The sequence below is a fragment of the Dryobates pubescens genome, chromosome 35 (genome assembly GCF_014839835.1).
Source record: "Dryobates pubescens isolate bDryPub1 chromosome 35, bDryPub1.pri, whole genome shotgun sequence".
NCBI classification, from domain to species: Eukaryota; Metazoa; Chordata; class Aves; order Piciformes; family Picidae; genus Dryobates; species Dryobates pubescens.
The window spans coordinates 7,073,913-7,134,860 of NC_071646.1; the positions used below are offsets into that span (position 1 = coordinate 7,073,913).

A 60,948-nucleotide genomic window follows, 5' to 3' on the forward strand; every position below is an offset into this window, starting at 1 on the left:
GGCTTCCAGCCCCTCCTGGATGTGTTCTGTGTGCCCTGCCCTGGGTGCCCTGCCCTGGGTGCCCTGCCCTGGCAGGGGGCTGGGGCTGGCTGATCTCTGCAGGTCCCTTCCAGCCCCTCCTGGATGTGTTCTGGGTGCCCTGCCCTGGGTGCCCTGCCCTGGCAGGGGGCTGGGGCTGGCTGATCTCTGCAGGTCCCTTCCAGCCCCTCCCCTGCTACGATTCTATGACTCTGTGTTGACTGAAGGAGTGCAGAGGGTAAATGGAGACAGAGCATTAATCCCAGAGGGGAATCTAATCTAATTGCTCTTTCAGAGCTGCAGTAACCCTAGAGCCCCTGAGCATCTCTCACATGACAAGGGATCTGCCTTGACAGCTTGCTTTGCAGGGTGGGGAGGTGTGACAGGGCACGGGGGCCAGCTTCTAAATCCAGGGCCAGAGACACCTTCAGCAGAAGGTCACAGGAGTGCCCTGCAACAATAACTGCTGCATTCCAGCCTCACACTTCACCCTTGCCTTCTAAAGTCAGCAGTGGCTCCCAGCCTGCTCCCAGGCCTGTGGCTAATTTAGCCCCAGAAGCTAATTTAGCTCCGGAGGGGTCTCTGCTCCCTGCCTGCCCCGCTTTAGGCATCCACCTCTGTGGCTTCCTCCTCAAGCAACTGCTCTTGCCATCCATCAGGGGCTCACCACGTGAGTGCCATGTGGTGGAAACACGAGAGGAGGTCCTTGGAGGGGAGCCAGGTGGCAGAAGAAGGGAAGAGGTGGCAGAGGGATGCTGCTGGATGTCTGCTTCAGGCTGCCTGAGCCCTTCCAGCCCTGGCTCTGCCTGAGCTGTGGTGGCTCAAGGCTGTGCCATGGTGTGGCTTGGGTGGCCCCTGATGTGTTGATGTGACTTAAGGTCAAGGCAACCTTCAACAGCAATCCCAGGGTGGGGGATGAGGTGCAGGGCAGCCCTGCAGGGAAGGATTTGGGGGTGCTGGTGGGGGAGAAGGTGGCCAGGAGGCAGCAATGGGCACTGGCAGCCCAGAAGGCCAAGGGCATCACAGCTGCCCTTGGCCTTCTGGGCTGCCAGTGCCCATTGCCAGGGGTGGAGAGAGAGGATCCTGCCCCTCTGCTCTGCTCTGGGGAGATCAGAGTCCACTTCTGGAGCCTTCAACACAAGAGAGACCTGGAGCTGCTGGAAAGGGTCTGGAAGAGGCTGTGAAGGTGATCCTGTGGGAACAGGCTGGGAGAGCTGGGGCTGTGCAGCCTGCAGAAGAGAAGGCTCCAGGGAGACCTCAGAGCAGCCTTGCAGGACCTGAAAGGGCTCCAGGAGAGTTGGGGAGGGACTTGGGACAGGGGCTGGGAGTGCCAGGGCAAGGGGCAATGGTTTGAAACTGGGGCAGGGCAGATTGTGGTTGGACATGAGGAGGAAGTTCTGCACAGTGAGGCTGGGGAGGCAGTGGAATAGATTGCCCAGGGGTGTGGTGGAGGCTCCATCCCTGGGCACATTCAAGATGAGACTTGATGTGGCCCTGGGCAGCCTGCTCTAGCTGGAGGTGACCCTGCTGAGGGCAGGGGTGCTGGACAAGGTGACCTTGGAGGGTCCCTTCCAAGCCAGGGCAATCTGTGCAGCTGTGGCTTGCAGGTCTTCCTCCTCTTGGCTGCTAGGATGGGGCAGGTGAGGGAGGCCAAGCTGTGCTGTCACAGGTCTGTCACTTCCCTTGGGGGCTGTAAATCATGGAAGGATTTCTCTTCTTCACAGGAGAAGCCAGAGCCTGTCTGTGCTGAGCAGAGGCAGCTGAGGAGAGCACCATGACAAGCCCCCAGACAGGTGAGAGCATGGACTCAGCTCCAAAGACTGCCTGGGGTGCCCCTGAGGAGATGCCCAATGTGCTTCTCTGGGCTGGCAGTTAGGTGTCTGCCAGCAGCACAAGGACAGGCACCAGGACCTGCCCCATCAAGCTCTGCTGACCTTTGCAGTTGTGGCTTTCTGATGCCAGGCTGAGAATCATCACAGAATCCCCAAGGTTGGAAGAGACCTCAAAGATCACCGAGTCCAACCTCTCACCACAGACCTCCTGGCTAAACCATGGCTCCAAGGGCCACATCCAAGCCCCTCTGGAGCCCCTCCAGGGATGGGGACTCCACCACCTCCCTGGGCAGCACATCCCAAGGGCCAACAACTCTCTCAGGGAAGAACTTTCTCCTCACCTCGAACCTAAACTTCCCCTGGCGCAGCTGGAGACTGTGTCCTCTTGTTCTGGGGCTGGGTGCTTGAGGGAAGTTTGATTTGGAACAGGAGCTGCTCCAAAGCCTTCTCTGCCCAAGTCACTGCAGAGCTGTAGGCTGATGTGGCCCTGGGCTGTCAGGGACAATCCTCCCACCTGGACCCCAGCTTTGCACAGAGGCACAGAGCTTTATACACTCCAAGAAGGACATTGAGGGACTGCAGCAGGCCCAGAGGAGAGGAATGAAGCTGGGGAAGGGTCTGGAGAAGAGGGCTGGGGAGGAGCAGCCGAGGGAGCTGGGGGGGTTGAGCCTGGGGAGGCTCAGGGGTGCTGAGCCTGGGGAACAGGAGAGTGAGGAGAGACCTTCTGGCTCCCCACAGCTCCCTGAGGGGAGGCTGGAGCCAGGGGGGGCTTGGGCGCTGCTCCCAAGTAGCAAGTGACAGGATGAGAGGGAAAGGCCTGAAGCTGTGCCAGGGGAGGTTTAGGCTGGAGATGAGGAACAATTTACTCACTGGAAGGGTGGTCAAGGCCTGGCCTGGCTGAGGGCAGTGGTGGAGTTCCCAGCCCTGGAGGGACTGGAAAGCTGTGGAGATGTGGTGCTGAGGGCCATGGTTTAGCAGTGGGCTTGGTGTGCTGGTTAATGGCTGGGCCTGATGATCTGAAAGGTCTCTCCCAGCCTACACAATTCTGTCCTCCAGCCCTTGAGCAGAGCTGCAGCCTGCAGTGCTGGGGTGGCTGAGTCCTTCCTGGGAGGAGCTGAGCAGCAGCAGTTACTGTTCCATGAAGCAGATGGCTTCTGTAGGACAGCTCTCACTGAATGTCTGCTTTCCCCCCCCTTGCCTTTCTAGTGAAGCCTTTGACGAGATCTTCTGTCCCAGGAGTCATCCTCACTCCCTTTGTGGATAAAATCCCAAGAGGATGCAGCAACCCTGACTTTGAGAGGAAACCTCTCTCCCTGACCCTGCAGGAAGGTGAGCAGCCAAAGCCACACACAGCCTCACAGCACAGTAGAGGCTGGAAGGAGCCTCCAGAGGTCATCCAATCCAAACCCCCTGCCAGAGCAGGAGCACCCAGGGGAGTCTGCACAGGGATGCATCCAGGCAGGCTTGGAAAGTCCCCAGAGAAGAAGACTTCACAACCTCTCTGGGCAGCCTGCTCCAGGCCTCCAGCAGCCTCACACCAAAGGAGTTTCTCCTCCTGTTGAGGAGGAACCTTCTATGTTCAAGTTTGTACCCACTGTTCTTTGACTTATTGCTGTGCACCACCACCAAGAGCTTGGCCCCCTCCCCTTGCCCCCCACCCCTCAGCTATTGATAGCCATTGATCAGGTCCCTCTCAGCCTTCTCCTCTCCAGACTAAACAGCCCCAGGGGGCTGCTGAGTCTCTTCCCAGGGGAGATTCTCAAGCCCCCTAATCACCCTCGTGGCTCTCCCTTGGACTCTCTCCAGCAGCTCTCTGTCTCTCTGGAGCTGGGGAGCCCAGAAGTGGACCCTGTGAAGATGTGGTGCTTGGGGGCATAGCTCAGTGGTGAACTTGGCAGACAAAGGTTAATGGTGAATAACAGACTACAGAATTAAGCAGGTTGGAAAAGACCTTGGAGATCATCCAGTCCAACCTCTCCCCCAGCACCACCTGAGCAACTCAACCCTGGCTCCAAGGGCCTCAGCCAGGCTCTTCCTAAACCCCTCCAGGGCTGGGGACTCCGCCACCTCCCTGGGCAGCACATCCCCAAGGCCAATCTCTCTGGCTGGGAAGAAGGTCTTCTCGATGGTCTTGAAGGCCTTTCCCAACCTGGATGATTCTCTGATTTGAAGTGGGACTTCCTGAGCAGGTCCTGGAGCTCCTCTTCCCTCTCGGCACTTGACTGCCTGGAGCAGCCTGGGGTTTCAGCGCGGTGGCTGCCTGGGGATGCTCCCCAGCCGCTGGGGTTTCAGGAAGGGGCACAGTGGCCTCTAGTGGCTCATCCCTCCTCCTCCTCCTCCACCTTCCTTCCCTCGGCAAGCTTCGGGCACGCAGCAAGGCGAGGGGCAGTGACCCCGGCCACAATTCCCAGGTTATGTCGGTTACAGCTGGCTCCCCGAGGCTCAGGTTCGTGGAACCATGGAACTGGTTTGGATGGAAAAGACCTCGGAGACCAACCCTGTGCTGGGCTGCAGGCAGAGCAGGGAGAGCAGCAGCACAGGGAGGGGATTCTGCCCTCTGCTCTGCTCAGAGCCCACCTGCAGCACTGCCTCCAGCTCTGGGGCCCCCAGGACTTCCTAACACCCAGCCTGAACCTCCCCTGGTGCAGCCTGGAACCATTTCCTCTGGTCCTTCAGGCAGTTGCAGAGAGCAATGAGGTCTCCTCTCAGCCTCCTCTTCTCCAGGCTCAACACCCCCAGATGCTCCTTGCAGGCCCTTGATGAGCCCCAGTGCATTGGTGGGGAAGGGACCCTCCAAGGTCATCTTGTCCAACCCCCCTGCAGGCAGCAGGGACACCTCTAACCAAATTAAGCCAGGGCCACACTGAGTCTAATCTTGAATGCCTCCTGGGATGGAGCCTCCACAACATCCCTGGGCAGCCTGTGCCAGTGTCTCCCCAGCCTCACAGTGCCCTGATGCCCAACCTCAATCTGCCCTGCTCCACTTTCAAACCATTGCCTCTCATCCTGGCACTCCAAGCCCCTGGAAAGAGTCCCTGCCCAGCCTCCCTGCAGGTCCCCTTCAGATGCTGTCTTAACCAACTGCTTCCTTGCCTCTTTCCAAAGGTAAAACTGCCATCTTCAGAGCTGTGGTCAAAGGTGTCCCAGCCCCTGAGGTGAGATGGACCAGGGTCCAAGGAGGGATGGATGACCCTGCCAAATATGAAACATCCTTCAACCAAGGGACAAAGGAATTCATTCTGCAGGTACAGCTGAAGCACTCCAGACAGGGCTCAGGGAACAGAGCAAAGGGAAGGCCAAGCCTGCTGTGGGCTGGCAGAGATGGCACAGATCTGAGAGCACAAAGAGAACCACAGAACTGGCAGGGTTAGGAGGGACCTCAAGGCTCAGCCAGCTCCAACCCCCTGCCATGGGCAGGGACACCTCACCCCACAGCAGGTTGCTCACAGCCACCTCCAGCCTGGCTGCAAACATCTCCAGGCAGGAGGCTTCCACCACCTCCCTGGGCAGCCTGTGCCAGGCTCTCACCACCCTCCTGGGGAAGCAAGCAGAGCTCTTTAGAGTCATCCTGGGAACAAAAGATCTGAGCTGTGCCTGGGTAGATGTTTTACTAGAAGCTGCAGGTGTGTGAGCTGAGCCCCCTGAGCTCTCCCTGTGTTCTTGTCTCTCAGATAAACAACCTGAGCCCAGCTGACAGTGACCTGTACCGCTGCGTGGCTGCCAACGAGTATGGGGAAGCTTCCTGCTGTGCTGGCCTCAGGATCATACAAGGTAGAATCATCATCATCATCATCATCATCATCATCATCATCATCACCATCATCACCCTCACAGCATGGGTCAGGCTGGAACAGACCCCAGAGATCATCCAGTTCCAACCTCCCTGCCATGCATGGGGACACCTCTCAACCAGCCTCAGCTGCTCAAGGCCTCATCCAGCCTGGCCCTGAACACCCCCAGGCAGGAGGCAGCCACAGCCTTCCTGGGCAGCCTGTGCCAGAGGCTCAGCAGCCTCACACTGAAGAACTTCCTCAGCTCCACTCTAACCCTGCTCTGCCTCAGCTTTAAACCCTTCCCCCTTGGCCTGCCTCAGCCACCCTCAAGAGAAGTCTCTCTGCAGCCTTCCTGCAGGATCCCTTCAGGTCCTGGCAGGCAGCTCTGAGGTCCCCCTGGAGCCTTCTCTCCTTCAGGCTGCACAGCCCCCTGAGGTCCCCCTGGAGCCTTCTCTCCTCCAGGCTGCACAGCCCCCTGAAGTCCCCCTGGAGCCTTCTCCTCTCCAGGCTACACAGCCCCCTGAGGTCCCCCTGGAGCCTTCTCTCCTCCAGGCTGCACCTCCCCAGCTCCCTCAGCCTGTCACCAGGATTCTTCTGTTCTCTGCTCCCCAGGCCCTGTGGTCCCAAGCAGTCAGCTTTGCTGCCCTGAGGCTGTGTGCCCAGAGTGTCCTTGGGGTGAAGGTTGCCTTTTTCCCCCTCACTGGGGACCAGAGGTCTCCTGTGGCTCCCCTCTTTTGGGTGACTCCCTGACAGTGTGAGCTTCAAGGCAAGGGAGAAGAGAGTGGGACTGGGCTCACTGCACTGGACCACATCAGAGGCTGTGGATTTAGTGCTGAACTGGCTCAGTCCTTCTAATCAGTCTTCAGGGAGGGCTCCATCCCACTTCAGATGTCTGCAGGGCCTAACCTTTGGACACAGGACCCAACCTCAGTCCTCTGCATTCATTTCATGTCAGTGTAGAGAGATGGGTCACTCTGGGGGTGAAATAGAGCTGAGCTGCTCTTGGAATCTACCTGAGCAGAAGGTGTTGGAAGTGTCCTGCTCACCTGTGTGCTGGTGAGGGAGAAGGTGGCCAGGAGGCAGCAATGGGCACTGGCAGCCCAGAAGGCCAAGGGCAGCACAGCTGCCCTTGGCCTTCTGGGCTGCCAGTGCCCATTGCCAGGGGTGGAGAGAGAGGATCCTGCCCCTCTGCTCTGCTCTGGGGAGATCAGAGTCCACTTCTGGAGCCTTCAACACAAGAGAGACCTGGAGCTGCTGGAAAGGGTCTGGAAGAGGCTGTGAAGGTGATCCTGTGGGAACAGGCTGGGAGAGTTGGGGCTGTGCAGCCTGCAGAAGAGAAGGCTCCAAGGGAGACCTCAGAGCAGCCTTGCAGGACCTGAAGGGGCTCCAGGAGAGCTGGGGAAGGACTTTGGCCAAGGGCTGGGAGTGATAGGCTGAGGGACAGTGAATTGCAACTGGAGCAGGGCAGATTGAGGTTGGACATCGGGAGGAAGTTCTGCACTAGGAGGGTGGGGAAATACTGGCACAGGCTGCCCAGGGGGGTGGTTGAGGCCCCATCCCTGGAGACATTGAAGGTCAGACTTGATGTGGCCCCAAGCTAGGTGGAGCTCTCCCTGCTGCCTGCAAGGGGGTTGGGCAAGATGACCTGGGAAGGTCCCTGCCGACCCCAATCTGTGAGGCAGTGTCAAGCTGCCAGTGAAACCCCCAGCAGGACCTCCTCTTGCCCTGGGGGCATGCAGAGGTTTTGCAGTCCTTTGGTTGCTGCTGCCTTGTTTTACCATCTCATGGCTTATTTATGCCTCCCCCCCCCCTCTTTTCTAACCCACCAGTTGGCTTCAAGAGGAAGGCAACATACCGTACCGTGCACGCTGCTGATGGTAAGTTAGGCTTTGATTTAGTTATGTGGGGGGGACCCAGCCAAAGCTCCTCTGCCTGCCACCCCCAGACCTGTGAAGCAGGAAGTCAGAGAAGGGCTAAAGAGTCGCTGAGGTTCTGCTGCCTCTTTCTGCTTGCTGCTGGCTTCTGGGTCGAGTGACAGCCTCAGGCATGGCTCTGAGCGGCTCTGAGGGAGGGTTCGGGAACCATTAGTGCCTGAGGAGGATTCTGAGCTGTCCCAGGCAGCTGGATCAAGCATCTCAGCACAGCTGGATCAAGCATGTCAGCACAGCTGGATCTAGCATGTCAGCACTGCTGGATCAAGCATGTTAGCACAGCTGGATAAACATCACAGCTGGATCAAACATGTTAGCACAGCTGGATCTAGCATGTTAGCACAGCTGGATCAAGCATGTTAAGGCAGCTGGATAAACATCGCAGCTGGATCAAACATGTTAGCACAGCTGGGTCGAACATGTTAGCACAGCTGGATCAAGCATGTTAAGACAGCTGGATCAAGCATGTCAGCACTGCTGGATCAAGCATGTTAGCACAGCTGGATAAACATCACAGCTGGATCTAGCATGTTAGCACAGCTGGATCTAGCATGTTAGCACAGCTGGATCAAGCATGTTAAGGCAGCTGGATCAAGCATGTTAAGGCAGCTGGATCAAGCATGTCAGCACTGCTGGATCAAGCATGTTAGCACAGCTGGATAAACATCACAGCTGGATCAAACATGTTAGCACAGCTGGATCTAGCATGTTAGCACAGCTGGATCAAGCATGTTAAGGCAGCTGGATAAACATCGCAGCTGGATCAAACATGTTAGCACAGCTGGATCAAGCATGTTAAGGCAGCTGGATAAACATCGCAGCTGGATCAAGCATGTCAGCACAGCTGGATCAAGCATGTCAGCACAGCTGGATCAAGCATGTTAAGGCAGCTGGATCAAGCATGTTAGCACAGCTGGATCTAGCATGTCAGCACAGCTGGATCTAGCATGTCAGCACTGCTGGATCAAGCATGTTAGCACAGCTGGATAAACATCACAGCTGGATCAAACATGTTAGCACAGCTGGATCTAGCATGTTAGCACAGCTGGATCAAGCATGTTAAGGCAGCTGGATAAACATCGCAGCTGGATCAAGCATGTCAGCACAGCTGGATCAAGCATGTCAGCACAGCTGGATCAAGCATGTTAAGGCAGCTGGATCAAGCATGTCAGCACAGCTGGATCTAGCATGTCAGCACAGCTGGATCTAGCATGTCAGCACTGCTGGATCAAGCATGTTAGCACAGCTGGATAAACATCACAGCTGGATCAAACATGTTAGCACAGCTGGATCTAGCATGTTAGCACAGCTGGATCAAGCATGTTAAGGCAGCTGGATAAACATCGCAGCTGGATCAAGCATGTCAGCACAGCTGGATCAAGCATGTCAGCACAGCTGGATCAAGCATGTCAGCACAGCTGGGTCGAACATGTTAGCACAGCTGGGTCGAACATGTTAGCACAGCTGGATCTAGCATGTCAGCACAGCTGGATCAAGCATGTTAGCACAGCTGGGTCAAACATGTTAGCACAGCTGGATCAAGCATGTTAGCACAGCTGGATCAAGCATGTTAAGGCAGCTGGATCAAGCATGTTAGCACAGCTGGATCAAGCATGTTAGCACAGCTGGATCAAACATGTTAAGGCAGCTGGATCAAGCATGTTAGCACAGCTGGGTTGAACATGTCAGCACAGCTGGAAAACAGCAGGTTGCTGGAGTGTCCTCTAGAGAGGCAGGAGAGCTCTCCAGGAAGTGCCTAACTGGACTGGACTCAGTGGCCATGAGCAAGGCCGAGAGGCTGTGAACTGTGAGAGTGTCTCAGGCTGAGGGCGCAGCCAGAAGCTCTCCACCCCTTCCCAAAGGCCTAAAAGAAAGCTCTCCACACAGGGCTGGCAAGAACTGGAAGTTTAAATGGAAGTACTGCTCACAACTCTATACACAGCACAAAACCACCCACAAGGCACCAATTCATGCTTAGCCTTGGCCCAGTTCCCCCCAGTCTGGGTTTTACCAAGATCTCACTAATCCAGAGCCTTCATAAAACCTGCCCCCTACCAAGCCAAAAATGCCTCTCCTCATACCTCCCCCAGCCCCAAATGACACAGTAAGAAAATCAGCTTCCCAGTACCAGGCCCCACTCCCCTGCATCCCAAGAGAGAGCAGCCCCCACCTGGGAGGGAGCAGGGGGAGGAGAAGAAGGGCCCCAAAGAGCTGTGCAGTTTGTCTCTGAAGGGAGCTGCAGGCATTAGGGGAATGAAACAACCAAAGCTTGCACTTTCCAGTTCACCTCCTTGCACCTCTCTGCTGCTTGGAGGACTTTCACCTCCCTGGTTGTGGTGGGTTGAAGTTTCCCCCCAGCATTAACCTGGCCAGACCAACTCAGCTGGAAGCAAATGGAAGCTGTGTTCACAAGCACAAGCTCCACTCTGCAATGGAATGCAGTGAATGTGTACATGTGCTGGTTGGAGGCCAGGCAGACCCTCTCTTGCCTCCCACCAGGGCAGAAAAATGAGACTCACTCCAGTTGCAGAAGTGATGGGAAATGGAAAAGCAGTGAATGTCTCACAGAGAGCTGCAAGCACAGTGACAGAAGAGGTCCCAAAGCATGCAGAGTCCCCTTACAGCATACCCAAGAGCCTCCCAACACTTCCCTTCTCCCTACATGAGGGTAGACCCAAACCCCCCAGGGCTCTTTCTTCCCCTCTCCACTGTTAGGCTAATCTCAGCTGGCCAGATCTGAGACTGCCCCTCCCCCTTCTCCTCTTGGCATTAGGCCTAGCCAGACCTAAGAGGCCTTCAGATACTCCCCCACCATTACCACATAGGGAGCATTTCCCACTGGAGTAGGGAGAGAAGGAAGAGGAAGTGACAGACTTCACAGATAGGATCTTGAAGGTCTTTTCCAACCTGGTTCATTCCATTCCATTCCATTCCACTGTATTCTATTCCATCCCATCCCATCCCATCCCATCCCATCCCATCCCATCCCATCCCATCCCACTCCACTGTATTCTATCCCATCCCATCCCATCCCATCCCATCCCATTCTACTGTATTCTATTCCATCCCATCCCATCCCATCCCATTCCATTCTACTGTATTCTATTCCATCCCATCCCATCCCATCCCATTCCATTCCACTGTATTCCATCCCATCCCATCCCATCCCATCCCATCCCATTCCATTCCATTCCATTCCATCCCATCCCATTCCATTCCATCCCTTCCCATTCCATTCCACTGTATTCCATCCCATTCCATTCCATTCCACTTCACTTCTATTTATAGGGAGCAGGATATTATGGGTATGAAATAGGCTGTTTCCTGTGTCCACTGTGGTGGGTTGAAGTTTCCCATCCACATTAACTCAGCACAACTCACTCAGCTGGAAGCAAATGGAAGCTGTGTTTACAAGCAAAACTACACTCTGCAGTGGAATGCAGTGGATAGGTACAACATGTCCAGGAGCTACAACATTGTACAGGTATTCACAATCAGAAAATACCACAGAAACCCCCCTGGCACCCCTCTGGTTCCCCAGAGACCAGGGAAGCTGCTCCACTGTCCCCCCCCAAACCTCCTCCCCCACCCTGTACCAGAGGAGAGAAAAGCAGTAGAGAGAGGAGCAGTGTTAGTGTTCTTATCTTGTTTCAAGGTCAGCCAGAGGCTTTATTTATCTCCCTGAGTGAAGCAGAACAGCCAAGACCACAGGAGACAAGAAAAGGAATGGGAATGGAAGTGAAATGTGGAGGATTGTCGCTACAGCTTCTTTTTCCCCCAGGCTTCCCATCCAATGAACAACCTTTAGTTTCCCTTTTTCACACCCAGCAGTGACTGATTTCTATTTTGCTACTTTTCTGCTCCAATATCTGCAGCTCAGTTTTAAAGGCATAGCCAAAAACTGCCACAGTCCCCCCCCAGGCTGGACACTCAGGGCACCGGAGGTGTATCTCGTGTGGCAGCAGCAGGAGGCCCCCAGCCTGGACTGCCACAGTACAGAAGAGCCAGGGGTTGCACTATTGCACAGATATTCACAGTTAGCAAACACAACCTCCCCTGGGCAGAGACCAGGGAAGCTGCTCCACTGCTCCCCCTTCTCCCCCTGTCCCACAGGGGAGAAAGGAGCAGAGAGGAAGCAGTGGGTTAGGCTTAACCAAACAGCTCAGCCAAGCCAAGGCCAGGGGCAGCAGCAGGTTAATCTCTCCTGAGTGAAGCAGGCAGAGAGATCAGAAAAGAGAAAGAACTGGTTGAGTGCAGCCTGGTTTATGGCAGAAGGAATGGGAATGGAAGTGAAAGGTGGAGGATTGTTGCTACAGCTTCTTTTCCCCCCAGACTTCCATCCAATGAGTTTGTTGGGAACAACCTTTAGTTTCCCTTTTTCACACCCAGCAGTGACTGATTTCTATTTCCCTACATTTTCTGCTCCAATATCTGTAACTAAATTTTGAAGGCACAGCCTGAATCCACCACAATGCTTCAGGCATCCAAGTTCCTAAACCCATGAGAGAGAGAGACCACCAGCAGCCAGGAGGAATGGCCAGAGCCAGAGGGTCCTGCTCAGTGGCACCAAGGCCACTTGGGAGCAAGCCTCCAGTGCTGCACCCTGGGGGCAATACTGAGTCCAGTCCTTTTTAACCCCTTCTGTAATGACCTGGACACAAAGGTTGCCAGCATGGTGCATGGCCTGCTGCCAGGGGCTGCCTTGCAAGGCCTTCTCTTGGCTGATCTGTTTCACAGTGCTGAGTATCTGAATGTTTGTTGTTTCCCTCACTGACCTCAACAGAATTAAAGAAGACACTGGAGAACTCCAGGAAGATGCTGAGGAAGAGGTAAGGCTCCCTCATGAAGGCTGCTGGTGCACTTCCAAGGTCTTTCCTGATGCTTTGCTGATCTTCAGGTCCACACTTCTTGGGTCCAAAGCTGTTCTGAGGCTCAGTGTGGAGAGATGTGGCAGAAGAGTTTGCCACTGCCTGTGAGGCTGAGCTGAACACCAGGTACCACCCTGGCTGGGAGGCACCTTTGTGCTCCTCTGCACCACAAGATGTTGGCTTCAAAGAGCCTTCTCTCTGCTTCCCCAGCTTTAGCTCCTGAGCAGCTGTCTGGCTGCCAAGTCTTCATGTAATAACCTTGCTGGCTAATCACAGAGTCAGGTTTGGGCTGGAAAAGCCCTCTAAGATCATCCAGTCCAACATCAACCCAGCACCACCGTGGTCACTAAACCATGGCCCAAAGGGCCACACCTTGCTTGAACATCTGCAGGGATCTGATGATTGCTGGCAGCCCAGGAGCTATCCACTTGCTGGGATGCAGCCAGACCAGGGAGAGAGCAGCACAGGGAGGGGATTCTGCCCCTCTGCCCTGCTCTGCTCAGCCCCCACCTGCAGCACTGCCTCCAGCTCTGGGGGTCCCAGCACAGGAAGGACCTGGAGCTGCTGGAGAGGCTCCAGAAGAGGCCACAGAGATGAGCAGAGGCTGCAGAACCTCCCCTGTGGGGGCAGGCTGGGAGAGTTGGGGCTGTGCAGCCTGGAGGAGAGAAGGCTCCAGGGAGACCTCAGAGCAGCCTTGCAGGACCTGAAGGGCTCCAGGAGAGCTGGGGAGGGACTTGGGCCAAGGGCTGGGAGGGACAGGCTGAGGAACAATGGCTTTGAGCTGGGAGAGAGGAGACTGAGAGTGGAAAGGAGGAAGAAATTATTGGCAGTGGGGCTAGGGAGACTCTGGCACAGGCTGCCCAGGGAGGCTGTGGCTGTGCCCTGCCTGGAGGTGTTCAGGACCAGGCTGGATGAGGCCCTGAGCAAGCTGTGCTGGTGGGAGGTGTCCCTGCCCGTGGCAGGGGGCTGGCGCTGGATGAGCTTTAAGTTCCTTTCCAGCTCATCCCATGTGTCTGTGCTGAGGTTCCATGGAAGAAGCCATCTTGCTGTCTGTCCAAATGTCTGGATTGTTTTCCTCCCCTTGGTTCTAAGGGCCCCAGCTCAGAAACCCAAACCCCTGGACAAAGAAGCCATCTGGCAGCTGCTGCTGCACGCAGACAGGAGAGACTATGAGAAGATCTGCCTCAAGTACGGCATCGTCGACTTCAGAGGGATGCTGAGGAGGCTGCAGGAGATGAGGAAGAGTGCAGAGAGTGAGCAGGAAGAGGTAAAAGGGACCTCAAATGACTGCTCTGGGACAAGCTCTGAGGCCTGTAGCTCCTCAGTGACTTCTGAGACAGGCTGAACCCAAGTTCAGGGCTGAACCCAAGCTCAGTGCTGAACCTGTCCCAAGTAGGTGAAAATTCTCTGGCATGCCCCAGAATGCTTTCTGGCAGTGCCTGAAAGGTACCACAGGTTCAGAGATTCATAGAACACCAGGTTGGAAGGGACCTCTAGGATCACCTGGTCCAACCTCTCAGGGTGAGAACAGAGCTGAAATGAGCACATCCTAGCCCTGCACTGCTGCAGATGGAAGTGCTGCTGACTGGAAGCTCAGCTGATGCATTTTAGGAGATGCTAACCCTAGGCTGATGCTTTTGTTGCACCCCGTGGCTAAAGGCTGTGTTCTGTTGCCTCTGCTGAGAATTTGGACCCCAAAGCTGAGCAGTTCCATGCCTGAGAGTCAAAAGTGGCCTTGGCTAACAGAGAGAAACCTGGCTGGCTGGTGGTGCAGGAGCAAAGTAGCATCTATGGTAGGAGCTACCCCCAGAAGGAACCTCTGGAAACTTCTTTTAGAGGCTGCTCAGGTTTTATCCCACCCCATGGCTCAAGCCTGTGTTCACTTGCCTCTGGTCTCAGTTTGGACCCCAAAGCTGAGCAGTTCCATGCCTGAGAGTCAAAACTGCTCTTCATTAAGAGAGAGGTGAAGAAACACTTGGCTGGCTGGTGGTGCAGGAGCAAAGTAGCATCTACAGTAGAATCCACCCCCAGAAGGAACCTCTGGACACTTCCAGATGCTTCTTCAAGGCACTTCAAGTGAGAGGTTGCCCTTCTCTATGAGGATAAAAAGTAGATTTCACCTGAATTCAACAGCTTGAGGACCTCTGCCATGGCAGCCTTAGCACTCACCAGGTTCTTGGATGTTCCTCTGCAGTTCATAAGCAGCATCAAGAACTTTGAGCACATCAGAGTCAACAAGGAGGGGAAAGCTACCTTCAGTCTGGAGATGGAGCTGAAGAACAAGAACAGCAAAGTTTATCTGCTGAAGGTGAGGGGGGTGAGCTGAGTTGGGCAGGGGGTGAGCTGAGTTGGGCTAGGGGTGAGCTGAGTTGGGCAGGGGGTGAGCTGAGTTGGGCTGGGGCTGAGCTGAGTTGGGCAGGGGTGAGCTGAGCTGGGCAGGGCGTGAGCTGAGTTGGACTGGGGGTGAGCTGAGCTGGGCAGGGCTGAGCTGAGTTGGGCTGGGGGGGAGCTGAGCTGGGCAGGGGGTGAGCTGAGCTGGGCAGGGCTGAGCTGAGTTGGGCTGGGGGTGAGCTGAGTTGGGCTGGGGGTAAGCTGAGCTGGGCAGGGCTGAGCTGAGTTGGGCAGGGGTGAGCTGAGTTGGGCTGGGGGTGAGCTGAGCTGGGCAGGGGGTGAGCTGAGTTGGGCTGGGGGTGAGCTGAGTTGGGCAGGGGGTGAGCTGAGTTGGGCTGGGGGTGAGCTGAGTTGGGCTGGGGGTGAGCTGAGCTGGGCAGGGCTGAGCTGAGTTGGGCTGGGGGTGAGCTGAGTTGGGCAGGGGGTGAGCTGAGCTGGGCAGGGCTGAGCTGAGTTGGGCAGGGGTGAGCTGAGTTGGGCTGGGGGTGAGCTGAGCTGGGCAGGGGGTGAGCTGAGCTGGGCAGGGCTGAGCTGAGTTGGGCTGGGGGTGAGCTGAGTTGGGCTGGGTGTGAGCTGAGGTGGGCTGGGGGGGAGCTGAGTTGGGCTGGGGGTGAGCTGAGTTGGGCAGGGGGTGAGCTGAGCTGGGCAGGGCTGAGCTGAGTTGGGCAGGGGTGAGCTGAGTTGGGCTGGGGGTGAGCTGAGCTGGGCAGGGGGTGAGCTGAGCTGGGCAGGGCTGAGCTGAGTTGGGCAGGGGTGAGCTGAGTTGGGCTGGGGCTGAGCTGAGTTGGGCTGGGGGTGAGCTGAGGTGGGCTGGGGGGGAGCTGAGCTGGGCAGGGGGTGAGCTGAGTTGGGCTGGGGGTGAGCTGAGCTAGACTGAGTTGGGCAGCTCATGGCAGGCACTGCATGAAACTCCTGGACTGCTGGGCAGGGACTGAGAGCAAATAACCTGCTCTGAGCTGTCTGCCCTGTGCTGGTTAGGGAGGAGTGTTGGTGTGGGCCCAGGTTCAGGCAGTCTTTGCTGGTGAGGGGATCCAAGCACAGAGCAAGCAGTCAGCTGCTGACATCCTTTTTGGCTTCAAGGGTAAGAGGACATTCAGAGAATCAGAGAATGGGTTGGGTAGGTAAAGCCCTCTAAGATCACCCAGTCCAACATCTCCCCAACCCCACCATGGCCACCAAACCATGGTCCCAAGTGCCATGGGGGCAAGTTGATTCCCATAAGGTAGGGCAGGGAAGAGGCAGCAGCTGCAGGACAGTTATTTCAGGGCTGAATCTAAAAGGCCACTTTGTCTGGGGATGAGACCCTCCCCCTCTTCTGCTTGCCCTGCAGTTCCCTTCCTCTGCCAGTGTGCAGTCACAGAATGACAGAATTGTCCTGGCTGGCCAAGCCCTCTGAGCTCCCCCAGGCCAACTCCAACCCAACCCCCCCATGGCCACAGAACCCTGGCCCCAGCTGCCATGGCCACAGCTTGCTGCAACCCCTCCAGCCATGGGCAACCTGTTCCACTGTCTCCCCACCCTCACAGCCAAGAACTTCTTCCTGATCTGCAGTCTCAATCTCCCCTCCTCAAGCTTTAGTTCACTGCAGAGGAGGTCAGGTTAGCTCCGTGAGCTCCTGAGTCCAGTGCAGGACACGGTGTCTGTGGAGCCCCATGACAGAGAAGGTAACCCAGAGGTGTCTGAGGTGGACTTGCTTGTTCTCCAGCTGTGGGTGCTAAAATGGAAGCAAAGAAGGTTCTGGGTCTCCCAAGCCCCTGAGCTGGCTGCTCAGCTCCCGAGCCTCAGGAGAGCCAGCGAGGTGCTGCTGCTCGGCTGCCTCCGAGCGGCTGAAGCTCTGCGCCGCGCAGGGCTCCGCTGTCCATGGTGCTGCCTGCGTGCGAGCCCTGTCCGCCTGCTGCTGTCCTCGGCAAGGGAGAGCAGGACCTCGCTGATGTCCCTCGCTGCTCTCTGCAGCTCCCTGAGAGGAGGCTGCAGCCGGGGGGAGGCTGGGCTCTGCTCCCCAGGCTCAGGGGATAGAGAGGAACTGGCCTGGAATTGTGCCAGGGGAGGCTGGGGTTGGAGAGGAGGCAAAATGTCTTTGCTGGAGGAGTGGTCAGGGCCTGGCAGAGGCTGCCCAGGGAGGTGGTGGAGTCCCCATGGCTGGAGGGGTTGCAGCAAGCTGTGGCCACGGCACTTGGGGCCAGGGTTTGGTGGCCATGGAGGGGTTGGGGTGGGCCTGGGTGATCTCAGAGGCCTTTGCCAAGCCAAACAACTCCACCACCATGACAGCAACAAAGTGGCTGCACACAGGTGGGGCCTGGCCTGAGTGAAGCACCCTGCACCAGCCTGCAAGATTTCCTTTCTCTTGCCAGGATGGTGAGAGGCTGAGGTATGGCACAGGGGATGAGTACAGGAAGCACTGCCTGAGGCAGGTGGGGAAGAGATACAACTTCATCATCCACGATGTGCAGCCGGAGGACGCAGGCCTGTACCAGGTGCGGGTGGAGGACGTGCCGGTGTTCTCCACCGAGCTGGATGCCGAAGGTAAGCAGCTGCTGAGGGTGCCTGGGGTGCAGCTGCAGCTGGCAACTAGAGTGCCTGGAGTGCAGCTGCAGCTGCTGAGGGGTGCCTGGAGTGCAGCTGCAGCTGCTGAGGGTGCCTGGGGTGCAGCTGCAGCTGCTGAGGGGTGCCTGGGGTGCAGCTGCAGCTGGCAACTGGAGTGCCTGGAGTGCAGCTGCAGCTGCTGAGGGGTGCCTGGGGTGCAGCTGCAGCTGCTGAGGGGTGCCTGGGGTGCAGCTGCAGCTGGCAACTGGAGTGCCTGGGGTGCAGCTGCAGCTGCTGAGGGGTGCCTGGGGTGCAGCTGCAGCTGCTGAGAGGTGCCTGGAGTGCAGCTGCAGCTGGCAACTGGAGTGCCTGATGCAGAGCTTAGTCTAGGGGCACCAGCAAAGCCCAGCAGCACAGCCTGGTGCCTCCAGCAGAGGTCTGTGCTGCCAAGGGAGGATCCTGGTGTGACAGGAGGAAAGGAGCAGAGGGTCTGGTGTGAGGCTGAGCTGCTGTGCTGTGGGGGTTGTGCCTGCAGTCCAAAGCACCAGGCCCTGGTGCCAGTTTGGCTCTGACTTGTGGATGGCGGTGAGCAAATTCCTTCTTACCCCATGCTTGAGTTTCCCTTTGTAAACTCAGAGCAGTAACTGGCAGTAACTATCCACTGGAGAGAGCAATCACAGGCCTTGTACCTTTCCTTTTCCTTTTCCTTTTCCTTTTCCTTTTCCTTTTCCTTTTCCTTTTCCTTTTCCTTTTCCTTTTCCTTTTCCTTTTCCTTTTCCTTTTCCTTTTCCTTTTCCTTTTCTTCTCCTCCTCCTTCTCCTCCTCCTTCTCCTCCTCCTTCTCCTCCTCCTTCTCCTCCTCCTTCTCCTCCTCCTTCTCCTCCTCCTTCTCCTCCTCCTTCTCCTCCTCCTTCTCCTCCTCCTTCTCCTCCTCCTTCTCCTTTTATTTTTTCTTTTCTTTTTAATTTTCCTTTTCTTTTTTCCCTTTCCCTTTTTCTCTCTCCCTCTCCCTCTCCCTCTCCCTTCTCCCTTTCATTCTTCCTTTCTTTTCCCCCTTCCCCTTACTCCTACCTCCCTTCCCTCTTTTCCCCTTCCCCTTTCCCCCTCCCTTTCCCCTTCCCCCTGGCTGTTTCCCTTGCAGCCATCCCTGTGAGCTTCAAGCAGGGGCTCAGTGACCTGCGCTGCCCGGAGGGGGAGGAAGCTGCCTTCGAGTGCACCCTGCGCATCCCCTGCCACGACGCCGTGTGGCTGCACAAGAGCCACCAGCTGGAGCCCAGTGACAAGCACCAGATCTCTGTGAGCCCTGATGGGCTGAGCCACAGGCTGCTCATCAGGAGCCTGGGGCCCTCTGACAACGGCATGTACACAGTCAGCACCGGGCACTGCTCCTCCAGCGCCTGGCTCCTCGTGGAGTGTAAGTGCCCCCGGGGTGGTGCCTGAGCAGAATGCTCTCCTGACTGCCTGGTGCCTCACCAAGGGCATTCTGGGCTCAGAGCTGGCTTGTGGAGCCTCTGGGGCCTCGAGGGTAGTTTGAAAAGTGAAGGTCTGGTTGACCCTCTCTCTGCAGATGAAGGTCTGGTTGACCCTCTCTCTGCAGGTGAAGGTCTGGTTGGACCCTCTCTTCTGCTCAGGTGAAGCTCTGGTTAGGCTCTTTCTCCTCTGCAGATTAAGGTCTGGTTAGGCCCTCTCTCTTCTTCAGATGAAGGCCTGGTTAGACTCTCTCTCTTCTGCAGATAAAGCTCTGGTCAGACCTCTCTCCTCTGCAGATGAAGCTCTGGTCAGACCTCTCCTGTTCAGATAAAGCTCTGGTCAGACCTCTTTCCTCTGCAGATGAAGCTCTGGTCAGACCTCTCCTGTTCAGATGAAGCTCTGGTCAGACCTCTCTGCAGATGAAGCTCTGGTCAGACCTCTCTCCTCTGCAGATGAAGCTCTGGTCAGACCTCTCCTGTTCAGATGAAGCTCTGGTCAGACCTCTCTGCAGATGAAGCTCTGGTCAGACCTCTCCTGTTCAGATTAAGGTCTGGTCAGACTTCTCTCCCCTGCAGAAGAAGCTCTGGTCAGACCTCTCTCCCCTGCAGATGAAGCTCTGGTCAGACCTCTCCTGTTCAGATGAAGTTCTGGTCAGACCTCTCCTGTTCAGATAAAGCTCTGGTCAGACCTCTCTCCTCTGCAGATGAAGCTCTGGTCAGACCTCTCCTGTTCAGATGAAGCTCTGGTCAGACCTCTCTCCTCTGCAGGTGAAGCTCTGGTCAGACCTCTCCTGTTCAGATTAAGGTCTGGTCAGACCTCTCTGCAGATGAAGCTCTGGTCAGACTTCTCTCCCCTGCAGAAGCAGCTCTGGTCAGACCTCTTCTGTTCAGATAAAGCTCTGGTCAGACTTCTCTCCCCTGCAGAAGAAGCTCTGGTCAGGCCTCTCTCCCCTGCAGAAGCAGCTCTGGTCAGACCTCTTCTGTTCAGATAAAGCTCTGGTCAGACTTCTCTCCCCTGCAGAAGAAGCTCTGGTCAGGCCTCTCTCCCCTGCAGAAGAAGCTCTGGTCAGACCTCTCTCCCCTGCAGATGAGGCTCTGGTTAGGTTCTCCTCCTTCTGCAGATGTTTGCTTTAGCCCCAGGAAATGTCAAACTCCCTGACTGTGACACTGAAAGGCCTCAGGGCTAGAGCTGAGTTTAGACTCATTCAAAGATCCCTTTCTGTGCCCCAGCATGACAAGCAGCCAGTGCTGAGATGTTCTCTGAGGTTGCTGATGAGCTACTGATTGTTCTTTTTGTTTTCATTCTTCTCTTCTCCTGGCAATGACCCCTGGGAACTGCCATCTCCTCCAATCACCAACGCAGACGCCAAAGGCAAGGGGAGGCAGGGTGAGGGAGGTGAAAGAGAGGGACCTCAGGGGATGAAGGAAGCAGCACCAGATACAGCTGGCCCCAAGAAGCCTCGACACAGCCAATATGCTGCTGCTGAAGAGGAGCTGATGGACACTGGGGTGCAAAGAGGAGGCTGGTCCCGAGGTGGTCAAGGAGACAGGCAAGGATACAGCCAAGGATACAGCCAAGGGCACTCTGTTGATGCTGATGGGAGCCAAACACTTTGGGGAAAGGAGAGGCTCCGTGCAGCCAGCAGGGAGGGCAGGGGGGGACTGGGGCAGCTCTCTGGGGCAGACCTAGATGGAGACTTGGAGATGAATGATGGGAGCAGCTTTGGCCTGGAGGGTCTGAAAGGCAAAAGTGGCTTAAGGCCTGCCCACGGCAGGGCTGCTGTGGCAGGCACTGGTGATGGGTTAGGCTCTGTGGGTGGCAGAGGTGGTGGTGGTGGTGTGCTGGGTGCTGCTGGCACTGGCATGGATGTTGGAGAAGGAGTGGGCTTGCAGCAAGAGCAGGGAGCTATATTAGGTGATACAGCTTCCAGAGGTGGCTTTGGGGGTGCTGGGTGGTTAGGTGCTGCAGATGGAAGTGCTGGGATAGATGGAGTAGAGCCTGGTTCAAGTGGAGTGGGGGGAGGGAAGGGTGATCTGTTCAGTGGGACTGGGCTAGGGGCTGGAGCTAGGAAGAATGCTGCAGGTACTGAGGTTGAAGGGGGGTTGAGGTCCCTCCATGGCAAGGGTGGGCTGCCAGCTGCAGGGGACATGAATGGGGCAAGCATGAATGGAGAAGGACATGCAGGGCCCCAGGGCAGGGATGGCCTGGCACGGCCTGGCACTGCTCAGCTAGCTCAGGCAGGAAGGTCTGCCCTGCTCTATGGCCCAGGTGGGCTTCCAGCTGCAGGTGGAGCTGTGCCTGGGGTGGGTGGCAGCTCTGCAGGGGAGATGGAGGCTCTCTATGGTCCTGATGGTTGGCCAGCTGGAGCAGGTGCTGGAGGTGCTGGAGCTCCCTATGGGAAGGATGGGCTCCCAGCTGGAGCTCCCTATGGGAAGGATGGGCTCCTTGCTGGAGCAGGTGCTGGAGGTGCTGGAGCTCCCTATGGGAAGGATGGGCTCCTTGCTGGAGCAGGTGCTGGAGGTGCTGGAGCTCCCTATGGGAAGGATGGGCTCCTTGCTGGAGCAGGTGCTGGAGGTGCTGGAGCTCCCTATGGGAAGGATGGGCTCCTTGCTGGAGCAGGTGCTGGAGGTGCTGGAGCTCCCTATGGGAAGGATGGGCTCCCTGCTGGAGCAGGTGCTGGAGGTGCTGGAGCTCCCTATGGGAAGGATGGGCTCCCTGCTAGAGCAGGTGCTGGAGATGCTGGTGTAGCTGGGGCATGGGCAGCTGGAGCTCCCTATGGGAAGGATGGGCTCCCAGCTGGAGCTCCCTATGGGAAGGATGGGCTCCCAGCTGGAGCAGGTGCTGGAGGTGCTGGTGTAGCTGGGGCAGGTGGGGTTGGGTCTCCCTATGGGAAGGATGGGCTCCTCACTAGAGCTGGTATTGGTGCTGGTGCAGGGGCAGTTGGGTCTCCCTATGGAAAGGATGGGTTCCCAGCTGGAGGGGGATTTGGTGGTGCTGGGGCAGGGGGAGTTGGGTCTCCCTATGGAAAGGAAGGTGTCCCAGCTGGAGGGGGATTTGGTGGTGCTGGTGTAGCTGGTGCAGGGGCAGTTGGGTTTCCATATGGAAAAGATGGACTTCCCCAAGCTGGAGCTGGTGTTGGTGGAGCAGGGGGAGCTGGATTTCCATATGGAAAAGGACTTCTCCAAGCTGCAGCTGGTGCTGGTGGGGCAGGGGGAGTTGGGTTTCCATATGGAAAGGATGGGCTCCCAACTGGTGCTGGTGGTGCTGGTGGGGCAGGGGGAGTTGGGTTTCCATATGGAAAGGATGGGCTCCCAACTGGTGCTGGTGGTGCTGGTGGGGCAGGGGGAGTTGGGTTTCCATATGGAAAGGATGGGCTCCCAGCTGGTGCTGGTGGTGCTGGTGGGGCAGGGGGAGTTGGGTTTCCATATGGAAAGGATGGGCTCCCAACTGGTGCTGCTGGTGCTGGTGGGGCAGGGGGAGTTGGGTTTCCATATGGAAAAGATGGACTTCTCCAAGCTGGAGCTGGTGCTGGTGGTGCTGGTGCAGGGGGAGCTGGGTTTCCATATGGAAAGGATGGGATCCCAGCTGGAGCAGGTGCTGGTGCAGGGGGAGCTGGGTTTCCATATGGAAAGGATGGGCTCCCAGCTGGTGCTGCTGGTGCTGGTGCAGCAGGGGGAGCTGGATCTCTTTATGGGCAGGATGGGCTCCCAGCTGGAGGGGGAATTGGTGCTGGTGGTGCAGGGGCAGTTGGGGCTCCCTATGGACAGCATGGAGCTGGTGGTGCTGGGGTGGCTGCTGCAGGGGCAGCTGGGTTCCCATATGGCAAGGATGGGCTTCTCCAAGCTGGAGCTGGTGCTGGTGGAGCTGCAGTTGGTGGGGTTGGAGGTGTTGAATCTCCCTATGGAAAGGATGGGCTGGCAGCTGGAGCTGGGGCAGGGGCACTTGGGTCTCCCTATGGACAGGATGGGCTCCAGGCTGGAGCTGGTGTCGGTGCTGCTGGGGCAGGAGGAGTAGGATCTCCTTATGGAAGGGATGGACTGCCAGCTGGAGCTGGGGGTGCTGGGGCAGGAGGAGTTGGATCTCCCTATGGACAGGGTGGTGTCCCACTTGGAGCTGGTGGTGCAGCAGCTGCTGGTGGTGGTGCAGGAGGAGTTGGGTCAGTCTATGGACAGGCTGGGCTGCCAGCTGGTGTTGGTGGTGCAGGTGTTGGTGGTGCAGGGGGAGTTGGATCTCCCTATGGGAAGGATGGGCTCCCAGCTGGTGTTGGTGGTGCTGGTGCAGGTGTTGGTGGTGCAGGAGGAGTTGGGTCAGTCTATGGGAAGGATGGGCTCCCAGCTGGTGTTGGTGGTGCTGGTGCAGGTGTTGGTGGTGCAGGGGGAGTTGGGTCAGTCTATGGGAAGGATGGGCTCCCAGCTGGTGTTGGTGGTGCTGGTGCAGGTGTTGGTGGTGCAGGGGGAGTTGGGTCAGCCTATGGACAGGCTGGGCTCCCAGATGGTGTTGGTGGTGCTGCTGTTGGTGGTGCAGGAGTTGGGTCAGCCTATGGACAGGGTGGGCTCCCAGCTGGTGTTGGTGGTGCTGCTGTTGGTGGTGCAGAGGGAGTTGGATCTCCCTATGGGAAGGATGGGCTCCCAGCTGGTGTTGGTGGTGCTGGTGCAGGTGTTGGTGGTGCAGAGGGAGTTGGATCTCCTTATGGGAAGGATGGGCTCCCAGCTGGTGTTGGTGGTGCTGGTGCAGGTGTTGGTGGTGCAGAGGGAGTTGGATCTCCTTATGGGAAGGATGTGCTCCCAGCTGGTGTTGGTGGTGCTGGTGCAGGTGTTGGTGGTGCAGAGGGAGTTGGATCTCCCTATGGGAAGGATGGGCTCCCAGCTGGTGTTGGTGGTGCTGGTGCAGGTGTTGGTGGTGCAGAGGGAGTTGGATCTCCCTATGGGAAGGATGGGCTCCCAGCTGGAGCTGGTGGTGCTGCTGCTGTTGGTGGTGCAGGAGGAGTTGGGTCAGCCTATGGACAGGCTGGGCTGCCAGCTGGAGCTGGTGGTGCTGGTGCAGGTGTTGGTGGTACAGGGGGAGTTGGATCTCCCTGTGGACAGGCTGGGCTCCCAGCTGGAGCTGGTGGTGCTGGTGCAGGGGCAATTGGTAAAGAAGGTCTTCCAGTGGGAATGGGAAGTGGAGCTGGTGCTGGTGCAGATGGCTTTGGTGGGTCTGGATCTGCATATGGGAAGGATGGTGTCCCAGCTGGGCTTGGAGCTGCTGGTGCAGGAGGAGTAGGGTTTCACCCTGGAAGGGATGGTGCTGGTGCAGGAGGAGCAGCATCTCCCTATGGGAAGGATGGGCTTCCAGGTGGGGCTGTGGCTGGGGCTGGTGGTTTGCCCTTGGGAGGTGAGGGAGCTGTGGGATCTCCCCAGGGCAGGGACGCTGTGCTGAGCAGAGCCCAAGGGTACAGAGGTGGAGCAGCAGCAGATGGCTTCTCCTCCGAGGGTGCTGGTGCTGGTGGCTCTGCAGTGCAGGGTGCTGGGTCCCTGTATGGCCAGGAGAGAGGGGCAGCTGGAGCCAGGGCTGGGGAGGGAGGAGCTGGCAGGCTGGGAGGCGATGCAGCCCGTGGGCTGGAGGCACGGCCTGGGGAGCCTGCAGGAGGGGAAAGCAGAAAGGGTCTCAGAGGATCAGGGAACAGAGGTTCCTCTGGAGATGCACTTCCAGGTCAAGGAGATGCCAAGGGTGAGGGAAGAGATTTAGGAGAGCCAGGCTCCCTCTCTGGCAAGAGCTCTGCCCCTGGGGGGACAGGGAGCAAATCCCAGGACAGAGCTGGCTGGGGGAAGCATTCAGGTTGGTTTGGCCAAGGTCCACCGAGCACTGGGCAGGGGCCAGATCTGTATGGGGGCCCTCCTTCAACACACCAGAGGAAGCAGGAACCTGACCTGGATATGGAACCCAAGGATTACTCCAAGGGTTTGGAGACTGTGGAAAAGAGAAAACTTCCCCACGTGGCTGAGGTGAAAGGTAGGTCCCAGCTGATGGCTTCTGCACTGCTGCTCCTCTGCTGCTCCCACTCCTAACCCTGGAGACAAACTGAATCCCATGGGCTGGGCTCAGGCAGCCACAGGATCTGCCCAGTGCTCAGCAAGAGCTAAAGGCTGGGGGGCAAGAGGCTGGGGCCAGACTCTGCTCAGGGGTGCCCAGGGACAGGCCAAAGGGCAAGGGGCACAAAGTGGCACCTGAGAGGGCATGGAGAAGAGTGTGGCCAGCAGGACAAGAGAGGTTCTGCTGCCACTCTGCTCTGCCCCAGCCAGGCCACAGCTGCAGCCCTGGGGCCAGCTCTGGGCTCCCCAGCTCAGGAGGGACAGAGAAGTGCTGCAGAGAGCCCAGGGGAGGCTGGGAAGCTGCTGAGGGGCCTGGAGCAGCTCTGGCAGGAGCTGAGAGCCCTGGGGCTGAGAGCCTGCAGCAGAGCAGCCCCAGAGGGCAGCTGAGCAATGCTCAGCAAGAGCTAAAGGAGCTGTGGGGGGCAAGAGGCTGGGGCCAGGCTCTGCTGAGTGCTGCCCAGGGCCAGGCCAAGGGGCAAGGGGCACAGAGTGGCAGGCAGGAGGTTGGAGCTGAGCAGGAGGAGAAAGTTGTTTGGGGTGAGGCTGCTGGAGCCTGGAGCAGGCTGCCCAGAGAGGTTGTGGAGTCTGCTGGGGTGGAGAGCTTCCAACCCCCCCTGGGCACTGTGCCCCTGGGCAAGCTGCTGGGGGAGCCCTGCTGGGGCAGGGGCTGGAGTGGGTGAGCTCTGCTGGGGGAGCCCTGCTGGGGCAGGGGCTGGAGTGGGTGAGCTCTGCTAGGGGAGCCCTGCTGGGGCAGGGTGGGTTGGACTGGATGAGCTCCAGAGGTCCAACCCAACCATGCTGGGATCTGGGGATGCTGTAGGAACTTTGGTATCCCACAATCCAGTCCCATTTCTACCACTGCTTTGCTGTTTGACCTGACACAATTGGCTCAGATCAAGCTGCCTTAGAGTGGCAGAATGGAAGGGAAATCATAGAATCCCAGCATGGTTTGAGCTGGGAGAGACCTTCAAGATCATCCAGCTCCAGCCCCCTGCCATGGGCAGGGACACCTCCCCCCAGCACAGCTTGCTCAGGGCCTCATCCAGCCTGGTCCTCAACACCTCCAGGCAGGGCACAGCCACAGCCTCCCTGGGCAGCCTGTGCCAGAGTCTCCCCAGCCTGACTCTCCACAATCTCTTCCTCCTCTCCAGTCTCAATCTGCCCTGCTCTAGTTTCAAACCATAACAGCCACCTGCTGACCTGCTGAGCAGTTGGAAAGTCTCAAGGCAAAGCAAACATAAACCTAACTAAAAATAGGAAAGTATAATGCACAGAAGTGGAGATGAGGACAGTGATGAGGGGGGTAATGGAGGAGGAAGTGGGAAGGGAAGGAGGAAGGCTCCATGGAGACCTCATATTGCCCTTCCATTACCTGAAAGAGCAAGCTGGGGAGGGGCTTTGGACAAGGGCTGGGAGGGACAGGATGAGCAACAATGGTTTTGAGCTGGGAGAGGGGAGACTGAGAGTGGAGAGGAGGAAGAGATTGTGGAGAGTGAGGCTGGGGAGACTCTGGCACAGGCTGCCCAGGGAGGCTGTGGCTGTGCCCTGCCTGGAGGTGTTCAGGACCAGGCTGGATGAGGCCTGGAGCAAGCTGTGCTGGGGGGAGGTGTCCCTGCCCATGGCAGGGGCTTGGAGCTGGCTGAGCTCTGAGCTCCCTTCCAACTGAAGCCATCCTAGGAGGCCATGAAGGCAGGGAGCAGAGCACGGTGCCCTGGGGCTGTCTGGGGCAGGCTTTGGGGCAGCTCTGGGGAGTGCAGGGGGGAGGGAGGATGAAGTTTTGTGGAGCCACAGCCTGGGTTTCCCCAGTGGCTGCAGTGGGAGCCAAGACAATTAGCAGGGACTTAAAATAGCAAAGGCTGTGGCTGGGTGCTGCGGTTTGTGCCGGAGCCGCTGCCCGGCAGGAGGCTGTCAGGAGCAGGCTGAGCGCAGGCCAGCTGGCTCCTCCTGCCGCCCCGGGAGGGGATGCCAGCTGGCCCGCAGCTGTGCCACCAGAGGCTGTCAGCACTGCAGCCCATCTCCCTGCAGAGCTCCTGCTCCCACCTGGTGCCACCTGCAGCCCTCCCTCTGTGGCCCAGGGCTGACATCTGCCCCACGCTTTCTCCTCTGCACCCTCAGCGCTGCGCTGCTACATCAACAAGCAGCTGCTCAACGTCAGCGTCCTGAAGGGGGAATCGGCAGAGCTGTCCTGCACTGTCAGTAAAGAGGATGTGACTGGCACCTGGTACAAGGATGGGCTCAAGGTAGGTGTCCTCTAGCTGCTCTTCCCCTTGGCTAGCAATGCTCTGCTCTCTGCCTCTCCCTGGGACCTGCTGCCCTGTCAAGGTGGCCTTCCCTCTGCCAGCGGTCGCAGTGTGGCCCTGGAAGGATGCTGCAGGAACCTGTGGATGATGAAATCCTTCCTAGAACCCCAGCAAGGCTTCTCCAGCCTCCTGCTTCAGGGCATTTCCAGTCTTAGAGTCATAGAAGCACAGAATTGTTTTGGCTGGAGAAGACCTCTACGGTCATCCAGTCCAACCTTCAACCCAGCCCCACCAGTACCTGAAGGGGACCTGCTCAGGTGGGGCTGCTTCCAAGGGCTTGCAGGGATGGGACAAGGAGCAATGCTTTGAAACTGCAGCAGGGCAGAGTTAGGTTGGGCATCAGGAGGAAGTTCTGCACAGGGAGGCTGGGGAGAGCCTGGCCCAGGCTGCCCAGGGAGGTGGTGGAGGCTCCATCCCTGGAGACATTCAAGATTAGACTCCATGTGGCCCTGAGCAGCCTGCTCCAGTTGGAGATGGAATGGGATGGAATGGAATGGAATGGAATGGAATGGAATGGAATGGAATGGAATGGAATGGGATGGGATGGGATGGGATGGGATGGGATGGGATGGGATGGGATGGAACAGAATAGAATAGAATAGACCAGACCAGGTTGGAAGAGACTTTCAAGATCATTGAGTCCAACCTATCACCCAGCACCACCTAATCGACTAACCCATGGCACCCAGCACCCCAGCAAGTCTCCTCCTGAGCACCTCCAGGCATGGGGACTCCACCACCTCCCTGGGCAGCACATCCCCAGGGCCAATCTCTCTGGCTGGGAAGAATTTCTTCCTCACCTCCAGCCTCCTGGCACAGCTTGAGACTGTGTCCTCCTGTTCTGGTGCTGCTTGTCTGGGAGAAGAGCCCAACCCTCACCTGGCTCCAACCTCCCTTCAGGGAGTTGCAGAGAGCAAGAAGGTCTCCCCTGAGCCTCCTCTCCTGCAGGCTAAGCAACCCCAGCTCCCTGCCTGCAGGGGGCTTGGACAAGATGACCTTGGAGGGTCCCTTCTAAACCTGAGGCAGGCTGTGGTGCTGGGAATCCTTGTCATTAGCTGTGTGTCCATTCCAGTCCCTGTCTGCCCACATTCAGTTTGGTTGCTTCCCTTCCCTTCCCCCCTTCCCTTCCCCCCTTCCCTTCCCCCCTTCCCTTCCCCCCTTCCCTTTCCCCCCTTCCCTTTCCCCCCTTCCCTTCCCCCCTTCCCTTCCCCCCTTCCCTTCCCCCCTTCCCTTCCCCCCTTCCCTTCCCCCTTTCCCTTCCCCCTTTCCCTTTTCAAAGTGTGTCTCTGTGTTTGCCTTGTAGCTGACCAGCATGGATGGAGTCACCTTTGAGAAGAAAGGGCTGGTCCACAAGCTGGTGATTAACAAAGCAGCAGACATCCATGCTGGGAAGTACAGGTTCCAAGGAGGAGATGTGAAAACTGAAGCTTATGTTTTTGTGGAAGGTGAGCAGATCCCAAGTGAGCAGATCCCAAAATGAGCAGATCCCAAATGTGCAGACCCCAAAATGTGCAGATCCAAACTGCCCCTGCAGCCTGCTAGCCCCACACTGCTTTAGACAGAACAGGTCCAACCCCAACCCAACCCCACCATGGCCACCAAGCCCTGGCCCCAGCTGCCATGGCCACAGCTTGCTGCAACCCCTCCAGCCATGGGGACTCCACCACCTCCCTGGGCAGCCTCTGCCAGGCCCTGACCACTCCTCCAGCAAAGACATTTTGCCTCCTCTCCAACCTCAGCCTCCCCTGGCGCAATCCCAGGCCAGTTCCTCTCCTTCTGTCCCCTGAGCCTGGGGAGCAGAGCCCAACCCCCCCTGGCTGCAGCCTCCTCTCAGGGAGCTGCAGAGAGCAATGAGGTCAGAGAGCCCTCTGCTCCTCCTGGCCCTGCTCTGGACACCTTCCAGCCCCTCCAGAGCCTTCCTGGCACAGAGGCTCCAGAGCTGGCCCCAGAGCTGCAGCTGTGGGCTCAGCAGAGTGGAGCAGAGGGGCAGAATCCCCTCCCTGCCCTGCTGGCCACACTTCTCTTAGAAATCACAGAACCACAGAATTAACCAGGTTGGAAAAGACCTTTGAGATCACCAAGTCCAACCTATCACCCAACACTGTCTAATCACCTAAACCATGTCACCAAGGGCCTCAGCCAGGCTCTTCTTAAACCCCTCCAGGGATGGGGACTCCACCACCTCCCTGGGCAGCACATCCCCAGGGCCAATCTCTCTTGCTGGGAAGAATTTCTTCCTCACATCCAGCCCAAACTTCCAGCCAATCCCCTGGCACAGCTTGAGACTGTGTCCTCTCCTCCTGTCACTGCTTGCCTGGAGAAGAGCCCTACCCCCAGCTGGCTGCAACCTCCCTTCAGGGAGTTGGAGATGGCAATTAGGTCTCCCCTGAGCCTCCTCTTCTCCAGGCTAAACAGCCCCTCTTGCTGCAGCCCAGGCTCTGCTTGGCTCTCTGGGCTGCAAGTGCACACTGCTGGCTCCTGTTGAGCTTCTCCTCCACCAGCACCCCCAAGGCCTCTCCTTCAGGGCTGCTCTCAAGCCAGTCCCTGCCCAGCCTGTATCAGCATCCCCAAGGCCTCTCCTTCAGGGCTGCTCTCAAGTCAGTCCCTACCCAGCCTGTATCAGCACCCCCAAGGCCTTTCCTTCAGGGCTGCTCTCAAGTCAGTCCCTGCCCAGCCTGTATCAGCATCCCCAAGGCCTCTCCTTCAGGGCCAGTCCATACCCAGCCTGTATCAGCATCCCCAAGGCCTCTCCTTCAGGGCCAGTCCCTACCCAGCCTGTATCAGCATCCCCAAGGCCTCTCCTTCAGGGCCAGTCCCTACCCAGCCTGTATCAGCATCCCCAAGGCCTCTCCTTCAGGGCCAGTCCATACCCAGCCTGTATCAGCATCCCCAAGGCCTCTCCTTCAGGGCCAGTCCATACCCAGCCTGTATCAGCATCCCCAAGGCCTCTCCTTCAGGGCCAGTCCCTGCCCAGCCTGTATCAGCATCCCCAAGGCCTTTCCTTCAGGGCCAGTCCCTACCCAGCCTGTATCAGCATCCCCAAGGCCTCTCCTTCAGGGCCAGTCCCTGCCCAGCCTGTATCAGCATCCCCAAGGCCTTTCCTTCAGGGCCAGTCCCTGCCCAGCCTGTATCAGCATCCCCAAGGCCTCTCCTTCAGGGCTGCTCTCAAGTCAGTCCCTACCCAGCCTGTATCAGCATCCCCAAGGCCTGTCCTTCAGGGCCAGTCCCTACCCAGCCTGTATCAGCATCCCCAAGGCCTTTCCTTCAGGGCTGCTCTCAAGTCAGTCCCTACCCAGCCTGTATCAGCATCCCCAAGGCCTCTCCTTCAGGGCCAGTCCCTACCCAGCCTGTATCAGCACCCCCAAGGCCTCTCCTTCAGGGCCAGTCCCTGCCCAGCCTGTATCAGCATCCCCAAGGCCTCTCCTTCAGGGCCAGTCCCTGCCCAGCCTGTATCAGCATCCCCAAGGCCTCTCCTTCAGGGCTGCTCTCAAGTCAGTCCCTACCCAGCCTGTATCAGCATCCCCAAGGCCTTTCCTTCAGGGCCAGTCCCTACCCAGCCTGTATCAGCATCCCCAAGGCCTTTCCTTCAGGGCTGCTCTCAAGTCAGTCCCTACCCAGCCTGTATCAGCATCCCCAAGGCCTCTCCTTCAGGGCCAGTCCCTACCCAGCCTGTATCAGCACCCCCAAGGCCTCTCCTTCAGGGCCAGTCCCTGCCCAGCCTGTATCAGCATCCCCAAGGCCTCTCCTTCAGGGCCAGTCCCTGCCCAGCCTGTATCAGCATCCCCAAGGCCTCTCCTTCAGGGCTGCTCTCAAGTCAGTCCCTACCCAGCGTGTATCAGCACCCCCAAGGCCTTTCCTTCAGGGCCAGTCCCTGCCCAGCCTGTATCAGCATCCCCAAGGCCTCTCCTTCAGGGCCAGTCCCTACCCAGCCTGTATCAGCACCCCCAAGGCCTCTCCTTCAGGGCTGCTCTCAAGTCAGTCCCTGCCCAGCCTGTATCAGCATCCCCAAGGCCTCTCCTTCAGGGCCAGTCCATACCCAGCCTGTATCAGCATCCCCAAGGCCTCTCCTTCAGGGCCAGTCCCTACCCAGCCTGTATCAGCATCCCCCAAGGCCTCTCCTTCAGGGCCAGTCCCTGCCCAGCCTGTATCAGCATCCCCAAGGCCTCTCCTTCAGGGCCAGTCCCTACCCAGCCTGTATCAGCATCCCCAAGGCCTCTCCTTCAGGGCCAGTCCCTGCCCAGCCTGTATCAGCATCCCCAAGGCCTCTCCTTCAGGGCCAGTCCCTGCCCAGCCTGTATCAGCATCCCCAAGGCCTCTCCTTCAGGGCCAGTCCCTGCCCAGCCTGTATCGGTGCCGATTGCCCCAGCCCAGCAGCAGGACCTTGCACTTGGCCTCGTTGAACCTCCTGGGGCAGCCTCTAATGCTCTTGTATCACCTGCTCAGATCCCCCACAGGTGGACAAAGTCCTCCTGAAGACCCTGAGCAGCGTTCCCACCGTGGCCAAGGCTGGGCAGGGTGTGAAGCTCAAGCTGCCCTTTGAGGGTCGCCTGCCCATCAGAGCCTCCTGGCTGAAGGACAGGATGGAGCTGGCCGACGACACCAGGATGCGCCTGGACACCACAGACACCTGCACCGTGCTCTCCATCCCCAGCTGCCAGAGGAAAGACTCTGGGGACTACAAAGTCAGGCTGAAGAATGACAGCGGGGTCCTGGAGATCGACCTAAAGCTGCTGGTCGTAGGTGAGAGCCCCAGAACCTGCCTGTGGCCGCCAGGGAGCCAGGAAGGCTGGGGAGGACCTCTCGGCTCATGGAGTCCAAGCTTTGACTTCCCCCTGCCCAGCCCCACAGCCACACAGGCTTGGAACAGCTCCAGGAGCAGGGGTTCCACAGCCTCCCTGCAGCCTGCCCCAGTGCTGAGCCACTCTTGCAGCGAGGAAATTGCTCTTCAGCTCCCACCTAAACGTCCCCTGGTGCGACCTGAGGCAGAGACATTTTGCCTCCTCTCCAACCTCAGCCTCCCCTGGCACAATTCCAGGGCAGATCCTCTCCTTCCATCACCTGAGCCTGGGGAGCAGAGCCCAACCCCCCCCTGGCTGCAGCCTCCTCTCAGGGAGCTGCAGAGAGCAATGAGGTCTCCCTCAGCCTCCTCTGCTCCAGGCTCAACCCCCCCCAGCTCCCTCAGCTGCTCCTCCCCAGCCCTCTTCTCCAGCCCCTTCCCCTGCTCTGTTGCCCTCCTCTGGACCTGCTCCAGCCCTCAATGTCCTTGGAGTGAGGGCCCAGAAGGGAACCCAGCACTCAAGCTGTGGCCTCAGCAGTGCCCAGCACAGAGGCACAGTCCCTGCCCTGCCCCTGCTGCCCACCCTGGATGAGACCAAGCACAGAAGGCAAGTCTGAAATGGGTGATCAGGGCCCAATTCAGCCCTGCCAGAAGCAGCTCTGCTCTTTGGGGAGAGCAGAAGTGGTGCTGTGCTCTCCCTTAAAGCAAGCTGAGCTGGTGCAGTGCTCCTGGGACCTCTTGGCCCATGGAGGGAGGGCCTGGCTTCCTCCCCACCCCCATCATCAAAAACTGGGAAGAAGTTTAGTGGAGCCAGACTCACAGCCTAGAGCTGGTTGGAAGAGACCTCCAAGACCACCCAGGCCAACCTCCCAGTGCCCACCCAGCCAGGCAGCCAGGGGGGCACCAGGACAGAGCCTCCCAGCTGCTGAGCCGGAGCAGGGGCACCCCTGGGGCTGGGGCCAGCTGACTGTCTGTCTGTGCTCCTCCTTCCAGACAAGCCACAGCCCCCTGAGGGCCCTCTGAAGGTCGTGGAGAGCTCTGCAGACAGCATCAGCATCCAGTGGAAGCCCCCCAGGGACGACGGAGGCAAACCGCTGCTGCGCTACCTGGTGGAGAGGCAGCAGGGGGGCAGGAACGAGTGGGAGGCCTTGGGAGAAAGCCCCAGGACCAGTACCACCTTCACCACCACCAGAGTGGAAGAAGACATGAGCTACTACTTCAGGGTGAGGGCTGTGAATGCTGAGGGAGCCAGCGAGGCCCTGGAGTCAGGGGAGGTGAAGGCAGCTGGCAAAGGTAAGGAAGAGCTTCTCACAGCCCCCTGCTCAGGCCACACCTGGAGCCCTGTGGCCAGTTCTGGGCTCCTCAGGTTAAGAAGGACTTTGAGGTGCTGGAAGGTGTCCAGAGAAGGGCAATGAGGCTGGGGAGGGGTCTGGAGGAGAGGCTGAGGGAGCTGGGGTTGCTGAGCCTGCAGGAGAGGAGGCTCAGGGGAGACCTTCTTGCTCTCTGCAACTCCCTGCAAGGAGGTTGGAGCCAGGTGGGGGTTGGGCTCTTCTCCCAGGCAAGCAGCAGCAGAACAAGAGGACACAGTCTCAAGCTGTGCCAGGGGAGGTTTGGGCTGGAGGGGAGAAGAAAGTTCTTTACTGAGAGAGTCGTTGGCCCTTAGGATGTGCAGCCCAGGGAGGTGGTGGAGTCCCCATCCCTGGAGGTGTTCAAGAGGGGATTGGATGTGGCACTTGGAGCCAGGGTTTAACTGTCAGGAGGTGCTGGGTGGTAGCTTGGACCTGATGATCTCTGAGGTCTTTTCCAGCCTGGTTGATTCTGTGAGATTCATTCTCAGAGCTGGCATCACAGAGAACTTGATGCATTTTGGGTGCTGCTAGAGATCTACCTCCTGAGCCATCTGTGAAGGCTTCACACAGACCTGGGCAGAGTGCACAGCAAGAGAAGAAAGTTCACTGTGGGCTTTGGGGATGCTGATTGAGCTGGGCTTAGCTTCTCAGCCCTGTTCCATTCTGAACTGCAGAGCAGGTTTCATGGGGAAGTGCAACAGGCACTGAGATCAGCTGCAGGGCTGTGTCCAGCTGAGGGACCTCCAACACAGGAGGGATGTGGACCTGCTGTAGAGGCTCCAGAGGAGGCCACAAAGATGCTCAGAGGGCTGCAGAACCTCCCCTGTGGGGCCAGGCTGGGAGAGCTGGGGCTGCTCAGCCTGCAGAAGAGAAGGCTCCAGGGAGACCTCAGAGCTGCACTTCAGTATCTGAAGGGGACCTACAGGCAGGCTGGGCAGGGACTGTTCCCTAGGGCTGTGACAGCACAGGGGGCAGTGGTTTCAAACTGGAGCAGGGCAGGCTTAGGTTGGACAGCAGGAGGAAGCTCTGCTCAGTGAGGCTGGGGAGGCACTGGAAGAGGCTGCCCAGGGCAGTTCCTCAGCAAACCTGTGGGTGACACCAAGCAGTGTGATGTGCTGGGGGGAAGGGATGCATCCAGAGTGACCTGGACAGGCTGGGGAGGGGAGTCCAAGCCCAAGCACAAATCCAGGCTGGCTGAGCAGCAGATTGAGAGCAGCCCTGCAGAGATGGAGGTGCTGGTGGGAGAGCAGCTTGGCATGAGCTGGCCACAGGCACTGGCAGCACTAAGAGTCACCTCTGAGCTGGCTGCACCTCAAGCAGGGAGAGCAGCAGCACAGGGAGGGGCTTCTGCCCCTCTGCTCTGCTCAGACCTCCTCTGCAAGCTGCACAGCCCCAGCCCCCTCAGCCTGTGCTCACAGCAGAGCTGCTCCAGCCCTGGCAGCATCTCTGTGGCCTCTCTCCAGCAGCTCTGTGTCCTTCTCCTGCTGGGGACAGCAGCGCTGGAGGCAGGACTGGAGGTGAGGTCTGAGCAGAGCCCAGGGGCAGGATCCCCTCTGCTGCCCTCTGCCCACCCTGCAGCCCAGGACATGCTCTGAAGAAAACAAAAAAGCAATAAAAAAATCACACTCATGGAATGAGAGAATGGCCTGGGATGAAGGCACCCCTGAAGGTCATCTCATCCAACCCTCTCTGCAGCAAGCAGGGCTCTACCTGCTGCTCATGAAACTCTGCTCTCCTTCTAGCACAGCAGGGCCAGGGAGGGGATTCTGCCCCTCTGCTCCACTCTGCTGAGACCACAGCTGCAGCTCTGGGGCCAGCTCTGGAGCCTCTGTGCCAGGAAGGCTCTGGAGGGGCTGGAAGGTGCCCAGAGCAGGGCCAGGAGGAGGAGCAGAGGGCTGGAGCTGCTCTGCCCTGCAGACAGCCTGAGAGAGTTGGGGTTGTGCAGGCTGGAGAGGAGAAGGCTCCCAGGAGACCTCCTTGTGGCCTTCCAGGAGCTGCAGGGGGCTGCAGGAAAGCTGGGGAGGGACTTTGGAGGGGGTCAGGGAGGGATAGGACTGGGGGGGATGGAGCAGAACTAGAAGTGGGGAGCTGGAGATTGGCTGTGAGGAAGAAGTTGTTGGCCAGGAGGGTGGTGAGAGCCTGGCACAGGCTGCCCAGGGAGGTGGTGGAAGCCTCCTGCCTGGAGGTGTTTGCAGCCAGGCTGGAGGTGGCTGTGAGCAACCTGCTGTGGTGTGAGGTGTCCCTGCCCATGGCAGGGGGTTTGGAGCTGGCTGAGCCTTGAGCTCCCTTCCAGCCCTGAGAGCTCTGTGGTTGTATGGCTCCAGCCTCCCCTGGTGCCCCTGAGCCCCCGGAGATTGTCGGTGCCACCAAGGACAGCGTCACCATCGCCTGGCGGGCGCCGCGGCAGGCCGGCAGCTCCGGCATCCTGGGCTACATGGTGCAGAAGCGCAAGAAGGGAACCATCACCTGGCTGCCAGTCAACACTGGGCCCCTGCCAGGTAAGTGCCCTAAAGCCTGGAGCTGCCTGGAGCAGCCTGGAGCAGCCTGGAGCACCTGCAGCAGGCAAGAAGGTTCAGGAGCTGCTCAGGGTCTCAGAGCTTTTCACCTCTTCACTTCCCGAGCTGCTGACTGGCCCCAGGGGAGCCAGGGGACCTCTGCCTGAGGTTTTGTCCTCAGAGGCTGAGGGCAGCACTGTGGGGGTTGTTTGCCTGCACTTCAGTAAAGCCACCAAGATGCTCAGAGGGTTGCAGAGCCTCCCCTGTGGGGCCAGGCTGGGAGAGCTGGGGCTGTGCAGCCTGGAGAAGGCTCCAGGGAGAGCTCAGAGCAGCCCTCCAGGACCTGAAGGGCTCCAGGAGAGCTGGGGAGGGACTTGGGCCAAGGGCTGGGAGGGACAGGAGGAGGAACAATGGCTTTGAGCTGGGAGAGGGGAGACTGAGAGTGGAGAGGAGGAAGAGATTGTGGAGAATGAGGCTGGGGAGACTCTGGCACAGGCTGCCCAGGGAGGCTGTGGCTGTGCCCTGCCTGGAGGTGCTCAGGACCAGGCTGGATGAGGCCCTGAGCAAGCTGTGCTGGTGGGAGGTGTCCCTGCCCATGGCAGGGGTTGGAGCTGGATGATCCAGGCTCTGTTCAGTGACAGCCCATGACAGCAGAAGTGGCAGCTGGTGGAAGCTGCAGCAGAGGAGCTTCCAGGGGAACAAAATGCAACTCATTTCCCCTGTGAGGGTGCTGGAGCCTGGGGCAGGCTGCCCACAGAGGCTGTGGAGCCTCCCTCTCTGCAGGCAGTCAAAACCCAGCTGGCTGTGCTCCTGTGTGACCTACTCTAGGTGGTCCTGCTCCATCGGGGGGGGGGGTTGGAGCTGATGCTCTTCCCAGGTCCCTTCCAGCCCCCAGCACTCTGTGGCTCTCTGACCTTCAAGGTCCTTTCCAACCCGACCCACTCTGAGCCTGTGGTGCTCAGTCCCCAGCTCTCCCTGTCCTGCCTGGGGGACAGCTGCAGCAGCCTCTGCTTTTCTTCCTGCAGACAAGAAGATGACAGTGCCCAAGCTGAAGCAGGGCCTGCAGTACGAGTTCCGGGTGGCAGCTGTCAATGCTGCTGGCCTGGGGGATGCCAGCGCCCCCTCCCAGCCAGCCTGCCCCAGGGATGCCTCCAGTAAGTGCCCTGCACACCCCCTCTGGCCTGGCACACAGAGCTGGGGGCAGGCTGCTGGCCATGCTTTGCTGTTCAGCCTGGAGAAGAGCCTCCCAGGAGACCTCCTTGTGGCCTTCAGGGAGCTGGGGATGTTCAGTGTGGGGAGGAGAAGGCTCCCAGGAGACCTCATTGTGGCCTCCCAGGAGCTGCAGGGGGCTGCAGGAAAGCTGGGGAGGGACTTTGGAGGGGGTCAGGGAGGGACAGGACTGGAGGGGATGGAGCAGAACTAGAAGTGGGGAGATGGAGATTGGCTGTGAGGAAGAAGTTGTTGGCCAGGAGGGTGGTGAGAGCCTGGCACAGGCTGCCCAGGGAGGTGGTGGAAGCCTCCTGCCTGGAGGTGTTTGCAGCCAGGCTGGAGGTGGCTGTGAGCAACCTGCTGTGGTGTGAGGTGTCCCTGCCCGTGGCAGGGGCTTGGAGCTGGCTGAGCCTGGAGCTCCCTTCCAGCCCTGCCAGCTCTGTGGTTCTCTGGCTCTGTAAGTGAAGACAAGGATCATGAAGCCAAGCTGGGAGGAGCTGCTGACCTCTTGTCAGGCTGTGCTGCCATCCAGCATGACCTGGACAGGCTGCAGAGCTGGGGGAGGGCAATGGAATCCAGCAAGGACAAGGGTAGAGTCCTGCCTCTGGGGAAGGCCAACCCCATGAAGCAGCACAGGCTGGGGGCTGCTCTGTTGGAGAGCAGCTCTGAGGAGTGCTGCTAGCCAGCAGGATGCCCATGGGCCAGCAGTGTGCTCTTGTGGCCAAGAGGGTAAATGGCTAACCCCCTGCTCTGCCCTAGTGATGCCACATCTAGGATAGTTGGTCCAGTTCTGGGGACTCCAGCTCCAGCAGGACAATGACTGAAGAGAGTCCAGCCCAGGGCCTCTGAGCTGCTGAGGGGACTGAGACATCCCTGACAGGAGGAGAGGCTGAGAGCTGGGGCTGGAGAGGCTGAGAGCTGGGGCTGGAGGGGCTGAGAGCTGGGGCTGGAGGGGCTGAGAGCTGGGGCTGAGAGCTGGGGCTGGAGAGGCTGAGGGCTGGGGCTGGAGAGGCTGAGGGCTGGGGCTGGAGGGGCTGAGAGCTGGGGCTGGAGAGGCTGAGAGCTGGGGCTGGAGAGGCTGAGGGCTGGGGCTGGAGGGGCTGAGAGCTGGGGCTGGAGAGGCTGAGAGCTGGGGCTGGAGAGGCTGGGGGCTGGAGAGGCTGAGAGCTGGGGCTGGAGAGGCTGGGGGCTGGAGAGGCTGAGAGCTGGGGCTGGAGGGGCTGAGAGCTGGGGCTGGAGGGGCTGAGAGCTGGGGCTGGAGGGGCTGAGAGCTGGGGCTGAGAGCTGGGGCTGGAGGGGCTGAGAGCTGGGGCTGGAGAGGCTGAGGGCTGGAGAGGCTGAGAGCTGGGGCTGGAGAGGCTGAGAGCTGGGGCTGGAGGGGCTGAGGGCTGGGGCTGGAGGGGCTGAGGGCTGGGGCTGGAGAGGCTGAGAGCTGGGGCTGGAGGGGCTGAGGGCTGGGGCTGGAGGGGCTGAGAGCTGGGGCTGGACAGCCTGGAGAGGAGCAGGCTGAGTGGGATCTGATCCCTGCTTGCAGATACCTGAGGGGTGGGTGTCAGGGGGATGGGGCCAGGCTCTGCTCAGTGGTGCCCAGGGACAGGGCAGGGGGCAGTGAGCACAAACCTGAACACAGGAAGTTCCTTCCAAACATGAGGAGGAACTTCTGCTCTCTGAGGGTGGCAGAGCCCTGGAGCAGGTTGTGGAGTCTCCTTCCCTGGAGCCTTCCCAGCCCCTCCTGGATGTGTTCTGTGTGCCCTTCCCTGGGTGCTCCTGCCCTGGCAGGGGCTTGGAGTGGATCATCTCCAGAGGTCTCTTCCAACCCCTCCCATGCTGTGACTCTCTACTTGGGGACTGTTTCATGGCTGAGGATCTGCTCTCAGCAGGAGGCAGCTGTGGAAGGCCTTCCTGTGTGATACCTCAGGCAGCAGGAGCTGTGCAGGAGCTGTGTGGAGAAGTGCTCAGGATGGGCTGTGGACCCCTTTGGGAGTGTTGCAGGCAGCCCTGCATGGCTGACAGGAGCAAGGAGCTGGATTCAGCTCTGAGGAGCTGGGGCAAGGTGGAGGCCAGGCAGCAGTGTGGGGATCCAGTGCACTGCAAGAGTGTCAGAGACCTCAGAGAGTGACTGAAAAGGGGGGACAGAAACCTTAGGTAGGGGGAAAGAAAAGAGCTCAAAGAGCTTAAATCAATCTTCAATCAAACTTCCCTTTTCAGAGCCCCCAGGCCCAGTGCAGGAGCTGAGGGTGAGCAGCAGTGACAGCAGCAGTGTCACCTTGACCTGGAAGAGACCTGAAGGGATGGATGGGAAGGATGTGAAGGGCTATGAGGTGGAGATGAGGTCTTCCAAGAGCCACAGCTGGACCAAATGCAATGCTCTGCCCCTGGAGCTGACCACCTACACCCTCAAAGGCCTCCAAGCCACCAAGACCTACTGCCTGCGTGTGAGAGCCCTCGGTGAGGGTGGCCCAGGGGAAGCTGTGGAGCTGGAAGCCTGTGTTGGAGATGCCCCTCCTGAGGGTAAGTGTGGGGGGCTGGAGTTTCCCCCCCAACAGCAGCTTTCCAGCCAGACCAACCCAGCTGGAAGCAAAGGAAGCTGTGTTTACAGGCAGACCAGCTCTGCCACCCAGTTCAGTGCCAGCTGCAGGCTGACTGCAGTCCCAGTGCCCTCTTTTCCCCACAGCTGCAGAGTGGCTGCAGGGCAGGCAGGGGCAAGCCCTGTGTGGGGCTCTGCCAGCCATGGTGGCACTGCTCAGCTCCTTGCTGTAACCCCTGCCTTCTCCAGTTCCTCCCAGGCTGCTGATTGATGGCACACTGAAGAGCACCCTGGTTGTAAGAGCAGGGAACACCATCAAGGTGAAGATTCCCTTTGAGGTGAGTGCCCAGAGCTGTCTGTCTCAGTGCCCAGTGGCCTCACAGCGCTGCCAGGGGCCAGGGGTGGAAGCTGAGCTGTTGCTTTCCTGCATGGAATTTGCTTTACAAGCCCTGGGCAGATCCTGTACCCTGTGCTGTGCTCATGTTCTGCATAGGCATAGAATCATTAAGGCTGGAAAGGACCTCTGAGAGCATCCAGGCCAGCAACAACCCAACCCCCCATGGCCACCAAACCCTGGCCCCAGGTGCCATGGCCACAGCTTGCTGCAACCCCTCCAGCCATGGGGACTCCACCACCTCCCTGGGCAGCCTCTGCCAGGCCCTGACCACTCCTCCAGCAAAGACATTTTGCCTCCTCTCCAACCTCAGCCTCCTCTGGCACAATTCCAGGCCAGGTCCTCTCCTTCTGTCCCCTGAGCCTGGGGAGCAGAGCCCAACCCCCCCCTGGCTGCAGCCTCCTCTCAGGGAGCTGCAGAGAGCAATGAGGTCTCCCTCAGCCTCCTCTGCTCCAGGCTCAAACCCCCCCCCCCCCCCCCAGCTCCTTTTGCAATGGCTCTGGGTGCTCTTTGGCCTCCCCTGGCTGGAGAGGAGCAGAGGCAGATGAGAGGGGATCCCAGAATGCAGATTGCATGGAGATGGAGAGAGAGAGAGAGAGAATCACAGAATGGTTTGGGTTGGAAAAGGTCTCCAAGGTCACCCAGGCCAGCAGCAACCCAACCCCCCCATGGCCACCAAGCCCTGGCCCCAGCTGCCATGGCCACAGCTTGCTGCAACCCCTCCAGTCATGGGGACTCCACCACCTCCCTGGGCAGCCTCTGCCAGGCCCTGACCACTCCTGCAGCCAAGAAATTCTTCCTTCTCTCCAACCTCAGCCTCCCCTGGCACAATTCCAGGCCAGTTCCTCTCCTTCTGTGCCCTGAGCCTGGGGAGCAGAGCCCAACCCCCCCCTGGCTGCAGCCTCCTCTCAGGGAGCTGCAGAGAGCAATGAGGTCTCCCTCAGCCTCCTCTGCTCCAGGCTCAACCCCCCCAGCTCCCTCAGCTGCTTGTTTGTTCAGTGCCCTCCAGACCCCTCCCCAGCCTTGCTGCTCTTCTCTGGATCCCCTCCAGCCTCTCAATGTCCTTGTGTACTGTGGCACCTGAGCTGAACCCAGCACTCAAGCTGTGGCCTCCCCAGTGCCCAGCACAGAGGGGCAGTCACTTCCCTCCTCCTGCTGCCCACAGCATCACTGCTCCAGGCCAGGCTGCTGCTGCCCTCCCTGCCCCCCTGGGCACTGCTGGCTCATCTCCAGCTGCTGGCACCCAGCACCCCCAGGGCCCTTTCTGCTGGGCACTTTGCAGCCCCTCTGCCCCCAGCCTGGAGCCTTCCTGGGGTTGTTGTGACCCAGGTGCAGGACCCAGCCCTTGGCCTTGTTGAACCTCATGAACACCCTGGAGGTGCTCAAGCAAGGGGTGGCCACGGCTCTTGGGGCCATGGGTTGGTGGCCATGGTGGGGTTGGGTTGGGGTTGGCCTGGGGGATCTTGGAGAGCCTTTCCAAGCCAAATTCTGTGATTGTGTGGGGACTCCACCACCTCCCTGGGCAGCCTGCTCCAGTCCCTGACCCCTCCTGCAGGACAGAAGCTCTCCCTGATCTCCACCTGGTTTAAAGGTGTGAAGGCAGCAGCTGGGGGCAAAGCAGGCAGGCTGTGAGCTGTGCTGTTGCTTCACAGGGATCCCCAGAGCCAGTGGTGACCTGGTTAAAGGATGGGCTTCCTCTTCCCAAGAGGGCTGCCAGCAGCACCAAGGATGGCACCACCCAGCTGCTGGTTGCAGCAGCAGAGTTCAGTGACAGTGGCACCTACACCGTGGAGCTGCAGGATGGGCTGGGGAAGAGAGAAGCCTTCAGCTTCCAAGTGCAAGTCACAGGTACCTCACCCACTGCCCTCTGCCCTGAGGGGGGCTGGGCATGGAGTGGTGCTCAGCATGGGCAGCTCTGGTGCAGTGAAGCCATGGAGGCACAGCCACAGCTGGAGCACAGCCACAGAGCCCTGGAGCAGCAGGGCTTGGAAGGGGCCTGCAGAGAGCACTGGGTCCAACCCCCCTGGCCAAGCAAGGGTCCCCCAGGGCAGCTCAGACAGCAGCAACCTTCCATGAGGTTCAGCCTGGCCTTGTGCTGCCCCTTGGCTGGGTCTGCAGGACAGAGCAATCTACTGCTGACCCCCAGACCCCTTCCAGAGGGACTCTGCCTCAAGAGGAGAGGTCACACAGGTGGGTGGTGAGCACCCAGCAGAGCACTGCATGCTCTTGCTGACAGCCTGAGGTTAGTGAGCAGCAGGCTGTAGGCCACCAGCTCCACACAAAGAATCAGGAAAGGTTTTGGTTGGAAAGATCTCTAAGTCCAACCCCAACCCAACCCCCCCATGGCCACCAAGCCCTGGCCCCAGCTGCCATGGCCACAGCTTGCTGCAACCCCTCCAGCCATGGGGACTCCACCACCTCCCTGGGCAGCCTCTGCCAGGCCCTGACCACTCCTCCAGCAAAGACATTTTGCCTCCTCTCCAACCTCAGCCTCCCCTGGCACAATTCCAGGCCAGTTCCTCTCCTTCTGTCCCCTGAGCCTGGGGAGCAGAGCCCAACCCCCCCTGGCTGCAGCCTCCTCTCAGGGAGCTGCAGAGAGCAATGAGGTCTCCCTCAGCCTCCTCTGCTCCAGGCTCAACCCCCCCAGCTCCCTCAGCTGCTCCTCCCCAGACCCTTCCCCAGCTCTGTTGCCCTTCCCTGGCCCTGCTCCAGCCTCTCAATGTCCTTCCTGGGGTGAGGAGCCCAGAGCTGAACCCAGGATTCAAGCTGTGGCCTCCCCAGTGCCCAGCCCAGGGGCACCATCCCTGCCCTGCCCCTGCTGCCCACTCCACTGCTGCTCCAGGCCAGGATTCTGTCTCCCTACAAGCTGAGAACATTCCCCTGTGCCAACCCTCACTGACCCCAGCCCACAGGAAGGGAAGGAGGCCCTAGCAGTGCAGAGGCAGTGCAGCAGAGGTGCAGTCAGCAGCAAATGAGCTCATGGGAGTGGAGAAGGCAGCAGCATTTTGTCCCTCTTAATGGCCAGGGTGTTTCCTCAGCACCCAGACACAGCATGGACTCAGAGGGCTCTCTGCTGTGCCTCTTCCCCTGCACAGAAAGAGTGGCTGGAAGAGGTCCTCAGAGGTCCTCCTGTGCAGCCCCTGCAGCCAGCAGGGACATCCCCAGCTCCATCAAGCTGCCCAGAGCCCCACCAAGCCTCAGGAGCTTCATGGTGTCCCAGAATGGTCTGGGTTGGAAGGGAGCTCCAAAGCCCATCCAGTCCTGAGCCCCTGCACTCAGCAGGGACATCCTCCACAGGATCAGGCTGCCCAGAGCCCTCTCCAGCCTCACCTGGAAGCTCTCCAGGGCTGGAGCCTCAACCCCCCTCCCTGGGCAGCCTGTTCCAGCGCTCCACCACCCTTGTGGTGAAGACCTCCTTCCCCTGGGGCCACTTGGCCAGGGCCCTGTGGATGGCAATCCCATCCCTGATATGGATTGTTGTTACCCTCCATCCAACAGATGTCCCCCAGCCTCCTGGGCCTCTCCAGCTGGCAGAGAACGTGCCAGGCACTGTGACAGTCACCTGGGAGCCATCAGCCTCTGAGAAGTGGGAGAGAAACCTCTTCTACACAGTGCTGAAGCGAGAGGCAGAGAAGGGCCTGTGGCAGGTGGTGGGAGACCTGATCTACACCAACAAGTTCACCTTCACCAAGCTGCTCCCAGGCAGGGATTACTACTTCAGAGTTGTGGCCAAAAACGAGCTGGGAGTCAGTGGCCCCTCGGAAACTCTGCAGCCCTGGAGGATTCGGAGACCAAAGGGTAACCCAGAGCCACAGATGGGCCCCGGGCTGGGGAGGGGGGGCTGGGGGCTTCTCTGCCTTCCCACAGACCACCCTCAGCTGGGGCTCTGCTCCTGGGAGGGTTTGGCTGCCCAGACTGCATAGAGGCAGGCCCTAAGGGATGCTGGTGGGGCAGGGCAGGGCTCTCCTCTCTGCATGGACATTGTGCAGGCAGAGCCTTCATTTCCAGGCATCACAGCATGGGAGGGCTTGGAAGAGAGCCTGGCACAGGCTGCCCAGGGAGCTGGTGGAAGCCTCAGCCCTGGAGGTGTTTGCAGCCAGACTGGAGGTGGCTGTGAGCAACCTGCTGTGGGGTGAGGTGTCCCTGCCCATGGCAGGGGCTTGGAGCTGGCTGAGCCTTGAGCTCCCTTCCAACCCTGGCAGCTCTGTGGCTCTGTGATTCATAGAGGCACAGAATGGTGGTGGTTGAAGGGACCTCTGCAGCTCATCCAGGCCAAGCCCCTGCCAGAGCAGGGCACCCAGGGCAGGGCACACAGAACACATCCACGAGGGGCTTGGAAGCCTCCAGAGCAGACTCCACAACCTCTCTGGGCAGCCTGCTCCAGGCTCCAGCAGCCTCACACCAAAGAAGTTTCTCCTCCTGTTGAGGTGGAACCTCCTGGGTGCCAGTTTGTGTCCACTGCCCCTTGGCCTGTCACAGGGACCCACTGGACAGAGCCTGGCCCCTGCTTGCCCCCCACCCTTTAGAGCCTGGCCCCATCAGGTCATTGCCTTTCACCACAAAGTTAATTCCCAGCCAAAGCTGAAGATTAAGTGCTGCAGAAACCAAAGGTTCTGACTTTAAACTTAAAGTCTGGCTAATTTGAGAAGAGACAAGACATGGAACTGCTGGAGGGGGGCCAGAGGAGGCCACAAAGATGATCAGAGGGTTGGAGAACCTCCTGCATGGGGACAGGCCAAGGGAGTTGGAGTTGTGCAGCCTGGAGAAGAGAAGGCTCCAGGGACACCTCAGAGCAGCCTTCCAGTTCTGGTGCCCCCAGCACAAATGGACCTGGAGCTGCTGGAGAGGCTCCAGAGGAGGCCACAGAGATGAGCAGAGGCTGCAGAACCTCCCCTGTGGGGCCAGGCTGGGAGAGCTGGGGCTGTGCAGCCTGCAGAAGAGAAGGCTCCAGGGAGAGCTCAGAGCAGCCTTGCAGGAGCTGAAGGGCTCCAGGGGAGCTGGGGAGGGACTTGGGCCAAGGGCTGGGAGGGACAGGAGGAGGAACAATGGCTTTGAGCTGGGAGAGGGGAGACTGAGAGTGGAGAGGAGGAAGAGATTGCTGAGAGTGAGGCTGGGGAGACTCTGGCACAGGCTGCCCAGGGAGGCTGTGGCTGTGCCCTGCCTGGAGGTGCTCAGGCCCAGGCTGGATGAGGCCCTGAGCAAGCTGTGCTGGGGGGAGGTGTCCCTGGGCATGGCAGGGGGTTGGGATGGATGATCTTTGAGGTCCCTTCCAGCCCAACCCATGCCAGGAGTCTGTGATTCTGTGAGGCACAGCCACAGCCCCCAGGGGATCGCGGATCCAGAGGTTCCTCACAGCTGGGCTGCAGATCCACTCCTTCAGCCCTGACTGCTGAGGCTGTGGAGCCCTCTCTGAGCATGTTTGGACCTTGCTGTTTTGCCTGTGTCTCCACAGCTCCCTTTGAAGTCAGGGCTCACAGGTACAGGGGAGTTAACCAGAGCCAGCCCCCCAGGATCCTCGTCCCCCTGAAGCCTCACGTGGTGCCCACCGGCAGCGAGTGCCACATGAGCTGTGCCGTGGGAGGCCACCCCCCTCCCAAGGTGACCTGGTACAAGGACAGCAGAGACCTCTCCAGTGACCCTGCCTACTTCTGCACCAATGACTTTGGGGTCTGCTCCCTGGTGGTGCTGGGGGTCTGCAAGCAGGACGAGGGAGAGTACATGGTGGAAGCCACCAACGCCTCCGGCCGAGCCTTCAGCAGAGCCTTCCTCACCATCAAAGGTAAAGGGTCCTGGGGGCTTCTCCTCTTCCACTCTCTCTGCTGCCTGGAGCCTCACCTGGAGTTGAGAAGCTCAGATGATGACAGATTGAGAATCCTCCCCCCCATCCCTTTCCCTAGTAAGGAAAGGGGAAAGAAAAGGGTGTAGGGGAAAGGGGAGGAGGTGACCCTCGGGAAGAAAGAGTCTGGGGCTGGTTTGGAAGGAGGAGAGGTAAAGCTCTCAACACAATAGCAATAGCAGGGAGAGGTCACCAGGGTAAGGCATAAGGGTAAACAGGGCCTGGATGGCCTTGGACTCCCTGGATGGGAGGGGATTCAGTCCTTCAGAAAGCCTGGATGCAGCTTGGAGACCCAACCCTGAGCCCATGGTCAGTGCAGGAAGCAGCAGCAGCAGCAGCAGCAGAGCTCTCTGGAGCAGTGGAACAGGGAAAGAGAGAGCAGTGAGAGAGCTCTGCCCTGGTTCAAGGCTTGCTGGACAGGAAGGGGGAGTGCAAGAGACCACCCAGGGGACTCCTTGTGCTGGTTTGAGCCTTGACTGGGGTTTAAGAGCTCAGGTGATAACAGATTGAGAATTCCTCCCTCCCCTCCCCCTCCCTTTCCCTAGTAAGTAAAGGGAAAGGAAAGGGGAAAAGAAGAAAGAAAGGGTGTAGGGGAGAGGGAAGGAGGTGAAGCTAGGGAAGAAAGAGTCTGGAATCAGTTTGGAAGTAGGAGAAGTAAATCTTTCAACACAGGATATCTATAGCAATAGCAGGGAGGGGTCACCAGGGTAAGGGATAAGGATAGACAGGGAAATACTCAAACCCAAGCCTGGATGGCCTTGGACTCCCTGGATGGCCTTGGACTCCCTGGATGGCCTTGGACTCCCTGGATGGGAGGGGATTCAGTCCTTCAGAAAGCCTGGATGCAGCTTGGAGACCCAACCCTGAGCCCATGGTCAGTGCAGGAAGCAGCAGCAGCAGCAGCAGAGCTCTCTGGAGCAGTGGAACAGGGAAGGACAGAGCAGTGAGAGAGTTGTGCCCTGGTTCAAGGCCTGCTGGACAGGAAGGGGGAGTCAATAGACCACCTCTGACCCAGGGGAGCCCTCCTGGGAGAGGGAAAAGCCCTGCTCTGGCACAGCTGCCATTGCCCTTCTGGGCTGCCAGTGGCCATTGCTGGCTCCTGCCCAGCCTCTCCCAGTCCAGGCCCTGGTGAGTGCAGGCACTGAGCAGTTCTCTCTGGCTGCTGTTGGACTTCTTGACTCTGGATCAGTCCAGGGCCCCCTTGGAGAGCACCTCCCAGACAGGTGACAACATCAATAGCTGAGGGGAGAGCAGCTGGTGTGGTTTGCCTGGGCCTGAGCAAAGCCTTTGACACTGTCCCCACCACAGCCTGGGCTCCAGGCTGGTGACACAGGGGTGTGATGGGTGACCACTAGATGGACACAGAACTGGCTTGATGGCAGCACCCACAGAGTGTCTGTCCATGGGTCCATGGCCCAGTGGAGGCCAGGGACAAGCAGAGTCCCTCAGGGATCAGCACTGGCACCAGGCTTGTTCAACATGTCTGTGGGTGCCAGGGACAGTGGCACTGAGTGCACCCTCAGCAGGGTTGCTGATGACACCAAGCTGTGTGGGGCAGCTGGAGGGAAGGGATCCATCCAGAGGGACCTGGACAGGCTGGAGGGAAGGATCCATCCAGAGGGACCTGGACAGGCTGGAGGGAAGGGATCCATCCAGAGGGACCTGGACAGGCTGGAGGGAAGGGATCCATCCAGAGGGACCTGGGCAGGCTGGAGGGAAGGGATCCATCCAGAGGGACCTGGGCAGGCTGGAGGGAAGGGATCCATCCAGAGGGACCTGGGCAGGCTGGAGGGAAGGGATCCATCCAGAGGGACCTGGACAGGCTGGAGGGAAGGGATCCATCCAGAGGGACCTGGGCAGGCTGGAGGGAAGGGATCCATCCAGAGGGACCTGGGCAGGCTGGAGGGAAGGGATCCATCCAGAGGGACCTGGACAGGCTGGAGGGAAGGGATCCATCCAGAGGGACCTGGACAAGCTGGAGGGAAGGGATCCATCCAGAGGGACCTGGACAGGCTGGAGGGAAGGGATCCATCCAGAGGGACCTGGGCAGGCTGCAGAGCTGGGCACAAGCCAACCTCAGGAGGTTCAACATGAGCAAGGGCAGGGTCCTGCAGCTGAGTGGAGGCAATGCCAGGCACAACTCCAGGCTGGGCAGGGACTGGCTGGAAAGCAGCCCTGAGGAGAGAGCCTTGGGGGTGCTGGGGGAGGAGAAGCTCAGCAGGAGCTCTCAGTGAGCACTGGCAGCCCAGAGAGCCAAGCAGAGCCTGGGCTGCAGCAAGAGAAGTGTGGCCAGCAGGGCCAGGGAGGGGATTCTGCCCCTCTGCTCAGCTCTGGGGAGACCCCACCTGGAGCACTGCCTCCAGCTCTGGAGCCCCTATGGCAAGAGGGATCTGGAGGTGCTGGAAGGTGTCCAGAGCAGGGCCAGGAGGATGAGCAGAGGGCTGGAGCTGCTCTGCTCTGAGCACAGACTGAAGGAGTTGGGGCTGTTCAGGCTGGAGAAGAGAAGGCTCTGAGGTGACCTCATTGTGGCCTTCCAGGAGCTGCAGGGGGCTGCAAGAAGGCTGGGGAGGGACTGCTCAGGATCTCAGGCAGTGATAGGACTGGGGGGAATGGAATGAAGCTGGAGGTGGGGAGATTCAGGCTGGAGGGGAGGAGGAAGTTCTTCTCCATGAGAGTGGTGAAGCCCTGGGATGGGTTGTGCAGGGAGGTGGTTGAGGCCCCAGCCCTGGAGGTGTTTAAGGCCAGGCTGGATGAGGCTCTGGCCAGGCTGATCTGGTGTGGGGTGTCCCTGCCCATGGCAGGGGGGTTGGAACTGGCTGATCCTTGTGGTCCCTTCCAACCCTGACTGATCCTACTCCTATGACACTACTGTGACTCTCTCCCTCCCTGCAGTGCTGAGCTGCTTCTCTTTCTTTCTCATTTTCAGACTCCACCCTGTAGCCTGACCCTCCTGACAGCATCTCTGCAGCACCCCTGGCCTGAGAGCTGCCCAGGGGTTGCCCTTTGGACAAGATGCTGCATTTTATTCAAAAGGGGGGGGAAAAAAACCCCCCACCCAACAAGCTTCAAGAGAATTGTGGCTCTGTGATGCTGATGGCTTCCCACCACACCTTGCAAACACAGAGGAGAAGCTTCAGGGGCATTGGAGATGGGAGGGAAAATACTTGGGCAAAATCAAACCTTCCATGGGGAAAGAACTAATCCCAGAGTGCCAGGCTGGGAGGGACCCCAAGGACCAGCCAGGGGATGGTGGAGCTGCAGGGAGCTGCCCCTGCAGCCTGGCAGCAGGACAGCTGTGGGCATCACCTCCCCTGCCTTGGCCAGGGCAGGCTGCTGAGCCCAGCTGCTGGCTCTTGTCCCTGGGCAAGGAGGGTTGGGGCAGATGGGGGCTGAGGGGAACACTTCTTCCCAGCATGGTCCCTGGCCCTTGGGCTGCCCCAGCCCCAGCAGCTCCTGCCCAGGGCATTTAAGGCTCAGGATGGAAACTCTTCCCAGAATGAGGGCTGGAGGAGAGGGGTCTGAGAGCTGGGGAGTGCACAGCTGCTGCCTGAGCAGCAGAGCACAGAGCCCCAGAGGGCCAGGCTGGGAGGGACCCCAAGGCTCAGCTGCTCCAAGCTTTCCAGGGGATGGTGGAGCTGCAGGGAGCTGCCCCAGCAGCCTGGCAGGCTGAGGCTGAAAGCTGTGCAGGGAATCCCCCCCTGCCCCTGGGAGCTGATTCCAGCCTCTGCCTGCTCCTGGGGAACCATTTGCTGCTGCAGTCCAGTGGGAATGTCCCCAGCAGGCATTGTCCCCAGCAGCCCTTGGCTCCTGCATGGGACAGAGGGAGTCTGCATCCTCCTGGCAGCCCCCCTGGCTGTCCTGCTCCCTGGCAATGAGGCCTCCCCTCAGCCTGCTCCAGGCTGCTTCTTCTCCTGCACCACAAACCTGCTCCCAGCCTGCACCAAGAGTATTTCTTGTCCCCAGAGGTCTGGAGCTGGCCCTCAGCAGGTGGATTGCTAATGTGCAGCAAGCATTTCCCTCAGCAGGTTCCCTAATCCTTGCAGGAGCAGAGCTGTGTGCATGGCACTGCCAGCATCAGGCAATCACACAGTGGGGGGAGTTGGAAAGGATCTCTGGAGAGCACTGCTGCCAACCCCCCTGCCAGAGCAGGGCACCCAGGGCAGGGCACACAGAGCACAGCCAGGAGGGGCTTGGAAGCCTCCAGAGCAGACTCCACAACCTCTCTGGGCAGCCTGCTCCAGGCTCCAGCAGCCTCACACCAAAGACCTTTCTCTTCATGTTGAGGTGGAACCTCCTGGGCTCCAGTTTGTGTCCATTGCTCCTTGTCCTGTCCCTTGGAACCACTGAGCAGAGCCTGGCCCCTGCTTGCCCCCTGCCCCACAGATCTCTGTGAAGACCAAGGAGATTCCCTCCCAGCCTGTGCTGCTTTGGAGCTTCCTCTCTGCTCATGGAGGAGCAGCTGGGAGGCTGTCAGGAGGTTGTGCTCCTGTCTCAGTGAGCTGATGGAGAGGCAGAGCAGAGCTGTCTGCAGCCATGCAAATCACCTTCCACCTACAAACCACTTCCATGGCACTTACTGCTCAGGCAGCACCCAGGCAAGTGATCACAGAACCATGGAATTGTCCTGGCTGGCAGAGCCCTCTGAGCTCCCCCAGGCCAACCCCAACCCAACCCCCCCATGGCCACCAAGCCCTGGCCCCAGCTGCCATGGCCACAGCTTGCTGCAACCCCTCCAGCCATGGGGACTCCACCACCTCCCTGGGCAGCCTCTGCCAGGCCCTGACCACTCCTCCAGCAAAGACATTTTGCCTCCTCTCCAACCTCAGCCTCCCCTGGCACAATTCCAGGCCAGTTCCTCTCCTTCTGTCCCCTGAGCCTGGGGAGCAGAGCCCAACCCCCCCCTGGCTGCAGCCTCCTCTCAGGGAGCTGCAGAGAGCAATGAGGTCTCCCTCAGCCTCCTCTGCTCCAGGCTCAACCCCCCCAGCTCCCTCAGCTGCTCTTCCCCAGCCCTCTTCCCCAGCCCCTTCCCCAGCTCTGTTGCCCTTCCCTGGCCCTGCTCCAGCCTCTCAATGTCCTTCCTGGGGTGAGGAGCCCAGAGCTGAACCCAGCACTCAGCCTCCCCAGTGCCCAGCCCAGGGGCACCATCCCTGCCCTGCCCCTGCTGCCCACCCCACTGCTGCTCCAGGCCAGGCTGCTGCTGCCCTTCCTGCCCCCCTGGGCACCCCCTGGCTGCTCTCCAGCTGCTGTTTACCCCCAGGGCTTTTTCCACTTGACAGTTCCCAGCCAGCCTGCCCCAGCCTGGGGTGTTCATGGGGTTGTTGTGACCCAGGTGCAGGACCTGCATCTTGGCCATGTTGACCCTGAGCCAGCCTGGGGCTGCTGGTGAGCGGCTCTGCTGCAGCCCCTGCAGAGCTCAGCCTCTGCTGCAGCCCCTGCAGAGCTCAGCCTCTGCTGCAGCCCCTGCAGAGCTCAGCCTCTGCTGCAGCCCCTGCAGAGCTCAGCCTCTGCTGCAGCCCCTGCAGAGCTCAGCCTCTGCTGCAGCCCCTGCAGAGCTCAGCCTCTGCTGCAGCCCCTGCAGAGCTCAGCCTCTGCTGCAGCCCCTGCAGAGCTCAGCCTCTGCTGCAGCCCCTGCAGAGCTCAGCCTCTGCTGCAGCCCCTGCAGAGCTCAGCCTCTGCTGGCCCTTCCCTGGCAGCCTGTCCCCCACATTCCCCTCAGATGAGGGAGCCCCAGGCCCAGCTGAGTGGAGCTTGACTCTGCCAGGGGGCTGTGAGCCCTGTCCTGAGCTGGGAGGCACAGCAGAGCTCTGCTGCCGGCTCCCACCCCGGCTGGAGGCTGTGGGGCGCTGGGGCTGTGCTGAGCCACGGCTCTGCCCCTGGGCTCAGAGCAAGGGCTGGGCCTGGCTGACATTGATGTGTGTGTCAGAGCAGAGCCTGAGCAGCTGTGACAGCTTGGGGTGGACCACCTGGGCAGCAGGTCTCAACAGAGCAGGAGCAAAATGCCCTCTGTGCCCCTGAGCTGCTGCTGATGGATCCTGTCAGGGCAGGAGGCAGCTCCTGACGCAGCAGCCTCGGCCCTGGCTGGGCTTGGGGTGCTCAGATCATGTGCCAGAGGAAAATGCTTCTGCTGTCAGGGCTCCAACCTCTGAGAGCTTTGGTGGCCTGCAGAGCAAGGTCAGGTCTGGAGCCCTCAGGACAGGAAGGACATGGACCTGATGGAGAGGATCCAGAGGGGAGGGACAGGGAAATGATCAGGGGGATGGAGAACCTCTGCTGTGAGGAGAGCTGGGGCTGTGCAGCCTGGAGATGAGAAGGCTCCAGGGAGACCTTCCAGTGCCTGAAGGGGCTAAGAGAAGCATGGGGAGAGTCTGTTCCCAAAGGCCTGCAGGGACAGGACCAGAGGCAATGGCTTCAAAGCAGAGCAGAGCAGATTGAGATTGGATGTGAGGAACAAGTTCTGCACCAGGAGGCTGCTGGAACACTGCAGCAGGCTGCCCAGGGAGGGGGTTAAGGCTTCCAGGTGAGGCTGGAGAGGGCTCTGGGCAGCCTGATCCAGTGGAGGATGTCCCTGCTGAGTGCAGGGGGTTGGGCTGGAGGAGCTCTGGGGGTCTCAGACCACTCTATGACTCTGTGATCAGCTCTCAGAAGCCAACAGAGCTCTCCCAGCCTACATTCTGAGTGCTGAGGTCAGCCCTAGGGACTCTCTGGGTCTCTCTCCTTCCTTTTGGGTTCTCCTTTCTTAAGCCTAGCTCAGCAAAGGCTTTTTGCCACCCATTGCAGTTGCTGGCCAGGGCTCTGTGGGACAGGAGGTCTCTGCATCTGCCTCTGAAGGCTGCCTGGATTTGAGCACAGGGCTGGGGAGGAGCAGCTGAGGGAGCTGGAGGGGCTCAGTCTGGAGCAGAGGAGGCTGAGGGAGACCTCACTGCTCCCCACAGCTCCCTGGGAGGAGGCTGGAGCCAGGGCTCTGCTCCCAAGCTGCAAATGACAGGATGAGAGGAAACAGCCTCAGCATGGCCCAGGGGAGGTTTGGGTTGGTCTTGAGGAGCAATTTGTACCCCAGAAGTGCTGTCAAGGCCTGGCTCAGGCTGCCCAGGGGGGTGGTGGAGAAGCTGAAGGGGTTTCAAAGCCCTGGAGATGTGGTGCTGAGGGCCCTGGCAGTGCTGGGTTGATGGTTGGACTCCATGACCCTCCAGGTGATTCTGTGGCTCCTGGTCTGCTCTGCCTCCCACCAAGACTCAGCTGCTCCAGGCCTCATCCAGCCTGGTCCTGAGCACCTCCAGGCAGGGCACAGCCACAGCCTCCCTGGGCAGCCTGTGCCAGGCTCTCCCCAGCCCCATGTGGGGGTGCAGCTGGCAGTGCCTCAGCAGGGTCTGGCTGAGCTGTGCATGAGCAGCCCAGGAGGCTGATCAGGGACCCTTTGTCCTCAGGGCTCAGAGCCCAAGCTCCTGGCAGGGCAAGCTGGTGCTCAGCTGACCCTGGGCAGTGCCTGGAGCAGGGGCTGCCAAGCCAGCCCCTGGACCTGGCTGCTGCAGGAGGCAGCCAGCTGGCCGTGGCCCTGCTCAGCAGCCAGAGGCAGGCTCTGGAGCAGCCCTGTCCATGCCCATGCAGAGCAGCTCCCATCCCTTCCTCTCCAGGGAGTGGAGCTGTAGGACTGCAGAGCCCTCCAGGCCTCCCCAGGGACTGTGCAGGGAGGCTCTGCAGCCCGGGAGGCTCTGCAGTCCCAGCTCCTGCAGGGGCTTGAGACCCTCTGGGGTCCCAGCACCACAGAATGGCTTAGGCTGGAAGGGACCTCGGAGACCACCTGCTCCAACCTCCCCAGCAGGCAGCATCCTCCTTGAGGCTTTGTCCCAGAGCTGCCACTGGCCTGGCTCTCCTCTCCTGGAGGCTTGAACAGTTCCTCTCTGGATGAGATGAGGAAGAAATTCCTTCCAGTGGGGGGAGGGGGGCGGTGGGACAGGGTGCTCAAAGGATCTGTGGCTGCCCCCTGCCTGGAGGTGTTTAAGCCCAGGCTGGAGGAGGCTTTGAGCAGCCTGCTGCAGTGGGAGGCTGGAACTGGAAGGTCCCTTCCAGCCCAACCCATTCTGTGGCTCTGTAGCTCCTGGGAGCCCTGGCAGCCTCTGCCCAGGTCTTGGAGGCTGATGCTCTCCTGTAGGCTGCTGTAGCTCACAGCCAAACAGCAGCAGCTCTGCTTCCCAAGACCCTTTGCTCCTGGCCAGAGCCACTGCAGCTGCTCTGGAAATACAGCCCAGGGGGTGGCTGCTGCTGGAGGTCTCAGGGGGAGGTGAGGAAGGCAATTTCACCCCCCCCTGAGGGGGCTGCAGGGAGGCAGAGCAGGGATTGAGCGCCTGGACTGGGCACTGCTGAGGCCACTCCTCAAACCCTGAGGTCACCTCTGGGCTCCTCACCCCAGGAAGGACATTGAGAGGCTGGAGCAGGGCCAGGGAAGGGCAACAGAGCTGGGGAAGGGGCTGGGGAGGAGCAGCTGAGGGAGCTGGGGGGGGTGAGCCTGGAGCAGAGGAGGCTGAGGGAGACCTCATTGCTCTCTGCAGCTCCCTGAGAGGAGGCTGCAGCCAGGGGGGGGTTGGGCTCTGCTCCCCAGGCTCAGGGCACAGAAGGAGAGGAACTGGCCTGGAATTGTGCCCAGGGGAGGCTGAGGTTGGAGAGGAGGCAAAATGTCTTTGCTGGAGGAGTGGTCAGGGCCTGGCAGAGGCTGCCCAGGGAGGTGGTGGAGTCCCCATGGCTGGAGGGGTTGCAGCAAGCTGTGGCCATGGCAGCTGGGGCCAGGGCTGGGTGGCCATGGGGGGGTTGGGATGGGATTTGATTCCAAGCCCTGGTTTGATCCCAGGGAAGCCAAAGTCCTTGGATCTCTACATCCAGCAGGTCTGCCTGGGGAAGGGCAGACACAGAGCTGGGTGGAGGAACAAGTTGGACACATTCCCAGGCTCTCTTGGTCTCAGATCTGCTCTGGTTGCAGCTTCCCTCCCTGGAGGGCTGGGGGACATCAAGAGCAGGAATGATGCTCCCAAGGGCTCTACTTCTACCAGGTCCCAAGTCCCTCCCCTTTGTGCTTGAGGGTTTGGGATGCTCTGGGTGTGTGGACACCTTCCCCACATCTCCCTGGCCCTGGAGGTCTCTCTTGTGCCCTGTCAGTGCCACTGAAGCTGGAATCTCTTTGCTGCTCCAGCACAGCCCCTTGGTGAGTTAGAGAGTGCCAGGCACTGAGGCATTGCCTGGGCTGGGCACCCTCAAGGGCTCTGGGACACCAAAGCTGAAGCTCTGCTGCAGCTGGCAATGCAAAGAGGTAAAACTGGACAAGTTTGGAGGATTTCAGGACCCTCTGCAGCATCTCAGAGGTGGTTCAGCAGCTGATGGGAGTCCAGCAGCTGCCCATATCCCTCCTCAGCCTCTCCTGATTTAGGCAGTGGGTGCAAAGCTGCAGCTCACAGAGCACTTCCCCACCCTGAGCTCATCCCCACACTGCTCACCCAGAGCAGGTCTACAATCACAGAGCCACAGAGCTGGCAGGGCTGGAAGGGAGCTCAAGGCTCAGCCAGCTCCAAGCCCCTGCCATGGGCAGGGACACCTCACACCACAGCAGGTTGCTCACAGCCACCTCCAGCCTGGCTGCAAACACCTCCAGGCAGGAGGCTTCCACCACCTCCCTGGGCAGCCTGTGCCAGGCTCTCACCACCCTCCTGGCCAACAACTTCTTCCTCACAGCCAATCTCCAGCTCCCCACTTCTAGTTCTGCTCCATCCCCCCCAGTCCTGTCCCTCCCTGACCCCCTCCAAAGTCCCTCCCCAGCTTTCCTGCAGCCCCCTGCAGCTCCTGGGAGGCCACAAGGAGGTCTCCTGGGAGCCTTCTCCTCTCCAGCCTACACAACCCCAACTCTCTCAGGCTGTCTGCAGGGCAGAGCAGCTCCAGCCCTCTGCTCCTCCTCCTGGCCCTGCTCTGGACACCTTCCAGCCCCTCCAGAGCCTTCCTGGCACAGAGGCTCCAGAGCTGGCCCCAGAGCTGCAGCTGTGGGCTCAGCAGAGTGGAGCAGAGGGGCAGAATCCCCTCCCTGGCCCTGCTGGCCACACTTCTCTTGCTGCAGCCCAGGCTCTGCTTGGCTCTCTGGGCTGCCAGTGCTCCCTGCTGGCTCCTGCTGAGCTTCTCCTCCCCTAGCACCCCCAAGGCCTTTCTGCAGGGCTGCTCTCCAGCCAGTCCCTGCCCTGCCTGTGTGCTCTCCCACTGAACATCCACAACTCCCTTTGCTGCAGGGCAGCAAGGGGCAGGAGGTTCCCAGGACCTGTGTCAACCCCAAGAGCCCCACTGGTGATGCTGGCAGTGCAGAGCTGGCTGGAGCTGTCCCCCAGACCATCCCCCTCCTGCCTGCCCTGGGAACATGAAAGACAAACCAAAAGCACTGCAGTGAGGCCAGGCACCAGTGGGGTGCCCCAGGGAGCAGTGCTGGGCCCCAGCCTCTTGAACATCTTCATTGATGATCTGCAGGAGGGGATGGAGTCAGCCAGCAGCCAATGTGCAGATGACAGCAAGCTGGGGGCAGAGGTTGGTCAGGCAGAGGGCAGAAGGGCTCTGCAGAGGGACCTTGCCAGGCTGCACAGATGGGCAGAGGCCAACAGGATGGCATTCAACAAGGCCAAGTGCCAGGGGCTGCACTTTGGCCACAGCAACCCCAGGCAGAGCTACAGGCTGGGGGCAGAGTGGCTGAGAGCTGCCAAACAGAGAGGGACCTGGGGGTGCTGATTGACAGCTGCCTGAACAGGAGCCAGCAGTGTGCCCAGGGGGCCAAGAAGGCCAAGGGCAGCCTGGCCTGCAGCAGGCAGAGTGTGGCCAGCAGGAGCAGGGAGGTCATTGTGCCCCTGGACTCTGCACTGCTGAGGCCACCCCTGGAGTCCTGTGTCCAGTTCTGGGCCCCTGAGGTCAGGAAGGACATTGAGAGACTTGAAGGTGTCCAGAGAAGGGCAACAAGGCTGGGGAGAGGCCTTGAGCACAGCCCTGGGAGGAGAGGCTGAGGGAGCTGGGGTTGCTTAGCCTGCAGGAGAGGAGGCTCAGGGGAGACCTCATTGCCCTCTGCAGCTCCCTGCAGGGAGGTTGGAGCCAGGTGGGGGTTGGGCTCTTCTCCCAGGCACCCAGCAGCAGAACAAGAGGACACAGTCTCAAGCTGTGCCAGGGGAAGTTTAGGCTGGAGGTGAGGAGAAAGTTCTTCCCAGAGAGAGTTGTTGGCCCTGGGGATGTGCTGCCCAGGGAGGTGGTGGAGTCCCCATCCCTGGAGGGGTTCCAGAGGGGATTGGATGTGGCCCTTGGAGCCATGGTCTGGTCATGAGCTCTGTGCTGACAGCTTGGACTGGATGATCCTTGGGGTCTCTTCCAGCCTTGGTGACACTGTGAGACTGTGAGGCTGCTGTTGGCCATGCACTGCTGAGGCCAGGGGAGGGGGATGCAGTGTGGAGAGCATCTCCAGCCTGTGGGCCACAGCTGTGGGACTGAGCTGAGGGCTGCTGTGTCTGAGGGAGCCAGCACAGGCCAGGCAGCAGCAGCTCAGTGCAGGGTGATGCTGTGTGAGCTCAGTGAGGCTGGCAGCAGCCTCGGGAGGCACTTTTGGCTCACAGAGGAGATCCTCTTAAGCCACAGGGAGCTGAAGTGTTTGCAGAGAGATAAGGAGATCACCAGGAGCTCTGTGCAGCTCATCTGCTCTGCTTGCTGTGAGAAGGCAGTTTGAATGCCTCCAGCTTCAGCTCTTCCTCTCTGCCCAGCCCAGCCCTGGCACCACAGAAGGGTTGGGAGTCTGTGCCCTGGGCTGTGGTGCTCCAAGGGGTCAGAGCCATCTGCCAGCTCCACCAAAGAGGCTCCTGCTGGAATGAGGCTCGAGTCCAAGCACCAGGGCAGCACACTGCACTGTGCTGGTACTGGCTGATGGTTGCTTCCCTCACAGGAGCCACTGCCTCCTCCTCGCCCTGGGCAGGCACAGCCTTCTCCAGCAGGTGCAGATTTGCCTGGCAGCCCCAGAGGCAGTGACCTGTGAGGTTCTCTTACCCTGCAAGTGGCATTTCCTCCTCTTTGCTCACTCCTGGGCAAGCTAAGCCACACTCTGACCTGGCCCAAGCCTCTGCTCTGGGCAATGCCATTCCCCCTGGCTGCTGTGACTGCTCAGCTCCATGAGGGCAAACCCAGGATCCTCTGCCCCCTGTCCCCTCCTCTCCCTCACACACTGTACCCCAACTGCTTCAGAGAATCACAGAAGGGACCTCTGGAGACCATCCAGTCCCAGCCCCTGCCAGGGCAGGAGCATCCAGGGCAGGGCACACAGAGTACATCCAGGAGGGGCTGGAAGCCTCCAGAGCAGACTCCACAGCCTCTCTGGGCAGCCTGCTCCAGGCTCCAGCAGCCTCACACCAAAGAAGTTTCTCCTCCTGTTGAGTTGGAACCTCCTGGGCTCCAGTTTGTGTCCACTGCCTCTTGTCCTGTCTCAGGACAGCACTGAGCAGGGCCTGGCCCCTGCTTGCCCCCCACCCTTCAGAGATCTGCAGACATTCATAGTGTCATAGCATCAGTCAGGGTTGGAAGGGACCACAAGGATCAGCCAGTTCCAACCCCCCTGCCATGGGCAGGGACACCCCACACCAGATCAGCCTGGCCAGAGCCTCATCCAGCCTGGGCTTAAACCCCTCCAGGGCTGGGGCCCCAACCACCTCCCTGCACAACCCATGCCAGGGCCTCACCACTCTCATGGGGAAGAACTTCCTCCTCACCCCCAGCCTGAATCTCCCCACCCCCAGCTTCATTCCATTCCCCCCAGTCCTATCACTGCCTGAGATCCTGAGCAGTCCCTCCCCAGCCTTCTTGCAGCCCCCTGCAGCTCCTGGAAGGCCACAATGAGGTCACCTGGGAGCCTTGACATTGATCAGATCCCTCCCAGCCTTCTCTTCTCCAGGCTAAACAGCCCCCAGGTCCCTCAGCCTCTCCTCATCACAGAGACAACCCAGCCCCTTCACCACCCTCACAGCCTCCCCCGGGCCCCCCTCCATCAGTCCCTCTCGAGCTGGGGAGCCCAGCACCAGCCACAACGCTCCAGGTGCAGCCTAAGGACGGCAGAGTATCACAGTATCACAGTAACTAAGGTTGGAAGAGACCCCAAGGATCATCAAGTCCAACCTGTTCCAACAGACCTCACAACCAGACCATGGCACCAAGTGCCACGTCCAATCTCCCCTTGAACACCTCCAGGGATGGGGACTCCACCACCTCCCTGGGCAGCACATCCCAGTGACGAACGACTCGCTCGGTGAAGAACTTTCTACTCACCTCGAGTCTAAACCTCCCCTGGCACAGCTTGAGACTGTGTCCCCTTGTTCTGGTGCTGCTTGCCTGGGAGAAGAGACCAACCCCCTCCTGTCTACAACCACCTTTCAGGTAGTTGTAGAGGGCAATGAGGTCACCTCTGATCCTTCTCTTCTCCAGGCTAAGCAACCCCAGCTCCCTCAGCCTCTCCTCCCAGGGCTGTGCTCAAGGCCTCTCCTCAGCCTTGTTGCCCTTCTCTGGACACGTTCAAGTGTCTCGATGTCCTTCCTAAACTGAGGGGCCCAGAACTGGACACAGTACTCAAGGTGTGGCCTAACCAGTGCTGAGCACAGGGGCACAATGACCTCCCTGCTCCTGCTGGCCACACTCTTCCTAATACAGGCCAGGATGCCATTGGCCTTCTTGGCCACCTGGGCACACTGCTGGCTCATGTTTAGGCGGGTGTCAATCAGCACCCCTAGGTCCCTCTCTGTTTGGCAGCTCTCGGCCACTCTGACCCCAGCCTGTAGCTCTGCCTGGGGTTGCCGTGGCCAAAGTGCAGCCCCTGGCACTTGGATTGTTGAATGCCATCCCATTGGACTCTGCCCATCTGTCCAGTCGGTCGAGGTCCCTCTGCAGAGCCTTTCCACCCTCTAACTGACCAACATCTGTTCCCAACTTGGTGTCATCTGCAAACTTGCTGATGACTGACTCAACCCCCTCATCCAGATCATCAATGAAGATGTTAAAGAGGATGGGGCCCAGCACTGATCCCTGGGGGACGCCACTGGTGCCTGGCTGCCAGCTGGCTGTGGCACCATTCACCACCACTCTCTGGGCTCAGCCTCCAGCCAGTTCCTAACCCAGCACAGAGTGTTGTGGTCCAAACCACGAGCTGACAGCTTAGCCAGCAGTTTGCTGTGGGGGATGGTGTCAAAGGCCTTGCTGAAGTCCAGATAGACTACATCCACAGCCTCCCCACATCCACCAGACGGGTCACCTGATCATAGAAGGAGCTCAGGTTGGAGAGGCAGGACCTGCCCTTCCTAAATCCATGTTGGCTGGACCTGAGCCCTTGGCCATCCTTCAGGTGCAGTTATTGCCGCCAGGATAATCTGCTCCATCACTTTCCCTGGCACTGAGGTCAGGCTGACTGGTCTGTAGTTTCCAGGTTCCTCCATCCGTCCCTTCTTGTGGATGGGGACCACATTGGCCAGTTTCCAGTCATCTGGGACCTCTCCAGTGAGCCAGGACTGGAGGAAAATGATGGAGAGCGGCTTGGCCAGCTCATCTGCCAGCTCCCTCAGCACCCTAGGATGGATCCCATCCGGTCCCACGGAGTAGAGGCGGAGCAGAACCTCCCTTGCCCTGCTGGCCACACTCCCCCGCCTGCCCCCCGGGAGAGCATCGGCCGCAAGGGCACAGCGCCGATGCCAGGCTGGCAGCAGGCTGGGGCTGCTCGGCGTCCCGCAGCGCCTGCCCCTGCCCTGCCCCTGCCTCCGCCCCGGCACCCGGCGCCTTTGTTCTCGCCCGCTGCGCGGCCAGCAGATGAAAGCCGAGCGTGAGGGATAATTCACAGGCAGCTTGGAACAGCGATTTGGCAGGGCCGAGCACGCCGGGAGATGTGGCAATGCCCCGGGAGCTGCGCTCAGGCTGCTTATCAAAGGCCGCTTGCAAGGCTCGGCAGGGAACGCAAGAGCAGGGCGGAGTTGCCCAACGCCGGCAGAGGATGCCCAGCCCGGGACGCCTGCTGCGGAGCCGGGAGCCGAGAGCTGCCCTCGGCAAACTCGCCCAGCAAGGGCAGGCAGAGCTTCGGCAGCCGGGGTCTGGAGGGCAGAGAGGCTGCAGAGTGCCCTGGCACAGCCCCCCGCAGGCTGCCAGGGCAGGGCAGGGCAGGCTGGGAG

The 60,948-nt window shown here is 59.7% G+C and overlaps 1 protein-coding gene across 1 annotated transcript; it reads left to right on the top strand.

The window, feature by feature from the left end:
* The first annotated feature begins 1,792 nt into the window (after positions 1–1,792).
* IGFN1 (immunoglobulin like and fibronectin type III domain containing 1) lies at positions 1,793–48,703 on the top strand. The gene is made up of 24 exons (XM_054176314.1): positions 1,793–1,811; positions 3,057–3,179; positions 4,956–5,095; positions 5,522–5,621; positions 7,453–7,500; positions 12,338–12,383; positions 13,515–13,689; positions 14,617–14,730; positions 17,165–17,336; positions 18,477–18,749; positions 20,168–20,599; positions 21,092–24,796; positions 26,992–27,116; positions 28,480–28,621; positions 31,620–31,916; positions 32,947–33,246; positions 35,627–35,800; positions 36,823–36,951; positions 39,215–39,517; positions 39,783–39,871; positions 41,580–41,775; positions 43,426–43,725; positions 45,380–45,706; positions 48,690–48,703. Exons 1-24 carry the CDS (start codon positions 1,793–1,795, stop codon positions 48,701–48,703), a joined length of 7,743 nt encoding a protein of 2,580 aa, XP_054032289.1.
* The last annotated feature ends 12,245 nt before the right edge of the window (positions 48,704–60,948 follow it).

Bases quoted from the DNA above. Each gene is read 5' to 3' on its own strand.
- IGFN1 (XM_054176314.1), top strand. The intron at 36,952-39,214 runs GTAAGTGCCCTG...TTCCCTTTTCAG, and splicing joins CTGCCCCAGGGATGCCTCCA to AGCCCCCAGGCCCAGTGCAG. The intron at 43,726-45,379 runs GTAACCCAGAGC...GTGTCTCCACAG, and splicing joins GAGGATTCGGAGACCAAAGG to CTCCCTTTGAAGTCAGGGCT.